Source organism: Lissotriton vulgaris, chromosome 5 (assembly GCF_964263255.1).
Source record: "Lissotriton vulgaris chromosome 5, aLisVul1.2, whole genome shotgun sequence".
Taxonomy (NCBI): Eukaryota; Metazoa; Chordata; class Amphibia; order Caudata; family Salamandridae; genus Lissotriton; species Lissotriton vulgaris.
This window is the reverse complement of record NC_141693.1, coordinates 1,702,054,220-1,702,126,308: the sequence shown is the minus strand read 5'-3', so window position 1 is coordinate 1,702,126,308 and position 72,089 is coordinate 1,702,054,220.

The following is a 72,089-nucleotide window of genomic DNA, read 5'->3' as shown; positions in this document are numbered from 1 at the left end:
AATACAAAGGGAGAAAGCATGTTATAATGCTAAATGGAAACTGGTTAAATATATACCTATATTTCACCCTCTCTTGCTAGTGGGGTATTTATTTTATAACTAAAGAAGGTCTTTTAGGCTTGGATAGGCGACCCCATACCTCAAAGATTAGCAGGAGTGAATCACATTGAGCTCTGCACAAGCTCTCAGCATACGAATGTTCTCCATGTATGTTCAATCATGCCTGCACAGTGTATTATTAAAGGCGCCAGTATCTGAGCTGTCCACAGCTGCATATATGTTATGTCTAGAACGTGCGCTGATCAGTTTGAACAACAGCAACAGTGTTGATATAACCTTGAAGGCCTTTGCACTCACTGTTCAGACCAAGCTTACAAAGCACGTCTGGCAATGTAGAAAAACAGGTTATTCTCATGTGAAGCAAAACACTCAGCCTAACTCGAAACAATATCTAACGAGTGTGCCATGTGCAAAAGAAAGCAAAAGGTAAAATAGCTTTTAAACTTGTAATAAGCTCATGTTAATATAACACTGTATGAATGCAAGGCTAAGCCCAACTACAACCGTCTGCGTGCTATTGATTTATTTCTAAGCAAAAACAAAGCAACTTTGCTCCAACACAATGCAAGTTGTTAGGCATGATCAGCTTTTGTTTAAACAACAATATATTCTTGTTTGATAAAACACAGAATCAACAGATGCGAGGAGTCGCAATGGGAGCCCTCTTCTCCCTAGATATGCCTGTTTATTTATGGGCTGGGGGGAGGAGCTGGTTCTCAGGGAAACACACAAAAGATACATGGATGATCATGTTAAGCTTTACTATAGGTATATCGATGACCTATTCATTGTGTGGGAGGGGACCCAAGAGCAAGCCAGGAATTTTGTCTCAGATATCAATGACAATGGTGTCAACCTGAGTTTCATTTCTACCATCAGTAACACTAACATACATTTTTTAGAAGTAGAAACATACTCTAACAGAAATAAACTAGAAACCAGGGTATATAGAAAGTAAACTGCTGGCAATTCTGTGTTACACTTTTCCAGTTTCCATCCTCGACACCTAATTCACAGCATTCCCTATGGGGAAATGCTGTGTCTTAAAAGAATCTGTGATAAACCAAGAGCAGTACCAATATTGCCACGTAACTTATGTGCTGGATCTCGGGTGATCACTCGAATAACTGAATTAAGCAGTAATTCTCAATGAACCATATTTCAGACTGAATCAGTTTTGTTTTATTTTTTAACTTAGATGCATGTATCAATTCAATATGCTATTTTTTGTTTTTTTTGAATCAGGAAACATTTCTTTAGTTCCACATCATAAATCTCAATGAACACTGATTTTAAACAAATAACAATACGCAAAACAATATTTTGACAAAAAATCACAACTTGCAATCACCATTCATACCACACAAAAAATATCATCACTAGATATATTACAGTTATTTACAATCTATACAATGTCACAATTGAAAAACAGACAAAGCATTGGAAATAAGCAAGTACACAATGTTGTTATTTTCTGAAATAATCAAGGGTTCCTAATGCTGAATAGAAGAGGTCTACGCGTTTCGATAACCCCTGGTTGTGGGGAAATCTCATCAGGACCGTATGCCTGCGAATGGAGAACGAGATTGGGTCAGGTGGGGGGACAAAACCAACTTCCTCACAACGCTACAGTGGGGGAAGAGAAAACTAATCATACCTCTCAGTAGCTGGCTTTGCTTTTGTGGTTGTCACTGTGGGCAAAAAATGAGGTGGATTTAAGCCTCTAAAGTGAAAGCGCCAGAGGGGCAATCATTCAATCTTAGCAAAAACATTCACTCGTGTCTACTTACATCGTATTACGCCTACTGCGGCTGTTTATTGAACTGGAAAAAAATTCGGGTGGAAGCGGGTAGCTGGGGGGTAAGAGGAAATGGTTTTAAAATTTGGGGGGAACAACTCGATTCCATTGTTGTAATCGTTTTAACAAGGCGACTTACTGTTAATTGCTTAGCGCAGGGAGTTCACGGGTATCTCAGTCTGTATTGAGCGAATCAATAACGTGCTCCGGTCTCCTGTAAGTGAAATGGAGCTGGTGTCAGGTATCCAGATTGATTTTGAAGATCGCCTTACTTGCGATGTTTCTCTGACATGTACAAGCGTTTACCTGTTAGCGTCGTGTCCGCTGTCTAACTCGGGGGGTCTGCGCTCTTCGATCTCTGTTCGTTAGTCCAGTGACCGCTCTTGGTTTATCATTGTTCTGGTGAGGCTTGTCCTTATTGCCAGTAAGCCCAGACCCTGAATATGGTGTTAATACTTTTGCAGAAGCCTTTCTGCGAGGTCCTTCTCAGGCCCCACTTGGAGGGATTGACTTTGTTCTGACCTAAGCCCTGTTGTGTTGCATGTTGTATTGAGTTCTGTTTGATTTACAAGTGAAACTAGCACAGTATGTCTGAAGAGCAAACATTTGCCTATAATGAGGAACATATAAAAAACCTTTTGGCAAAACCCCCTCCCTTCGCTTCAGCTACATTAAGCACAACTGCCAGGAACCAAAACGAGACAGAGAAACTCTTGAGACTTAAAAAGAAACAAATTCGCACGGACCTACATGGTCATTATCTCCTCCAGCATCTGCGAGCTGGCACAATACCAGGAGGACTACAGATTAAAAATATCCCCGTGATATTCACCGACGACCCTATTTACAAGAAAGGATACAGCTTTATAGAGACCAAGTGTAGCCGAGATCTCATGGTCTTAACGGTTGAGACAGCACAAAGAATCTCGTTACAACAGTTAGAAGAGATCAAAACTCTGGAAAGTGAGATACAAACTAACCAACTTATCCCGGACGCAAAAACATTACTGGAGAAGGTTGAAAAGGACATTTTAGAATTTAAGGATTATACAATTAACCAGAAAGAAAATCAGTTCCAAAAGGACAAGAAAAACTTTAACTTTGAAAGAACATATCCTTACCTACAAACGGATTTTTACTCTAGAGTTGAGTCAAGAAGATTCCTAGGAGAATATCAAGGGCGATCGACTAATAAATTCATTTCCTTCTCAGACACCTCATCGGCATCAAGCAATAGTGACAGTGACAGTTACAACCAAAGGAGAGGTGGAAACAAAAGAGGAGCCTTTCAACAACAACCAGGACCCTCCGCAGGTCCTTTTTTAGGAAGAGGCCAACCGGAAAACCGAGCGCGCCCACGGTACAACCAGCCATGGGAAATGTCAACACGGAGACGGAACTACAAGAACTGGTAGTTTCCCCGATCTTTAATCTGTCAAACAAAATTCTCACCTCATCAGAAAGAAGCATACTCGAAAAAGGTCTTTCTTTTGTCCCCAGGAGACACACCAACTTTGTAAAACTAAAAATGGAGGCCCTGGAATTCTGTCGCAAAATCAAACTAAAGTCCTTCTTCGCCCAAACACCAGTGAATCTACCATTAGAGGTAACCGGATTGAAGAGAAAATCTAAATTTTGTCCACCAGCAAATAAAATCGCTAAAGAAACCATCACTTTTGAAAAAACAATCATATCAGCAATAAGTAAAATGGAAGAAGGAAAGAATTGGACAAAATTTAACATCTCGTATGATGAAAAACGGGCTTTAGAAAATCTCAAAAAAGACACCTCAGTCGTAATAAAACAGGCGGACAAGGGAGGTGCCATTGTTATTTGGGACATAGAAAACTATAAAAAAGAAGTAATGAGCCAACTTGATAATGCCAAATGCTACAGGAAAATAAACAAGAATCCCACTACAGAATTACAACAACAACTCAACCCAATTCTGGAAAAAGGTTTAGCAGAAGGAATAATTGGCAAGAAAGAATTCGAATACCTGAAATGCAACACTCCACGAACACCGTTGTTTTACGTCTTGCCAAAGATTCACAAAGATGAACAAAATCCCCCCGGTAGACCAATTGTCTCCGGATGCGAGTCACTATTCGAACCAGTGTCTAAGTTTGTAGACTTTTTCTTGAAACCTTTTATGACAGAAGTCAAATCCTTTCTTCGAGACACGACTGATTTCATGAATAAACTTCCAACTATTCCATTCAACCAAAACGAAGACTTCCTAGTCACTATGGATGTATGCTCACTGTACACCCAGATCCCCCAGAGTGATGGTCTGGATGCAATACAGTTTTACTTAGACCAACGACCAAGACCTACCAGAGTACCAACGGAATTCATTTTGCAATTAGCCACACTGGCATTAAAGAAGAATTTCTTCAATTTCAACAGAGAATTCTTTTTTCAAATAAGCGGGGTAGCCATGGGTTGCCCCTTTGCACCGGAGTTAGCCATACTTTTTATGGGGTTATTTGAAGAAAAGTTTGTGTACCAGTCGAACCCATTCAAAGAAAAAATCACAAGTTGGAGTCGATACATCGACGATGTTTTTATGACGTGGAAAGGGACGGAAGAGGAATTGAAGGAATTTCACCATTGGTTAAATGCAAGAACGGAGGAAATCAAATTTACCATCAACTACTCCAAAATCAAAATGGCATTCCTCGATGTCGAAGTGTACCCGACAGATGATGGTCTGGTCACAACGTTATACAAAAAATTGACGGACAGAAACAAGGCACTGCACTTTAACAGCAGCCATCCACGCAATTTGAAAGAGAATCTCCCATTTTCACAGTACTTGCGGATCAAGAGAAATTGCTATTTTAAGGATGAATATATGCTACATGCTGCTAACTTGACTGAAAAACTATCCCAAAGAGGCTACCCCATGAAACTTCTCCGAAGAACAATGAAAAGAGTATGGTGGATCCCCCGAGATACACTATTAACAAATAAGGTTAAACCACCCCAAAACAGGATGGTCTGTGTCTCTACATTCTGCCCAAATTCAAATGATTTCAAAAAAACAATCCTACAAAACTGGCATCTAGTGGAAAATATCGATGAGACACTTAAAGACAAACCATTATTTGCCTTCAAAAAGGACCAAAGCGTAGCCAATCACCTAGTTCGAGCAGCACTTAAACCGAGCACACCAACAATTAGTACTATGCTTGGATTACCACCGATCCAAGGCCATCACAGATGTGGCTCTTGTATCTGCTGTGCTAGTACTGAGGAAGGAAATCTGTTTCAACATAAACAGATATCGTGGAAACATGAAAAATTTACAAATTGTAAATCCAAGTTCGTCATATATGGAATCAAATGCCCCTGTGATAAACTTTACATCGGCAAAACAAGTCAGGAGGTGAGATGTCGCATTACCCAGCACAAATCACGCATTAAAAAGAATGTGTTAACGGCCCCACTGGTTAACCATTGGGTCAATCACAAACATACCGTTGATGAATTAAGATGGACAGTAATTGCTAAAATTGAGAAAGACCCCAGAGGTGGTGACATGGAAGAGAAATTGTCACACACTGAAGCAATGCTGATAGTCAAATTCAACTCTGCAATAAACGGCCTTAATGAACTTTCCGAGCTTTACCGCCTTTAAAATGTTGATGATAATGAAGAGACCAAGATTCAGACTGCTGTTTCCCACAGAGACCGTGAACCACGGCCCCATACACTCAAAATTCAAAACGCGGCCCGTCTCCATGACAACGGGCGAAAAAACTACAATCCCCATAATCCCCGGGTAACCAGGAAGTGAGTTAAAACAACCGAACGCGAGAGCAAGTTTACCGACTGGAAGGTGCCGGTCACTGGACTAACGAACAGAGATCGAAGAGCGCAGACCCCCCGAGTTAGACAGCGGACACGACGCTAACAGGTAAACGCTTGTACATGTCAGAGAAACATCGCAAGTAAGGCGATCTTCAAAATCAATCTGGATACCTGACACCAGCTCCATTTCACTTACAGGAGACCGGAGCACGTTATTGATTCGCTCAATACAGACTGAGATACCCGTGAACTCCCTGCGCTAAGCAATTAACAGTAAGTCGCCTTGTTAAAACGATTACAACAATGGAATCGAGTTGTTCCCCCCAAATTTTAAAACCATTTCCTCTTACCCCCCAGCTACCCGCTTCCACCCGAATTTTTTTCCAGTTCAATAAACAGCCGCAGTAGGCGTAATACGATGTAAGTAGACACGAGTGAATGTTTTTGCTAAGATTGAATGATTGCCCCTCTGGCGCTTTCACTTTAGAGGCTTAAATCCACCTCATTTTTTGCCCACAGTGACAACCACAAAAGCAAAGCCAGCTACTGAGAGGTATGATTAGTTTTCTCTTCCCCCACTGTAGCGTTGTGAGGAAGTTGGTTTTGTCCCCCCACCTGACCCAATCTCGTTCTCCATTCGCAGGCATACGGTCCTGATGAGATTTCCCCACAACCAGGGGTTATCGAAACGCGTAGACCTCTTCTATTCAGCATTAGGAACCCTTGATTATTTCAGAAAATAACAACATTGTGTACTTGCTTATTTCCAATGCTTTGTCTGTTTTTCAATTGTGACATTGTATAGATTGTAAATAACTGTAATATATCTAGTGATGATATTTTTTGTGTGGTATGAATGGTGATTGCAAGTTGTGATTTTTTGTCAAAATATTGTTTTGCGTATTGTTATTTGTTTAAAATCTGTGTTCATTGAGATTTATGATGTGGAACTAAAGAAATGTTTCCTGATTAAAAAAAAAACAAAAAATAGCATATTGAATTGATACATGCATCTAAGTTAAAAAATAAAACAAAACTGATTCAGTCTGAAATATGGTTCATTGAGAATTACTGCTTAATTCAGTTATTCGAGTGATCACCCGAGATCCAGCACATAAGTTACGTGGCAATATTGGTACCGCTCTTGGTTTATCATTGTTCTGGTGAGGCTTGTCCTTATTGCCAGTAAGCCCAGACCCTGTATATGGTGTTAAAAGAATCTGTAGCAGCCCAGAAGACCTAGTGAAAGCCCAACAGGAAAGTAAGAGGAGATTTCTATCCAGAGGGTACTCTATTAAAACTATACAAGAGGCCATTAATAAAACACAACATTTGGTCAGGATTGAATTGCTAATCCCCAAAAAGAATAGAACAGTAACACCAAAAACGACAAAAAATCCTGATGAGTTGAGACTTATTATCACTTACAGTGCTCAAGAAAAATCCATAAAGAAAATCATACAATGAAACTGGGCAATTGTCAAAAATGACCCCATAATAGGCCACAAGCTTTCACCTAAACCCAACATTACTTATAAAAGAGCTCCCTCAATGTACAATAGCCTAGTTTCAAGTAGCCCAGAGTCATCCAATACTACCAACTGGTTGACTGTACCCATTGGACAGACCCTCCAGGATTTCGCGATTTCGCTGTTTGCCGCGAAATCGGCACTTTTGTAAAAATGCAGCGATTTTTACAAAAGTGCCCGCGAAATCGGCACTTTTGTAAAAACGCAGCGATTTTTACAAAAGTGCCCCAGAATAGCAATCAATGAGAGGTGGAGGGGAGCATACCACACCTAAAACAACCAGCGCGACTAGGCTCAATATGTAGGTCAGGGAAGAAGTTTCCCAGGAAGGTCACTTCTGATGTCACTGTGGGTCAGTTCAGACTCAAGGAGGGCGAGTTCATGGGCCCAAGAAGGCCCCAGCACATCAATTCAGGGGGCGCTTTCCTTTGTGTCAGTTAATGTCCCCAAGGGTATCTGCTAATACCGCCTAGCTAGTTTAAGTGTGTATGAAAACAACAGGAGAGAACCCATAAACCACGTTGGGATGGGTGTAGTATGTGAATAGGAACAGTTCCCAACAGGTATTATGTAGTGACAGTTTTGAAGACGTATGCAATAAGCATTACAGAGAAGGGAAAAACCAAGGAGTCAAGGAATTTTTTCATAGAAAGTGGTCTTATTTTCAAAGGTAGTTAAGGATCAATACAGTTAAAGCAGCACTGTACAGAGTGGATCGTGTGACAACCCGGTGACACTTGGTGCAGGTGCTTATATACAATCAGTGACAAGGTGAGTGTGCAAGTGTTTAAAAACAACAGCAGTGGCGACGCATTGAACAGAATTCACAACATCAAATAATGGCCCCGGTAGAGACAAGTAATCATTGCTTGAAACAAAATTATTATGATGGGAGCACAAGACGTGAAATGCGTCGTGAAATTCAAGCTGTCTAGTCGACGGCGTTTCGATCCCAGTTGTTCGGGATCCTCATCAGGACGGGGTTGTCGATGAGAACAGTGATTCTAGCTTTCCTAGGATGGCATAATCCAAATCCTGGTTAAGAACTCGATCGTTCAAGGTAGCTGGATGATTATCCCGTCTGGGCAGCGGGCGGTGTTGGCGAGTCCTGACTGAATCAGGGAGGTAAGCCGTAACCGGGGATCTGCTGTCACAACGGGTTGCGGGCTTTCTGCCCGCAACCCGTTGTGACAGCAGATCCCCGGTTACGGCTTACCTCCCTGATTCAGTCAGGACTCGCCAACACCGCCCGCTGCCCAGACGGGATAATCATCCAGCTACCTTGAACGATCGAGTTCTTAACCAGGATTTGGATTATGCCATCCTAGGAAAGCTAGAATCACTGTTCTCATCGACAACCCCGTCCTGATGAGGATCCCGAACAACTGGGATCGAAACGCCGTCGACTAGACAGCTTGAATTTCACGACGCATTTCACGTCTTGTGCTCCCATCATAATAATTTTGTTTCAAGCAATGATTACTTGTCTCTACCGGGGCCATTATTTGATGTTGTGAATTCTGTTCAATGCGTCGCCACTGCTGTTGTTTTTAAACACTTGCACACTCACCTTGTCACTGATTGTATATAAGCACCTGCACCAAGTGTCACCGGGTTGTCACACGATCCACTCTGTACAGTGCTGCTTTAACTGTATTGATCCTTAACTACCTTTGAAAATAAGACCACTTTCTATGAAAAAATTCCTTGACTCCTTGGTTTTTCCCTTCTCTGTAATGCTTATTGCATACGTCTTCAAAACTGTCACTACATAATACCTGTTGGGAACTGTTCCTATTCACTAGCTAGTTTAAGTGTCATGCCCTAAGGGTCACGTGACTCGCTCTGCATTTCCTTTAGTTGTGCAGTTCTACTTTCGGGCAGATGTTCATTCTGTCTTCGGTTGGGGACGCAGCGCCTGTAAATTAATCTGCGAGGCAGAGTTAACCCTGCAGTGCCTGCAGCTTCGGCTGAACCGAGCCGTGGAGCACTTTGAGGCCGGCAGATGCACTAACCCTCCATGATGGGAACGCTTGATTATGGAAGTTGAATTTCTGCGACTTGACTCTGGAAAGTGAATGAATGTAAGTGACAAGACAAGCAGCGCTTTGCTGTATAGCTGCTTAGGGGCTTTGTTGGTGCTTACGAACAAAAGCATGTTTGCGCTCGGATCATTTGATATGGCACAGAATCGAGGCTGTGCATGGACTTTGTTCTGCTCTTGAGTTCCCGTTTCCGTGCTGTGCATGATCGCACATCTATGAACCTTTTAGCGGAGTTCATGGCTACTTTGCATTTGTGGTTAAACATAATGGTTACTGCATTAAGATCTTGGTTCAGCGAGATACATTGTTTCCCACAAAAGTCTCCTTAAAATGTAATTTTTTTTAATATAAACATGTACGCATTGGGAGATACAGTATTTGAGATGCAGCATACATGCCTATGTTTAACTTACTCATTATCAACTAACGTTTTCATTCTGTTGGAAAAAAGTTGATTGAATACACTGCTTTTACCTTTAAAAAAAAGGTGTCGGAATAGTATCACTCACGCACTGGAAATAATATTTGGGGTGACGAACAACTATTTTTCAGTGTATTTTATTATCTGGACAAGAAGGCCCAACCCGCCGCAGCACAAAACCTTTGGCGTACTGTTTAGAGAGGTACGGCATGGATTAAAGAGACTCCCCTGCTACTAAGATAAGCTTTGTGTCCCTGTGCATAAGTTATTCAAATCTCTGTACATGATTCATTAATGCAGAGCCTTTACAATCGAACTGCACCCTGTAGGTACACTCACTGAGCTCAGTTTTCATCACTGACAGTGGTCCACTCCCAGTATGACAATGTGTACACACTTGGCAATATATAACACTTTGAGGCTACTGATATATCTCACCGAATACTCCTTGATTATATGCAAATACATGCAAGATTGAGCAATATTTACTTTTAAAATAAAAAGCACACATACAGAAGTGCAACTTGGAAAAAAAGTTTAGATAAACCATTGTGTACTTTTAAACGCCATTTCCCATTGTTTTAAAGCTGAAAATGAATGATTATGAGTAAAATAAAGTGCTGCAAAAATGCCGCTAAATTTCCATATTTGTGCCGCTAAATTGCCATATTTATGCCGCTAAATTTGCAAATCCATGCCGCTATATCCTGGGAGGTCTAATGGATTCACTAAATGTAAGACATGCAAGGAATGCCAATGCAGCACAAATAAAAAAACTTATGTCACTGCGTTTTGCGATAAGGAGGTAAAAATCAACAAACCGCTCCATTGCAAAACGGAATATGCAATTTACGTATGGAATGTGCATGCCAACTAAGATATGTGGGTAGCACTAAGCTACAGGTGAGTAAAAGAATTCTGCAGCACATTAGGGCCATTAACAACTGCGACCCTACTTACCCTGTCGCCAGACATTTTAGTGAAGTCCATAACAACAACTTGAAAGACTTCTCTTATTTTGTTATAGATGCCATACCCAAAATCAAAAGAGGCGGCAACAGGGATTATCAACTCAGAAGACTAGAGACACTCTATATTCTAAATATGGATAGCAAGTCACCAGGAGGGTCAAATAACACAGAAGATTTATATACCTGCCTACGAAGAGGTCCTGCCCATCCCAAATCACTGCGCGTCCTTTTCCAATAAACATTAACTTTTACGTTTTATAGATCCATAAATTTTTACAAACATCTAATATTATCCCATATTTATTCTATTTATTCCACAACTGAAATGCACTTTATAAATAGAATTAATATATATGGGAGTCGTATTTTTGTTGAAATTGGAGGCTGCCAAATCACCAGAACCAGTAAAGATCATGGTTTTTAGGTCGAGCCTACAGCAGCGCATGCGCTGTTGCTCGACTTTTAGTAAGGGGCTTTTCAAAGTCCTACCCACAAGCTTTTCCTGGCCTAAAGCTTGTGTGCATGTGCGAGTGAAAGCGCAGCCGCCATCTGCCATTCTTATCTCATTAAGCCTCGCTCTGCTTCCACTACCCCCTCACTCGCCCCTCCTTTCTCCCCCCGCCCTTCTCGTCAGTAAACATTTTCTGGTCCCTCGACCCTCCCCCTCCCCTCTGTTGCTTCTTGCCTCTGTCCTTCCCCCCTCCCGAGCTGTTGCTTATTTCTTTCGTCTGCTCCTGCCCTTATAGTTATGTGGAGAGGCATTGGCCTCACTCACTTTCAGTCTGTGACGCCTATTTCATTTGAAAATCTTACGAGCTGCTTTTTCTGTCACTTCCAATGTCAACTTCTAATAAAAAGAAAAAAGGTTCCTGGGTGCTGTAGAACTGAAAAATAAATAGATCATGTGAGACCACGACACTTTTAACTTATTTGTTAAAACTGTTGAATGCACGGGTTGTTTATATAATTGACACACGTTATCCACTAAATGGGCTTGCTGACACTTCTGTAAGTTGTGTTATTCTGCAGGCAGATTGTTAAAGTAAACTGTGGAGATCTTTGCACTTGCAATTTACAATGAGACTCAGCAGGCGCGGTGCGTCCATTGGGGCGTAGGGGCGTAGCCCCACTAAGCCTGGGACGCACCGTCGTCAAGCACTGTAGTGCACACTAAGAAATAGCGCAGCAGCGCTACTGTATTTCCGGGAATCGGGACACACCCAGAGCATTCAGGAGTGATCAGGGGGTGGGGCGGGGCTGGGCTGCTGCAGCTTGAGTGACAGTCCAGTCCACACTCAGCTGCAGCAGTCTGCGCAGGTGAAAATTTGGGCTGTAACTAGCCAGAGCATGCGCGGTTCAGCCTTCCCCTTTAGAGTTGCCCCAAGGGGGGTGCTGTTTCTTACAGCAGCCGTGCCACTGCCTGCCGCAGCCCCCGGGGTCTCAAAGGGCGAGTAGTGACTCTGCCCCCCTAGCCAATCGTGGCGCTGCATGCAGCGCCAGGATTGGCTGTTCCACCGTGCAGAAGTGCAGGCAACCCATCATTGGATGCCGCGCGTGGGTGGTAGCACACACACTGCCTCAGCCGTACTTAATGGCCAATCACTGTGTGACTTCATGTGAAGCCATGCAGTGATTGGCCATTTGGGGATGCACGCGCTGCTGGCTGGCAGGCTGCTAAGTGTGTGTAGCCAGTGGTGTGTCGTCGTTACTAGGGCTCGTGTCGTGTGCTGCGCAGTCCACTCACCACGTGGCTGCAGACATAACTCTGTCTGTCTCTCCGTTCGTTCCCTGGCAGAATTGGTCTGACAGCGTTTTTCGGAAGTACTGTACAGTACACAGCAGCTAGAAGTTCAAGTGAACAGGTGTCTGACTCGACTCTGTGGCTGGTAGGCAGCATAGGTAGCCTTCTTATCTTATCAATTTGGGCGGGGCGGGCATGAATCAAATGGAGGCAGACTCCGAGGCTCTAGTTTACCAATGTTTGTTACCATGATGGCTAAGGGACAGGAGGATCCCGGAGAAGGGCCGGGGGCTGGATGGAAAGGCAGCTGGGGGGGAATAGACACCACCAGGCAGAAGCTGCTTTGTGCGCGGTCAGGGGGTGTCCCGGCCTGGCTGAAAAAGGTGAGTGTTTGTTTGTACCTTGTCATTGCCCCCTGCTGCTGGCTGGGACAGGCCCAGTGTTATGGTATCATTAGGGCTTGTGTGCTGCGCAGTTCGACTCACCACGTGGCTGCCTGCAGACAGACACTAACTCTTGGTCTACGTTCGTTCCCTGCCTGGCAGAACTGGACACAGGCCCAGCATTTTTTAGAAGTACTACTGTACTGTAGTGTGAAGTTCAAGTACTTTGTAATATACCTTTGTAACGAACCTGCATAGATGTCACTTTTTTCCTCCTATAATTGTACCGTTTGCTCACATTTATCACTTTTCGCCTCATGTAACTTAACGTTTGCTGTTGTACGTTATTTGTTCACTTGTAATTTTCTCCTCATGTGTAGTGTCATTACTGTTCATATTGTTGTGAAGCACTCTGACACCATCGGGTAAAGTCCGCGCAGCGCGCTATATAAAAATGCATAAGTGAACAGCAAGGTGTCTGACTCGACTGTAGGCTGCATAGTTAGCCTTCTTTTCAATTTGACCTAACATGATTTTGGTTCAGATTGGGAATACAATGCGTCAAAGTGCTGAGTGTCCCCAGCCCAGGCTGCTTATGTACTGGAGCCAAGGGGGGGAATTGTTGACTTGGAATGAGGACGTGTAGCGCCTTGAATCCTAGTTTGAGGGGCACAGTGGCGGGGTTCGAGATCCCCGGGGCCAGTTGTTGAGTGCATTCAGCTTGGGCCTTGGGTGCTCTGTCAGCCTTCTGTGTATTTCAGCTCACTGTGAGACTGAGACATCCTGGCCTCTGAGTCATTCTGTTCAAACTATGATAAATACATTCACCTCACTCACTGCGCTGCACAGCGCACTGAAGCATCTTTCAAGGCGCACTGCGGCCAGTAGCAGGGCAGCTGTTAGAAGGGAGAAACCTTTCTGTGTGCGAAGGTTTTGCTATAAACAGACAGATCCCTTCTCTCTCTTGTTCAGAATTTCTTTCGATTTTTGAGCATTCACCTGTGGTACAAATGCCTGTATAACGATTTCTGTGACCTTTTTTGTTCATTTCCATTGCAGTATATGCATTGATCATCTGGGAAAGCTGCATTAATACTCCCAAATATTTTATATAAAAGTAAAGTATCTCAGTGTGTTACTATAATGCTGCAGGGATCTAAGTATAGTCTGAAGGTCACGGGTTCAAATACGGTTGGCGCGGCTTAGCATTTCATCTTTACAAACATGATAAAATGAGTACGCTGTATTGGGTAATAGTGATTTCTGAATTCAGCGTAATAGGACGGAATGTATGAAGCTCTGTGGTTATACTGAATAAGCAGCTACCTATGTTATGACATCTATTAATATAATAACTGCACTTTCACAATTGCTTTATTAACCTTCCTGCTTTCTCAAATTTGCTTAACAATGCACCATTTGTCCACGCTTTTTTCAAACTTTTCTCAGGGGGAAATCCGCCCGAACCCTCCTTAGGGGGTTCGGGCTCGCTTGCTGCGCTCGCTCGCTACGGTGCAGTATGATTATCATTTTACGCCTCACCACTTTCAAATGTCACCAGCCGCCCCTGAGACTCAGCACATTAAGATATGTTTTCTGTCAGTTGCCTCATGGCTAAGGAACGCCTAATTTTCATAGATTGTCTTGTCAGAATACAGACAGAAGCTGACTACATGATATGTATTTGGAGAACAGCGACAAACTCTCTCTAGAAACAAAATTACACATAGTAAAACTGTTGGCAGAAAGAGTCACAGCGCTGTGAATCAGTGCCTGCTTTGAAGGCGCTGTTTCTAGCGAGCGGTATAAGATCTAGCAGCAAACATCAGCGTTTTATCACCAGTTAAAATGCAAAATAATTGCAAGGACTATAAAAGGAGTATATTGGATGACAGTGACCCACAATCTGCAGTTTTGTGAAGCTCACAGTGACAGATGCAAGATTCAAAGCGCTGTGTAAAATACATAAAGTACCAATAATCATGTGTTATTTTTAAGGACATTGTTTAAATGTAAATTAGTGACTGAAAGCGGCTAGACTGCTTTATTTTAAGAAACACATGATGCTGTGTTAGCCAAATGACGCTTAGTCAAAACTTTTATTTTTCCTTTCAGCATTTATATTGGGGTATGTAATATTGAAAAACTAGCCAGCCTTATAAACCAAATTGTGACATTTTCAGCAGATGGATATGAAAACAATAGTGGACTATAAGATCAAGAAAACCCAGCTGACTGCACACTGTCTTGCGCTTCTGTTTTGCTGGTAGAGCTTGACTTACAGACACTCTCTCATAGACTCTCACAGGCACTCTCTTACAGACTCTCACAGACACTCTCTTACAGGCTCACAGACACTCTCTCACAGACTCTCCCACTCTTACTGGCAGTCTCTCACAGACACTCTTACAGATTCACAGACACTCTCTCACAGACACTCTCTCACAGACACACACACTCTCACAGACACTTTCTCACAGACATTCTCTCACAGACTCTCACAGACACTCTCTCACACTCTCACAGACTCTCACATACACTCTCTCAGACTGACAGACACTTTCTCACAGACTCTCACACTCTCACATACACTCTCTCGCAGACTCTCACACTCTCTTACAGACTCACAGACACTCTCTCACTGACTCTCTCTCACAGACACTCTCTTACAGACTCATAGACACTCTCTCAGACTGTCACAGACTCTCACAGACACTCTCTCAGACCCTCACAGACAATCTCACAGACTCTCTCTCACAGATACTCTCTCACAGACACTCTCACAGAGACTCTCACAGACATGCTGAGACACTCTCTCACAGACACTCTCTCACAGACTGACTCTTACAGACTCTCACAGACACTTTCTCAGAGACTCTCACAGACTCTCACAAACACTCTCTCACGGTCTCTCTCTCAGACTCTCTTTTAAAGACTCTTTCTCTCACTCTCTCTCAGTCTCTCACAGACACACTCTCACAGACTCTCAGTCACTCTCTTACAGACACTCTCCCACAGACTCACACACAGACTCTCACAGACACTCTCTCACAGACACACAGTCACAGACACTCTCTCACAGACACGCTCTCACAGACATGCTCTCACAGACTCTCTCTCACAGACACTCTTTCACAGACACTCTCTCACAGACACTCTCTCACAGACACTCTCCCACAGACACTCTCTCACTGACACTCTCTCACAGACTCTCACAGACACTCTCTCACACACTCTCTCACAGACACTCTCTCACAGACAATCTCTCACACACTGTCGTACAGACACTCTCACACACTCTCTCACAGACTCTCACACACACTCTCTCACAGACTCTCACACACCCTCTATCACAGACTCTCACACACACTCTCTCACAGACACTCTCTCACAGACTCTCGCAGACACTCTCTCACAGACTCTCAAAGACACTCTCTCACTCCCATTCACAGACTCCCTCTCACAGACTCCCTCTCACAGACTCTCTCTCACTGACTAACTCACCCTCACTGACTGACTCACTCTCACTGACTGACTCACTCTCACTGACTGACACTCTCACTAACTGGCTTACTCTCTCTCACTGACTGGCTCACTCTCTCTCACTGACTCTCTCTCACTGAATCAGCGCCACCACAGCATCACTCAGCAACACCACAGCATAGCTCAGCAACACTGCAGCATCACTCAGCAAAACCACTGCATCACTCACAGCCATCACTCACGGCCAAAACAGAATCACTCACGGCCAACACAGCATCACGCACGGCCCACACAGCATCACTCACGGCCAACACAGCATCACTCAACACCAACACAGCATCACTCAACACCACCGCAGCATCACTCAGCACCACCGCAGCATCACTCACCACCACATCTGTTTCACTCAGCAGCGCCTTTGCAATAGTACACCACCACATAATCATCACTCAGTAAGACCTAACTATCATTCAGCATCACCTGAGTATTGTATCAGCACCAGTCACCACCACCACCACCACTACCACCTCAACATCACTCAACACCACCTCAGCCTACTCTCAGAATCTGCCATCTGTTGATTCTCCCCTAGCGTCTGGCCGCTGCTAGTGTTATAATACAGGTACTAGTTCACAACCTTCAACTTCCAATTGTTTATTGTTTATGCCCCTCAAAAAAAACTTTAACATTCATTGCAAGAACAAAAGAAAATGGGGACATTTTTTATTGTACATGCATTTTTTAATGCCTTCTTGGTCATATATAAGGTAACAAAAATGCTTCTCGCACTTTTTTATTATAACTTTTCAGCATGCTGCACAGCAGCTACACTTCTCTACAGCACAGCTTGAACACATTGGCCAAGTCAATAGCTCTGCCTCAACCCTTACAAGGCCCCAAAGGCGAGACCTATTGGCTATGCCAATGCTTGTTTAATAAGCTAAACACAGATGCACTGTTTGTTTAGCACTTGAGTTTTCAATTTTTGTTATTTTAAAGTGAAAGGTAACATGTATATTTATTTCAGGTAGCACATATCACTTTCTATATAGAATTCACATAGAATAGAGAATCAACAAGTTCAGTTACAATCTATGGTACACATGAACGCATTTATGCCACAATATCATAAAAGTAAATCAAATCAGGGATTGATCCCAATATTTTTGAACAGGGATTTTATTTTAAAAAATGCCTTTTAGAACCTTTTAATATTTGATATGTATTTATACATTTTACATTTTGCTCAAATAGGATCATTATTTATTTTGTGATTGTTTTTTAAAATGTTTCTAAAGGCTATTTATTATATCATTATCAAATGTGCTAATTCCTTTTGATTGTGAAATGCATTCAGATGCTTAACTAACAGAGATGGATAGTTTATTTTATTCTCCTCTGTGATACAAAATGCAAGGATTCGACTCACTTAGAGACTAAATGAACTTTGATTGACAATACACCCATGAACATACTTACCTGCATTGAGGACTCCAAGCCCCAGAAATCATCGAGGGAAGTGTAACGAGGACACGCCCATGGGCAGGCAGGAGCGTGATGAAATAAAAATCGGAAAAGAGAAATGCAGGCTTTGTATGTGTGTATCATTGCCCAGGAAGAAGGGGCTGTAAGCCCTGAAACGCGTCGTCTATTTTAATTGGCACACAGGGTGAGCGAACAGGCTGCATGATACTGCTGGATGGCGGAGCAATGCGTGTGCCTTCCGAATGCTTAAGGCAATTTGTAGGACAAAATTATCGCACGGCGGCCTGGCCGTGGGAAGAGCACCGTCGGCAGTTGGAGGAAATGAAAATCACCAGCTGGCAGAGGCTGTATCTCTGAACATTTCAGGTACTAAACAGCACGTTGCTCAAATATGCAAAACTGGCCTGTTTCAAAGCCCTGTGACTCACTTAGAGACTAAATGAACTTTGATTGACAATACACCCATGAACATACTTACCTGCATTGAGGACTCCAAGCCCCAGAAATCATCGAGGGAAGTGTAACGAGGACACGCCCATGGGCAGGCAGGAGCGTGATGAAATAAAAATCGGAAAAGAGAAATGCAGGCTTTGTATGTGTGTATCATTGCCCAGGAAGAAGGGGCTGTAAGCCCTGAAACGCGTCGGCTATTTTAATTGGCACACAGGGTGAGCGAACAGGCTGCATGATACTGCTGGATGGCGGAGCAATGCGTGTGCCTTCCGAATGCTTAAGGCAATTTGTAGGACAAAATTATCGCACGGCGGCCTGGCCGTGGGAAGAGCACCGTCGGCAGTTGGAGGAAACGAAAATCACCAGCTGGCAGAGGCTGTATCTCTGAACATTTCAGGTACTAAACAGCACGTTGCTCAAATATGCAAAACTGGCCTGTTTCAAAGCCCAGTGACTCACTTAGAGACTAAATGAACTTTGATTGACAATACACCCATGAACATACTTACCTGCATTGAGGACTCCAAGCCCCAGAAATCATCGAGGGAAGTGTAACGAGGACACGCCCATGGGCAGGCAGGAGCGTGATGAAATAAAAATCGGAAAAGAGAAATGCAGGCTTTGTATGTGTGTATCATTGCCCAGGAAGAAGGGGCTGTAAACCCTGAAACGCGTCGGCTATTTTAATTGGCACACAGGGTGAGCGAACAGGCTGCATGATACTGCTGGATGGCGGAGCAATGCGTGTGCCTTCCGAATGCTTAAGGCAATTTGTAGGACAAAATTATCGCACGGCGGCCTGGCCGTGGGAAGAGCACCGTCGGCAGTTGGAGGAAACGAAAATCACCAGCTGGCAGAGGCTGTATCTCTGAACATTTCAGGTACTAAACAGCACGTTGCTCAAATATGCAAAACTGGCCTGTTTCAAAGCCCTGTGACTCACTTAGAGACTAAATGAACTTTGATTGACAATACACCCATGAACATACTTACCTGCATTGAGGACTCCAAGCCCCAGAAATCATCGAGGGAAGTGTAACGAGGACACGCCCATGGGCAGGCAGGGGCGTGATGAAATAAAAATCGGAAAAGAGAAATGCAGGCTTTGTATGTGTGTATCATTGCCCAGGAAGAAGGGGCTGTAAGCCCTGAAACGCGTCGGCTATTTTAATTGGCACACAGGGTGAGCGAACAGGCTGCATGATACTGCTGGATGGCGGAGCAATGCGTGTGCCTTCCGAATGCTTAAGGCAATTTGTAGGACAAAATTATCGCACGGCGGCCTGGCCGTGGGAAGAGCACCGTCGGCAGTTGGAGGAAACGAAAATCACCAGCTGGCAGAGGCTGTATCTCTGAACATTTCAGGTACTAAACAGCACGTTGCTCAAATATGCAAAACTGGCCTGTTTCAAAGCCCTGTGACTCACTTAGAGACTAAATGAACTTTGATTGACAATACACCCATGAACATACTTACCTGCATTGAGGACTCAGAGCCCCAGAAATCATCGAGGGAAGTGTAACGAGGACACGCCCATGGGCAGGCAGGAGCGTGATGAAATAAAAATCGGAAAAGAGAAATGCAGGCTTTGTATGTGTGTATCATTGCCCAGGAAGAAGGGGCTGTAAGCCCTGAAACGCGTCGGCTATTTTAATTGGCACACAGGGTGAGCGAACAGGCTGCATGATACTGCTGGATGGCGGAGCAATGCGTGTGCCTTCCGAATGTTTAAGGCAATTTGTAGGACAAAATTATCGCACGGCGGCCTGGCCGTGGGAAGAGCACCGTCGGCAGTTGGAGGAAACGAAAATCACCAGCTGGCAGAGGCTGTATCTCTGAACATTTCAGGTACTAAACAGCACGTTGCTCAAATATGCAAAACTGGCCTGTTTCAAAGCCCTGTGACTCACTTAGAGACTAAATGAACTTTGATTGACAATACACCCATGAACATACTTACCTGCATTGAGGACTCCAAGCCCCAGAAATCATTGAGGGAAGTGTAACGAGGACACGCCCATGGGCAGGCAGGAGCGTGATGAAATAAAAATCGGAAAAGAGAAATGCAGGCTTTGTATGTGTGTATCATTGCCCAGGAAGAAGGGGCTGTAAGCCCTGAAACGCGTCGGCTATTTTAATTGGCACACAGGGTGAGCGAACAGGCTGCATGATACTGCTGGATGGCGGAGCAATGCGTGTGCCTTCCGAATGCTTAAGGCAATTTGTAGGACAAAATTATCGCACGGCGGCCTGGCCGTGGGAAGAGCACCGTCGGCAGTTGGAGGAAACGAAAATCACCAGCTGGCAGAGGCTGTATCTCTGAACATTTCAGGTACTAAACAGCACGTTGCTCAAATATGCAAAACTGGCCTGTTTCAAAGCCCTGTGACTCACTTAGAGACTAAATGAACTTTGATTGACAATACTCCCATGAACATACTTACCTGCATTGAGGACTCCAAGCCCCAGAAATCATCGAGGGAAGTGTAACGAGGACACGCCCATGGGCAGGCAGGAGAGTGATGAAATAAAAATCGGAAAAGAGAAATGCAGGCTTTGTATGTGTGTATCATTGCCCAGGAAGAAGGGGCTGTAAGCCCTGAAACGCGTCGGCTATTTTAATTGGCACACAGGGTGAGCGAACAGGCTGCATGATACTGCTGGATGGCGGAGCAATGCGTGTGCCTTCCGAATGCTTAAGGCAATTTGTAGGACAAAATTATCGCACGGCGGCCTGGCCGTGGGAAGAGCACCGTCGGCAGTTGGAGGAAACGAAAATCACCAGCTGGCAGAGGCTGTATCTCTGAACATTTCAGGTACTAAACAGCACGTTGCTCAAATATGCAAAACTGGCCTGTTTCAAAGCCCTGTGACTCACTTAGAGACTAAATGAACTTTGATTGACAATACACCCATGAACATACTTACCTGCATTGAGGACTCCAAGCCCCAGAAATCATCGAGGGAAGTGTAACGAGGACACGCCCATGGGCAGGCAGGAGCGTGATGAAATAAAAATCGGAAAAGAGAAATGCAGGCTTTGTATGTGTGTATCATTGCCCAGGAAGAAGGGGCTGTAAGCCCTGAAACGCGTCGGCTATTTTAATTGGCACACAGGGTGAGCGAACAGGCTGCATGATACTGCTGGATGGCGGAGCAATGCGTGTGCCTTCCGAATGCTTAAGGCAATTTGTAGGACAAAATTATCGCACGGCGGCCTGGCCGTGGGAAGAGCACCGTCGGCAGTTGGAGGAAACGAAAATCACCAGCTGGCAGAGGCTGTATCTCTGAACATTTCAGGTACTAAACAGCACGTTGCTCAAATATGCAAAACTGGCCTGTTTCAAAGCCCTGTGACTCACTTAGAGACTAAATGAACTTTGATTGACAATACACCCATGAACATACTTACCTGCATTGAGGACTCCAAGCCCCAGAAATCATCGAGGGAAGTGTAACGAGGACACGCCCATGGGCAGGCAGGAGCGTGATGAAATAAAAATCGGAAAAGAGAAATGCAGGCTTTGTATGTGTGTATCATTGCCCAGGAAGAAGGGGCTGTAAGCCCTGAAACGCGTCGGCTATTTTAATTGGCACACAGGGTGAGCGAACAGGCTGCATGATACTGCTGGATGGCGGAGCAATGCGTGTGCCTTCCGAATGCTTAAGGCAATTTGTAGGACAAAAATATATATATATATATATATATATATATATATGCCTATCACTTCCCAGTATTCACCGCATAGACGGATTCTGACCAGGAGATACGGACCACACGGCAAGATTTCGAAGTTTCAAAGTGCTTTTATTTTCCCATCCAAACAGACATGACGCGTTTCGTCCGGTTAGCCCGGACTTGATCACATGACATGTCGTGACCACCACAGTGCATAAATACTGTTTCCCAGTAACAAAGGCTCCTCCCTTCTTTTGTAAAGGATGTAGAAGACAGACTATGCCATTAATGTATGTACAAACACAACACTGATTATATAATTGTATGCCAATATTCGAATGTATAAATATGTCTAGATATTTCAATTCATTTCTCCATAAAAACAGAGTATAAAACGTTCGACATAAATACAAAGCAATTAGAATAATTATATTTCAGATATACTGGCCAAGTGCCCTAGCTCTAAATGGGTATCATGACAATTTGATTAGTGGGACCAAAACTTAAAAGCCACCTCAAATATATAAGTTACCCAACCGACAAATATTGGCATGTAATCCATAGCCTGTAATTCATAATAACAGAGAGCCTATTGAAAAGAGGAAAAACAGTAAAATTCTTTCAGTTCATTATAGTGCAAAAAAAGAGAAAGTATATAATCTTAACTCGAATCCTATATAGTTTAAAAAGCAAAATCCAACAAAATTACACATTTTATGACTAATGTAGTATACATAGTTAATTCATAAGAGAAAATGTAGTATTGTTCATTCATATGTTGTTATATATATATATATATATATATATATATATATATATATATATATATATATATATATATATATATATATATATATATATATATATATATTATTGGGCAAGTAACACCAGGCCATATGTCACTAATGCTGTGAAGAATTCAAAGTGTTGCGCTAAAGATTTCTCTCCTTAATCGGTTGCAGAATTTGAGGGCGGCATGACATCAAAACTGCATCTATATAGGTAGTTCAGGACAGCAGCTTCAGCAAATCTCTTTACCTCATTTTTAGGTCTGGCCTCTGTGACATCTTTAGTTTTCTCGCCACAGTCGCCAGATTAGTGTTTTTAAAAAAAATTTATGAAATTATACATACTATACAAATTTATATATAGTGGCCTTTGGACAGAAAACTTCATCCATTAGTCTGTTAAATTGTCTTAAATAGTTTTCCTCCCACTATAGTGGAACATGGAACAATGAATCACCTCCCTTTGCCCACTGGCTCACCTTACTTCAAGTGATAGCGTGCCCATAGGGCTAAAACATGTAACTGGCATTAGAATCAAAGAACGTTCCTGTAGTCCCGTGTTTTGCACCTTTCAAGGGCAAGCAGTGTGGACACATCTAGGAATACAGCAACTGGTGACTGACTGAATGCGATGGACATACTTCGACAAGTGCTATATACAGCTATATACAGATAACTGTGTGAAAGAGGAAGTAAGGCTGGCTTGTTAACTCTTACTTCCATCTGCATTGCCATTCTGGCCAGGAGTGGCTTTTCAAAGGTATTGCTCTTCAGCCAGGCAATGTTACCATTGAACCAACACCAAACTATTGGTTTTAGGTCATCCTGGGCACATATACATGAAGTGCTGGGCGAGGCAGATACCACTGATACTGGGTCCCCTTCCCAGTTGCAGAACCAGTTAGGCATGTTAACAGGTGGGGCGATGGGAACCCTAAGGCATGTAAGGGGACAGCCGGCCATAAGCCACCCTGGGAGGGGTTGTGTAATTGTGCAGGCACCGGACGGGGGGGGGTCTCCCTTCTTACCACTGGGGTCTGACATCTGGGAGGCAAAGATTTGACTTTCCAGGTTAGGAGGGTCCTGCTGCCAGATTTGAATACCCCTGGTGTAAGTTATTCATCCATCCCTGAACAGAGGGGTTTTGGTTATCCGTCTAAAGTCCACAGGGAGATAAGAAAGGATGGGGCACCTGTCCAGAAGGGGCAGGCTGGCCTCCGGTCCAGTATAGGCTGGGACTTGTTTTGGCTGGAACTGGGAGAGGCCCTGTAATCAGCAGGATGTAGTTAAAGATGCCTACCTTGGTGGGGGGCCCTGGTTGTGACGGTGGCCATCCCCAGAGCTGTAGAGGAGTTACAGGGCAATCCAGAGTCTGCAAGGTACAGAAGGCTGCTACATGCAGCAGCACATTAAGGGTGCTAAGCCAAGGATACCCAGGGATGTCTTAGCGTGTCCCCTGGAAGTACGACGGCACCCCGTTAGTCCTATGGGCGGTTGTGGGCCTGAGCAACCGGGAGCTGCCTGGAACGCTCCGCCCCCTTTTGGGGGGCATGTGTAAGTGAGTGGACTGGCGGTCCACTGATGGGATGGGTGGCCCCTCCCAAAATTAGTAACCACCGATTGGCGACATCCATGGTGTTATTTGGCTCCTCAGGCGGGCAGGCGGCATAGGGGCTGGCCTGGCCATGGATCGCTGAGGAAACAGAAATTTTATGTGGTCAGTGTGTCCCCCCACTCGCACCCTATCCACGTACCTATGCCCCATGTATGTCCATGTTATCATGTAATTCCCTTCCCGTGCCTGTCATAATAATGCCCCTGCATTTCCGTCTAATGTTAGCATGTCAGTTATTAGGCCTTCCATGAATGAAACGTTAATTCTGCATTGAGGCCTACGTTGCCAATGCATTTACATGGCACACGTTTTTGTGGCCCAGCCGAGCCAGGCCCTGAATTCAGGCTCCGAGCCTCTTCTGTCTCTGAAAGCTGCAGTTTAGGTATGCATCCCTGACCTCTCCCTTACTCCCTGCTCAGCCGAGAGGTGCCCGGCCTGGCCTGCCTGCCAAGACGGTATTTTGCCTACAGTTATCTGCTCAGCCTCCGCAAAAACACATTCCAGTCTAGTGAAAGAGGTAAACATTTTCCGCCTGCAGAGCATAGGGCCTAGCCTTCCTGTCTCCATGCAAGTGATTTACCGAACCCGTTGCCATAGTAGGCCCATGGCCCCCACGCAATGCACGAAGAAATATATGCGCACACTAGCATTTAGTACTGAACAGCCTTTACTCGAGAGACCTTTACTTCAGACAATACATCCTCCAAACACAAGATATCAGATGTGCCCAAGGTGCAGGTCGTTCCGACATCCCAGACTCCTCTACTAGTGCTAAAGTCAGCCCCCAGCTCTCCCCAGTTACACGTCAATTTCACGTCATGACCAGTTGCGCGCACATGTAGTGTAAAGGTTTCTGCTGACCCTGCAGACCTCCTCTATGCATCCACCCACCTATGACACACCTATGACTCATCAAGTGAACACCCACGTGTACGCCTCCTTACACGCCATCTTTTACGCCCATGTGTTCTTATCTCTCTCTTTCACTTGCTCCGCCTGGAGTGTTCCGCCTACTCTATTCATTGCAATTGTATGGTTTTACTATATATAATGTGTTATGTGAATAAAGCGTCAGGTATCCCTTCCTGAACCTTAGTGGTGATGGAACCCGATTCTCCCCTGGCTCGAGCCATTGAAATAAAGCCCTTTTGACTCGGACACCACGGACTCTGCCTCTCATTTTATGAGCTATCCTTTTTCTTTATTAATGTATAGAAATTATGTCCGGGTAATTTTATGTACCACATAATAAATACAGCACATAGTCCAGCACACTGGCTCCACGCCCACCATGCTGTATTTTGGCTCCATGGGAGGTCAGAAAACCTCTCTCTTGCCAAAGGACTCCAAAGTCGTGAACGACTCTGAATGCATACTGTGAATCTGTGTATATGTTTTCTTTCAGGTTCTTGGCTCGTATGCAGGCTTGGGTCAGAGCGATGAGCTCTGCTGCTTGGGCTGACAGGGTGTCAATTCAATGTGTTTCTATGACTTCAGTATCAGTGGTCACTGCATATGCGGCCACTAACTCGCCTGTGCTTGTTCTCATGCATGAACCATCCACATAAAGTGTCAGGTCTGGGTCGGGTAATGCAATGTCTGTCAAGTCTTGTCTTGGCTTCGTCACTGTGTTAATTACTTCCACACAGTCATGTGGTGCAGGGTCTGCTGTGCTCGAGGGTAAAAGTGTAGCAGGGTTCAGAGTATTGCAACGTCTGATCTCTATGTGTGGCTGGAACAATGTCAGTTCATATCCTGTCAGTCTTGCTATAGTCAGGTGCTGTGTCTGTGTCCTGTTCAAGAGAACTTCCACTGAGTGTGGAACCTGTACTGTCAGGGGATGTCCTAACACTATGGAATCACTTTGTCTGATTGCTAGAGCTGTTGCTGCAACTGATTTGAGGCACGCAGGCAGAGCCTGGGCCACTGGATCCAATGTACTAGAAAAGTAAGCACAAGGCTTGTGCTTTCCTGGCTGATCTTGTGTGAGAACAGATAATGCTGTGCCATAGCGTTCAGTGACAAAAAGTGTAAAAGGTTTGCTGTTGCATGGTGTCGCTAAAACCGGTGCTTGACATAGAGCTTTCTTCAATTCATCAAAAACAAGTGTATGTTCTTGAGTCCAAGGGAGGACAGTCGAAGTCGCTGCCTCCTGTGTTGTCAACTGTATGAGTGGTTTGGCTGGATATGCGTACTGAGGAATCCATTGTCTGCAGTAAGAAGTGAGGCCAATGAATGCCCGTACTTCCTTTTGTGTCTTGGGCTGTGGAAGATGTGCAATTAACTGAATGCGGTCAGGTGTCAACTGTCTACCCCTCTTGGACAGCAAGTGTCCAAGGTATACCACTTGCTGGGCACAGAATTGTAGCTTGGAAGGGGACACTTTGTGCCCCTTTTCTGCCAGGAAGTATAAGACTGTCAGTGATGCTCGTTCACAGTCTCGTTCTGTCCGTGCTGTGATCAAAAATCATCAACGTATTGGAGCAGTGCAGTGTCAGTAGGCATGTGAATACAGTCTAGTTGTCTTTTCAATGCTTGACTGTAAATACTAAATTTGAAGCTTCGGCCATTTAAACAGAATCCGAAGAGGTATTGGCTCGCCGGATGGATCGGGACACTAAAGAAGGCGTTCTTGAGATCAATTACAGTAAAGAACGTCGCTTCGGAATCAATTGCAGTCAATAGTGAAGAAATGTCTGGGACCACTGGGTACTGGGGTATTATGCATTTGTTCAGTTCTCGGAGGTCAATCACTAGTCTGTAGACCGGTGGTGCATTTGGGTCAGTTCGTTTAAGAATCGGAATGATAGGAGAATTACATACATTGGAGTCAGTTTCTACAACCACTCCTTGTGCAATGAGTTCGTCAACAATTTTCAGTAATGCCACTACAGCTTCAGGTGGTAACTTGTATTGTCGGATTCGTGGCAGTACAACTCCCTGCTTGAGGGTGACACGGTGTGGTGTAATTTGCATGTAATCTACATCAGTCGGACCTTGCGCCCATAAATGCTGTGGTACATTCTGAAGTCTGGGGTCAAAATCTCTCAACACATAATGTCCTTTAAAATCACGTAAAAACAATCTCACTCCTTCCGGAGAACAACAAATCACTGCTCCTAGTTCTTTCAATGTTTTTATACCAAGCAAGTTTTCTGGACATGATTTCGTAAGCAACAAGTCTGTAGTGCGGGACAATGGACCAACTCCTAGGGAAACTGGCTTTGATACTTCGTTAACAAGAGGCTTTCCTGAAAATCCCAGGGAAATATTCTGTGAGCCTGAGAGGGGTGCCCCTGGAACCTCGTCATGACTGATGGTAGTTCTGCTTGCCCCTGTGTCAATCAGAAATTTTCTGTCTTTCCCCAATACACGACTATGTACATAGGGACCCTCTTGAGCTATCCTTTTTCTTTATTAATGTATAGAAATTATGTCCGGGTAATTTTATTTACCACATCGCCCGTAAGATAACCCACCATGTTGGCATATTTGTTATGCAAATAAACCTGCAGCAAATTTCTCCACTAACAAGGTGTCTTGTTTATTTATGCATGTTGCTGTATGAGAACTGAAGAGTGATGCCGATATTGGCACTATGCAAAGGCTGCCGGTGGGCGGGCACGTAGGCGACCCTCCAACAGGGCGGTCGCCTTAGTGCCACAGGAAGGCACACTAGTGCCCCCGGTCTAGGGGCCAGGGGTCAGTCGGCCGTGACACTTTGGACGTGGTGGGGGAGAACAAGGGTACAAATACCCTACCCCGCCCACAGTGCAGCCTCTTGTCTGCTTCCCGTCTCGCTGTTTCCTGCCCTACCGCTTACCCTGCAGACGACCAAAGGGTGGTAAGGGAGGGGAAGAATCTAACTAATTGTTTTGTGTTGCAGGAGGAGTTACAGGGCGATCAAGAGTCTGCAAGGTACAGAAGGCTACTACATGCAGCAGCACATTAAGGGTGCTAAGCCAAGGATACCCAGGGATGTCTTAGCGTGTCCCTTGGAAGTACGACGGCGCACCGTTAGTCCTACGGGTGGTTGTGGGCCCGAGCAACTGGGGCTGCCTGGAACGCTCCGCCCTCCTTTTGGGGGGCGTGAGTAAGTGCGTGGACTGGCGGTCCACTGATGGAACAGGCGGCCCCTTCCAAAATTAGTAACCACCGATTGGTGACAGCCACAGTGTTATTTAGCTCATCAGGCGGGCAGGCGGCATAGGGGCTGGCCTGCCCATGGATCACCCGTAAGATAACCCACCCTGTTGGCATATTTGTTATGCAAATAAATCTGCAGCAAATTTCTCCACTAACAAGGTGTCTTGTGGTTTATTTATGTATGTTGCTGTATGAGAACTGAGGAGTGTTGCCGATATTGGCACTATGCTCGAACAGCCCCGCTCCCCTCTCTGTTTCCAATTATTCTCTCTCTTTCTCTTCTTACACTGAGCCAGTTGTTGACATAAACCCCAGGGAGCTGGAGAGAATGGGACAGGCAGGAGCCGCCACCGAGCTTTGGAAACCGGCCTCCTGTGTCTCCGCCCCGGCAGAGCGAACAAGAGAATTTTCTAGGAATGTGACTCCTATTCGTGAAATTTCACCTCTGAATTTACCCTCAATAGGGACAGCTGGCAGGTGTGTGACAGCGTCCTGAAATGCTGCTAAGTAAGGCACAACTAGTGAGACAAGTAAAGCGACATGAGCTCCAGTGAAACTTACCTTGCACGCACCATAACACTACTCGAAGCTTTCAGTTGAACAGGATATTTTAAATATTGTCTCAGCATAAAAGACAGGTTATGCAGTACTCGTGCAGTAAAATATCTTTCCCAGAACTCAGCATGAGGAATGTGGGTTAGGTGCTGTAAGAACGGGAAAATAAAAGTGAAACTGAAAGCGCTGTGCAATAGTAAAGAAAAACAAGTGTACACAATCACACTGCCTCCCGTCTGCAGCTACGGAATGGGAAAAAAGTGCTTACCCACTAATTAAAAGACACTGTCTACCGCCGCAAGTAAAAGATCCAGTCCGAGTGGGCGGGCCGAAAGTTGACAGGGCGGTAACAAGAAAGGACTAAGAAGCCTCCTTTTAAACCAGAAGCTAGCATTTAGCATGGAGGATGACGCTACCCAATCAAAAAGATATTGTAATTTGACAGCGATTAGATTAAGCATTAGCAGAAGACATCTTAGTTCTGGCCGTTATCTTGACATTTAGCGGACTCCATTTTGTATTTGCGGCAGCCATCTTGTCTGCTACATGCTGCCTCGTGCCGACCATGTGCTTTGTCCTATCTTCCTGTCCACGGCGCTTGAAATCTGCCCGGCAACAAGTTATATTTAGCATCCCTCACTTTTGCGCATGTCCAGTAGGGTCCACATCTGTTAGTGATTCGTTACAGATAGGAATGTGTTTGTCGACCCCCAAAACTGTTAGCTCCTCCCACTGATCGATTGTGCCTCTCGATATTGCCTTATATGTACATAAGTCGTGCTCTTGTGTTTGTACCGCCTTCTTTTGAGCCCCTGTGCGGGTATAAATAAACCATGCTTTCTTGGCTCGTGGTGCTACTTCTTGCAATACCGAAGGGTACTGTTTGAACCGTAGCACCACCTCATGAGGTGTAATAAATGTTACTTTTTCTATTCCAGTTTCTGTGCCAACTTCTTCCTATTGGTCTGAGGACTTTGTGCAGAGAAGGGCGAACCCCTTGCACTAGTGGGTCTGGCTGAGGCCTGCTACTACAAATTGGCGCCCGACACGTGGGGCTCATCGGCAACTCGGATGCTCGAAGGACTGGTCGCAACAAAGGATTGGGATCTCGCTGCGGACGCGATCGCATGCCGGAGGAGACCCGAGTCTTGGCATCCAAGGCATTTTTCCCTTCTTTCCGATCTGACCATCCAGGTGGCGCCGGTCTTCGACTGAGATCTCTTCTGTCGATTCGCTGTGCAGTGCCGTTTGGTCGAATTTAGAACTTGGCAGTTGGAACCTGGACACCTTATGATTGGTCAGGGCCATTTTACTGTGGGTTTTGGATGCCCTTGTATGGTAAGGTAGTTTTAGGAACACTTACTGTGGCATATTTGGTATTTGGTATTTGGTAAAAACTAGTATTATTTGTATGAGTATTTGTATGATTTGATATATGAGTTATAACACATATAGGCAGGCAATGTGGAGATTTTTCTTCAATGAGTCAAATTTGAACAGCGCAACGTACTAGAAGTACCTTAAGTGCCACTTGGTGTATAATACTGCATATTTTGCATTATTTTTGGCATGCCTGTTTTTAGCGCACTTCGAAGGATGTGCTGCTTTTGTAATGGGACCCGACTTAGACTCGAAAAATCACAACTGGCTCCCCCAGAGGGCACGCCTAATAGGGATATGTATATTGGTCTTTCTTACATAATGTACAGCACATTATGGAATAAATATACCCGTAAAGATCCTGAGTTACGTTGGCCTATGCATGGGTCATTTGATATACGAAAGATTGAGTATGTGGAGCGATGTATGTTTGAGCGGAAGTCTAGATGTGATATGTTTGAATGCATGCGTATGTGGGAGAAAGAAGTGCGTGAACGACCGAAGCGTGAGCAAGCCTTGATTGAGAAAGAACAGAGAAAGAATGTGTATGAGAAAGCGCTGGAGTTGAGAAAGAAAGAAGTGAAAGAGCTGAAAGAGAGAGAGGAGAAAGAACACAGATTGCAGGTATCTGGCCAATACCCTATCCGACAACCTCTCTACCCTGTCCTTAATAAACCACAAGATGATTTTTTGTTATTAGATCGACCTCCACCTCCGTATGCCGTTCCGTTCACTCCGTCCGATGGTGGTGAGGATTCCGATTCAGATCAACGAAAGGCGCGGGACACCCGTTCTATGCTGTCCGCACAATGTGCAGCCGATATCAGACAAGCTGCTCGTAAAGCATTACGTAGCACTGATCCTGTTTCCGATCTCTTAGCTAGTATACAAGGGTGGCCGGAAAGGGAGCAGATGTATTTCACTGAGACGTTTGCTGCAGAAGTCGTTGAATTATTTCGGAAATTCTCTCCAGATTTAGAACCTGATGATGTAGCAGCTGATTGTAAGAACATGCGTGATGGTCTTTTTGTTTTTTCTCAGGTGGTTGACACGATTAGACGGTTGGTTAAATTACGAACTGAGGCAGTTCACTTGAAGGAGAAGAAAAAGCTCATAGACGAAGCTGCGAAGAAATCTCAGACCGGAGAGTCGCAGTCTTCTATCTTCGGAACAGATAATCTAATGGCGGTTTATATGAAGCCTATGCGGGAAGCCGCTCCCTTGTATGTTCCTCCTAAAGGAGCGGGTGACAATGATGATAAAAGTTCTGTTGATGCAAAAGGTTATTTTATTTATAATTGGGTCTATACTCCTTGGAATAGGGCAGATGTAATGGCGCTTAAAGCAGCATTACCCGATCCACGTAAAAATCCAGCTGCCTTCTATGAGGAAGTTGAAGACGCTATAAATTCCTGTACTATGACTTTGTGTGATATTGATTTATTTTTGGGGTTGATATTACTACCGGATATGTGGAGGACAGTTCGTAGAATCAACAATCGTGTCACTTTTGGCGCCGAATGGAAAGAATTAGAACAATTGGATGTGGGGAGGGAACCCGCTCAAAAGCCACATAAGTTAATATTAGATCTTCCTGCAGCTATATTAACTAAGCTTAAAATAGTTATTCCCCCTAAAAAGATAGATTGGACTGTTTTAGCATCGTGCAAACAAAAGGTAGACAAATCGGTTTCTCATTTCTTTATACGTTTTGAGGAAGCTTTTCACGATTTTAGCGGTCAGTCCTTGACAGATGATACAGACAGACATCTTTTTGTCGATAAATGTGTTACGAACCTGTTACCAAGGATAGCTAGCCGTTTAAAAGCCAGTGAAAGTTCTTGGACTACATCTTCTCCCTCATCTTTTTTAACGATGGCTCAGTATTATGAGCGTCAAGAATTAGAAGCGAAAGGTAATGAAGATAAGAAATCTAAAGATCTGAAAACGAAGGTTATGTTAGCTCAAGTTTATGGTCCGTCCTCTAGAGGTTATGATAGAGGCGGACGTGGATCTTTTAATCCCCCCTATACTCGTTTGAATTTGTCTATTAATCAATGTGCGTATTGTAAGCAATTTTGCCACTGGATGGCCGATTGCCCAGTGTTGCGTGCTCATAAGGGTTCGCGAGGTCGGGGACAAATGAGAAATCGGTCTGGTTACTCAGGGCCTAGAGGAAATACCAATGATTGTGCTCGATTCAACACCAATGTACGAACACAGGATAGGGTTAACACTTTCGATAGACGAAATCAGTATCAAATGTCCGATTATGTGCAGCCTGACCTTTATGATTCAGTTCATGCATAGGATTGCCTAGGATGGGGTAAGGAATCAGTTGAAGTTCCAGTAGATCAGAGGGGTCCTTATGTTACAGCACATGTTTTGGGTTCTACTGACCGGTTTCTGGTCGATACAGGAGCTACTAGTAGCGATTTGTCTAAACAATTGGTTCCAAGGGCTCCCCTGTCTGGCGTAACTATTACTTCGATAGGTTTCGATGGAACACCTTCCCTTAACCCATTGTCACAACCACTTGCATTCCATGTTGATAAATTTAGTGCTCCATGTCCGTTTTTGCTTTCTCCAAATACACCAGACAATATTGTGGGTCTCGACATGCTCAAGTATTTCAGAGCCACAATACGATGCTCTCCTGATGGAGTGCGTGTCATTTTGAATGATAATCACTCTGTGCCTGAGGGAGTTTGTCTTGTTAAAGAGGATATTGCATTAGCTTCACTCCCTGAAACTTTGTCGGCTACCTCAGACACTGATGCGGGCCAGATGGTTATCCCACAGGTACACATTATTGTCAAGGAGGGAGCTGTGTTACCGTGTTTGCCTCAATACCAGAATTTCACAGGAGGGTGAGGAAGCACTCACACGAATTGTACATGATCTTATTCAAGTTGGGGTTGTTGAGGAAGTTCCATTTAATGTTTGTAACAGCCCGATTCTCCCGATTTTGAAAAAAAATACTGATACTAGAGTTTACAGGTTCATTATAGACCTTAGAGATGTGAACAAGATCGTAGTACCACAATACCCTGTGGTTTCCGATATTACGACACTCCTTATTTTGATTCCTCCAACAGCAACCACGTTATCTGTTATAGACTTCAAGAATGCTTTCTTTTCGATCCCTATTCATCTTGATAGCCGATATCTGTTCGGTTTCACTTTGAATAATCGATCATATAGAGTTTGTAGAGTTCCTCAAGGCTATACCGAGAGTCCGAGTATTTACAGTCAAGCATTGAAAAGAGAGCTTGATTCTTTTGCTTTGCCTGAAGGTGTGGCTCTCATACAATATGTGGATGACATCTTGTTGGCAGCCGATACCCCGGAATAATGTGAAAAATGCACTTTGTCTTTGCTTTCCTTTCTTGCTTCACATCATCATAAAGTGTCACGAAAGAAATAGCAATATTGTAGACCAAAGGTAACGTACTTAGGTCACCTTTTGTCTAAGGAGGGACGTGCATTGTCATCAGATCGCATACAAGCAATTTTAGATACACCAGTACCCTTGACACAGAAAGAAGTGCGTGCATTTCGTGGCCTTACTTCTTCTTGTAGACAATGGATTTTGGGGTTTTCCTACATTGTTAAACCCTTGCTAGCACTGTTGACAAAAGACACTCCAATACCCATTCCATGGACAGATGAATGTGAAACTGCCTTTCGGCAGTTACGACAAGCCCTTTGTTCAGCACCAGTGTTAGGTACACCAGATTACACGAAGCCTTTTACACTCTACGTGCACAAGAAAGGTGGATGCGCGTTGTCAGTTTTAGTTCAGTTACATGGTGATAAGCAACGTCCCTGTGCTTATTTCTCAGCAGTTCTTGATCCTGTTGCCCGAGCGTTGCCTGGGTGTTTTCGCTCAGTTGCAGCAACAGCTGTGTCAATACGACAGAGTGAAGGTATAGTTTTGTCACATAAGCTGTTAGTGCTGGTACCCCATGCTATTGATGCCCTTTTAAATCAGTCAAAGACGCTGCACTTAACTAGCACTCGTTTGACAGGATATGAACTGACATTGCTAGCTCCTCACATTACATTGAAGAGATGTGCAACTTTAAACCCAGCTACTTTGTTGCCATATCCGGCAACTCAGCCTCAGTCACAAGAAACACATGATTGTATATTCTTGACTGAGGAACAGACAAAGGGTCGCATTGATTTGCAAGATACGCCCCTTCCAGATGTGGATGGTGAATTGTGGGTTGATGGGTCTTGTTTGAAATTACTAGATGGTACGACCTCAGCCGCGTATGCAATTACCACGCTTGAGACAATAGTGGAGACAGCTCGCATACCACAGAAATTGGCTCAAGCAGCTGAATTGATAGCTTTGACACGAGCATGTGAGCTTAGTACTGATCTATGTGTGAATATCTATACAGATAGCCGCTATGCTTTTGGAGTAGCGCATGATTTTGGCTACTCTGGAAGGAAAGAGGCTTTCTTACATCTCATGGAATGCAGATAATGCACAGAGATTTAGTACATAATCTTTTGACTGCATTGACATATCCAAAGAAAATAGCAATAGTGAAGTGTAGTGCACATAAGAAAGTGACAGATAAGATTGGACAAGGGAATGCCTTTGCAGATCACGTGGCATGTGAGACTGCGACGCAGAGAAGCACTACTTCTATGTATGTAGTGAAGTCGCAAGCTGAGCGTTGGCATGATGCTAGGCAGGAAGTACGAGAGATACAGAAATCTGCTTTTGTAAAGGAACGTGAACAATGGTCTGAAGAAGGAGAGTTGGATGATGAAGGTTGTTGGCGAGATAAGCAGATTGATAGATGGGAGCTGCCTATAGCCTTTGTACAACCTATGGTTCAAATGGCACATGGGCTAGCACATGTTGGAGCTTCAGCAATAACGAGATTGCTTACACAAGTTTGGGAGCATCCAGAAATTGCTAGCACAGATAAGAGAGTAGTACAGTCCTGTTTGATCTGTCTACAATATTATCCTGGGAAAGGGATACAAACTCGAGCTGGAGGATTTGCTCCATCAACTGCACCTTTTGAAGTCTTGCAAATGGATTATATCCAACTTGAGCGTTGTAATAATTTGAAGTATGTCTTAGTGGTGGTTTGTGCTTTCAGTAAATGGATTGCGGCGTTCCCCACGAAGGACAATACTGCTATTACTACTGCACTACTGCAAAAGTGTTGCTGAAGGAATTCTTCCCGAGATTTGGTGTTTGCAAAGTCTTATGGAATGATAACGGACCTCATTTTGTTGGGGAAGTTATCAAACATGTCCTGAAAGGATTAGGAATTAAACAGAAGTTCCATGCAGTGTTCCATCCACAATCAGCAGGATTGGTGGAAAGGTATAATGCTACTCTGAAGTTGAAAATAGTGAAGATTCAGGCTTCCACATCTTTGACTTGGCCAGATGCGTTGCCTCTGGCATTGTTGTCTATTAGATCAATACCACATTCTCGAACAGGCCTCACTCCCTATGAGGTGGTATTTGGGAGGCCTATGAATATTTGGGGAGTTCCGAAACCGAATTCTGTGTATGATGTACCTTGTGTCTTAATGAATGACTATTTGGCACAGCTTGGTTTCTATTCATCAACAGGTTCGAGAAGCACTCCCCGACAGATCTACAGGGGAAGGCCATGTACTCCGACCTGGTGACCACGTTATGATCAAGGTATTTGAGAGGTCAAGCAGCTTGGAGCTGAGGAGGCGTGGACCAGAACAGGTGCTCCTTGCCACAAGAACAGTTCGAGTCACAAACAAGAAAAATTGGGTGCATAGTGCCCATTGTCGCAAGGTATTGTCGACCTTGGTGGAACCTGCTGTGCTGACCGATCATCGAGAGATCTTGACTAACGAGAAAGGCCAAGCTGTATCACCTGACGAATCTGCGGAGTTCTTCCCGGACCAGACGATCCCTGGAGCATCGCGATACCACTTGAGGCCGAGAAAAGAATCTACAGTTTTGAAAGAGACAGGTTGAGCAACTGCCCTGGGTAGTGGAACCGGAATGCCAATATGACAAGGGATGGGGATCAGCCCTGCGTAGTGTAGTGACACCCGTCTTGATCTTCGGTGAAGAAACCAACGTCTACCCACGGGAGGAGAGCTCCTACGATTATTTTTGATTTTGTTTTTTTAGAGAGAATTGATTTTGTTGCTGAAATGAATAAACAAAGGAAAAGTTTTGGTGCTATAGCAGTTTTTGCTGCTTTGACAGTTATAGCAGTGATTACTTGGTCAGTTGAAGCGATGATTCCTGCTCGTGAGTTGTTTGTTGTTACTACTCCAGTCCCAGAGGAGCACCAGCATTTTACTCTTCCATATCATGAACAGAAACACCGCCAGTCGTTTCTCAATAACACTTTTGTTCAGATGCTTCACCATACCCATGATGTTACGAACACCACTAACTGTTGGGTATGTGGGGTGAATCCAGTGCATCAAAAGAAAGGAGGAACGCCTTTTATTCCACTTCCTTTCTCGCACAATGGCTCTTGTCGAGCCTGGTACACCTTATTGTTTTCAACTAGGAAACCTGCAGTAGGTGGACTTCTTTTCCATTTGAATAAAGAGTGTTACTAGGACAAAGATGGGTATCCTCAAGCCAATGGAACTATATGGGAATGGGAGGAAAATCGACCGGACGATTGCTCTACGCCATATGTTTTCACTCACACAAGAGATTTTGCCAAAAGTAAACAACTTGTGATTACTGTTACAAAGACTAAAGCAGATTTATGTATACAAAGCATTGGACATATCCCATTTGGAGTCAGTGATTGTATTACTGTATTAAAAATAGATGGAGCGAATAATAATTTTTTTTTTTAGCTTCGCATAACACATATCTAGTATGTGTCAGTAATGGATACTATCGACTACCAGTTGGGTGGTCAGGTGTATGTTATGTATCTTTCTTGTTACCCCCTGTTTTCTTGGCACCTGCATCGTATCATAGAGATTTTAAACTGTACAAAAATCTGTTATTAAATCTAAGCAAGAGGACCATAAGCACTGATGAGGTAGACCAGACAGACACTAGTCTACAGCAATATGTTGACTTTAATCTGGGTCTGTTCTCTTTTGTGGGTGCTGCATTGAATAGCAGGAAAGTGAGACGGTTCACTAGGGTTGTAGAAGCTGTCACTAATCAGACTGCTATAGCGCTATGAAATATTACTGAAGAACTACAAGTTCCTAGAATTGTAGCGCTCCAAAACCGGATGGTTTTAGATGTGATGCTAGCAGATCGAGGAGGAGCATGTAAAATTATCGTTAGTAGTTGTTGTGTGTCTATGGAGTGGTGTGGCTCACTGGTTAGTGGTGGCAGACCCGGAAGCAGAAGTCGGCCCGGGACCAGGGTTCGATTCCTGATGCGGCAGAGTCTTGGGCCACGGTCAGCGGACTTGATAATTCTCGCCTCGGTGCCTACTCCAACCATGGGTCCCACTCAGCAACTCTGGGCAATAGCTTGCTTAATCTCTACTAACGGCCCCATCAGCGCCGGGGATGCTTGTCTTCACCTTGGAGATGCCCAGGAGGGACCATCTCACAAGGAAAGCCAGGATGGGTTCCCCAGCGGTATACAGCGCCGGGACGCCCCTTTGCTGGGGCAGCTGTGTGCTTTACAAGTATACGACATTTATCCCTGACAATTCGCCCTCAGTGTATGATGCAATTTTTAAACTACATAAGATAGCTACAGATATTCACATAAAGAATGGCACTTGGTCTTTTACTGGATGGTTTTGGGCTCTAGTCTCTGCTTGGGGTTGGAAACTACTGACTGTTCTATGTATTGTTATTGCAGTGATTTTCACCTGTTGTATGTGTATCCATTGTGACCCAATGCTATGCTCTATACGCATTACCGCTTGTATGCCAACCAGGAAGAATATTGTGAAAACGAAAGCACAACACGTGTTAGATAAAGAAGTAGCTGACATGATGCGAATAGATATACAGGATGAATATTTAGATTATCCTAGAAGAGCGAATGTCTTCAGCTAATGCTGAAAGGGTTCTCTGTTGTAATTTGAGAGCGATTAGATGAAGCATTAGCAGAAGACATCTTAGTTCTGGCCGTTATCTTGACATTTAGCTGACTCCATTTTGTATTTGCGGCAGCCATCTTGTCTGCTACATGCTGCCTCGTGCCGACCATGTGCTTTGTCCTATCTTCCTGTCCACGGCGCTTGAAATCTGCCCGGCAACAAGTTATATTTAGCATCCCTCACTTTTGCGCATGTCAAGTAGGGTCCACATCTGTTAGTGATTAGTTACAGATAGGAATGTGTTTGTCGACCCCCAAAACTGTTAGCTCCTCCCACTGATCAATTGTGCCTCTCGATATTGCCTTATATGTACATAATTCGTGCTCTTGTGTTTGTACCGCCTTCTTTTGAGCCCCTGTGCGGGTATAAATAAACCATGCTTTCTTGGCTCGTGGTGCTACTTCTTGCAATACCGAAGGGTACTGTTTGAACCGTAGCACCATCTCATGAGGTGTAATAAATGTTACTTTTTCTATTCCAGTTTCTGTGCCAACTTCTTCCTATTGGTCTGAGGACTTTGTGCAGAGAAGGGCGAACCCCTTGCACTAGTGGGTCTGGCTGAGGCCTGCTACTACAAAGATGGGCGGGGCTTCAAGTCACCGTCGGAAAGCGTATTGATGACAAAAAGGCAGGGCCAAAAGTTGACAGGGCGGTAACAAGGAAGGACTAAGAAGCCTCCTTTTAAACCAGAAGCTAGCATTTGGCATGGAGGATGACGCTTCCCAATCAAAAAGATGGGCGGGGCTTCAAGTCCACTTCGGAAAGTGTATTGATGACAAAAAGCCCTCGCAGAGCGAGGAGCGCTGCGCGCTCCAGCGCTAGGTCTGCGAGACCTAATAATCCTGTTTTGAAAGGGCAGCCATTGGAGAGATTTAGGATGAGGCGAGACTGGAGCTCAGCAGGGCATCTTCAACGGCATGCTTAACTGTCTGCAGACGTTTAAACAAGTGTCCCGGAAGCCCAATATAAAGGAGGTTAGCATAATCTAGTTTAGCTGTGATCAAAGCAGGCACCACAGATTTTCGAGTGTCTCATGGAAGGAGTTGAAGTCATTTTTGGGAGATCCAAGTAAAGCTAAGCAGGTATCAGCAAGTGAAAGTAATTAGGCCTGGAAAGAAAGCTTTTAATCCAATTTCATTCCCAGATTCCTGACTACTTTGGCAGGCTGAGATTGGGGAAGCAGAGCAGCATGCCAACAGTTCTCCAACCAGCTGTCTTGTAGAGATCCAAACAGTAACATTTCAGTCTTCTCCAAATTGCATTTGAGATTACTCTATCTCATCCAGTCTAAAATACTGAACAAACAGACTCTGAAGGTTTCCTGAATAGCAGCCGGTCCCTAATTGAGTGATAGGATCAACTGTGTGTCATCTGCATATGAGAAGCTATGGGTTAAATAACGTAAGTCTGAACCCTGAGGGGTCCCGTAATGTTGAGATTTACTTCTCAAGGAATAATGAGCAATCCTCAATGCCTGATCTCTATCTTTCAGGAAGGACTGGATCCAGTACAATGCGGGGCCACAGACACCTTTGTTTGCTAGCCTTTGAAAGAGGGTGGAACTAGAGACAGCTCTGAACGTCACCGACAGATCCAAATCATATGGGTGGCATTCATGCCCTCGTCAAACGCAATTCTGATGGCATCCTACACTTTCACCAAAGCAGTTTCAGTGCTGTGTTGGATCAGAAACAAGACTGGCACTGTTGTGACTGACAGTGCTGTTCCAGATAGCTAAAAATTGAAAATTGATTAGTCTTTCCAACGTTTGGCTGTTACCGGCAGAAGTGAGATTGGTATGAAGTTGATCAGGTTAGCTGGGTCAGCCAAAGAGTTTCTGAACAGGGGGACCACCTTCCCTGTTTCCAGGAACGAGGGGCCACAGATATGTCCAGGGAGTCATTAAATAACCTGTTAAAGACATGCAGGCAGGGGGTAACCTATTTACTGTTTAGGATGGCCTTCTCTGGCTTCTTCGGGTATTTTGTTTAAACTTGAGGAGGTAGCAGTTTAAGAAGTAGCTGATGAAGCCAGCACTCCCACTATAGTGGCATTCCGATCAGCAGTGCCTAAAACAATCTGGATGTTCTTAATTTCCTCATCAAAGAAGTCAGATACCTTTACACAAAGCTCAGAAGAAAGCAGATTTATGAGAATTTGGTTGCATAAATGATTTACTTTGTGTGCAAAGAAAGTGAACTGAGCTAATTTAATAGTTTTATGATAACTATTCCAAGTGGCTCTATACAAAAATCAATCCTACAGAGCAAACTTCCAGCCCCATTGTCTTTTCAGCTACTGGAAGTCACTTATCTCTGGCTTGACCTTCTGAAATCTAAGATGCTGATTTAAGAGAAGCAAGGTCATCAGAGGTTGACTGCAGCCACTAGTCCACATGGTCCACCTCCACCTCAGAGTGATCTTCAACCACATCCACCCCTGATTTTAATTCTACCCCAAGAACTCTCTATTAAAATTATCGTGATTTGACTGAGTATGCTGGAGGTAGTTTTAAGGTTCACACTCACCCAAATTCAGCTATTCACCTAAAAAAAACACCTTCTCCGCTAAAAACAGGCGTCAAAGCACACCTAGGAGGCACTCGCTCCCCTTAGGTGAGAACCCGATGATGAGGTATGCCACCAATTAGGTTGGTGGTGAGGGTTCTTTAAAAAACCTCATGGGTTTTCCTCAATGGAGACAACTCTTTGACCAACAGGATGCTGGTCTTTTGAGATTGAATTCTGGTTGTTCTTTTTGTTTGTTATAAGCACTTTGGGGAGATGGATGAGCCCTTCTGTTCCTTCCTCTCGCTCTCATTTTTATTTAGCATTTTGAATAACCAACACTGGTGCAGTTATCGTTGGCCAATACTACTCTCTTTTGGAAATAGCGTCTGTAAGAACAGAGGAGGCAGAAGAAGGAAACCCCACTGTGCATCAAAAGACAGTAAGCAGCTGGGAGGATGACAGCATGGTGAAGGACACGGACCACCAAAAGCATGACAGGAAGAGGTCACTCAGTGAAGTTGCCAAACAGATGATGCATTGGCAAGGGGTAGCCTACATACCCTAGTCCACAGAAAGAGAAAGAGACATCAGATCCGAGAAAAAGGCGCTAGAATTGAGAACTTTGATCCAAGGATGGATCACAGACCAGGCAAGTACAGGAATGTTACTTTGGAGAAAATACTTTGGGACTTCTTCAGGGCTTAGCAAGAACCTTTCCATCTGAACCGGACGTCATGCTTATACATTTTGGGAGCAATTGTACTCCATTTATTCAAAACATCACTGTTTCTTTATTAGCAGACACGACATGGAGAACATGAGGGGGGGGGGGGGGGGGAACGTCATACGCATTGCTAAGCCTTGAAGAAGTCCCAGTGGGACAAAAACGTGTCGGCTATCAATTGCATGCTGTGTTTTTAAGAAAAAATAATGAATAAAGAATAAAGAAGAATTTTCAAAGAAAGAACGACTCGCACAATGGTTTATTGGGAAGACATAATTTTGTTTTCCTTAGTTGTAGACTATGGATTATAATCTCCATTACCTATAAATGTAACTGTGAAGTTGAGTACTGTGTGTTCTTTGTCGTGTTATTTTTTTCTCCTCATAGAGGCGTAGAAGGGTCACGTCTCTGATTCATTGCAACATGTTTCAGGTTATTCTTACAACTATCACTTGGTGTCGACGAGTGCAGGACTTGTGTGCCTTGACCCTTCTATGTGCTATTGTGAAGACAGAGGAGTCGAAATGCTAAGTGATATATATGTCTTTTTTGAAAGGCCAAAATAGTACTAACTTTAGAGAGCACGTAGTATATGATATGGATAGATACCTATCGATTAGTTTATATTTTCCTGCCTATAAACTGTTTACAGTTTGACAAGTTCATCTCCCCTTTGGGATCCACTGTTTGGTGCAGTCACATGTGTTCCCATCTTTGTTTGACAGCTTTACATTTCTTAGACAGTATTGATCACTGTTAGATATTGCCTGATCATAGTGCCGATGAAGAGGTTAGAATGCCTGGAGTAGGACTCAGGTCCACTTTATTATTCATAGAGACCAGCATGGTAGTAATAAGCTACACTGAATGCCAATTTTCAAGGCAGCATGGGATAAACAGGACAGAGTCAGTCGTCAATTATTTTGCTACTGCAATGGTGAAGTGAGGAGGGAGGTTAAATGTTGCCTCGTTCTTTATGAGGTTTTAATAATTAACATTGCATATGCGCCTGAGGGTGCGTATGAACTTTATTGATTTCTGGTTATGTAATGGTTAAAGAAGAGAAGGGAATAAATATTTACTAGATTAGACTTGAGCACTATCTCTCTTTTCTTTCCTGTAATTGAAGAAGGTTAAGTAGATTAAGAGATATTAGTGTGAGTTTTCCTGTGGCGCTAGACCACATACAATTTGAAGGTGAACATCAATTTAAGTCATTTGCTAAGAATAACAGTTGGTTGATGGGGAAAATTAGACCGTATGTTTGGACAACAGATCTGACAGCGCCCAGATCAATACATTAATTTCCTTCTATGGCCCCGTCCCTAGATCGGGATCAGTGTCGTCCCTGCCGGACTTTGGTGCTCCCTGCTGGACAAGTTTCTCTTATTAGTCTAGGAAGGGAACGTGCAGAAGGCAAGAACAAAGCATTTCTGATAAAGAACGACAAACTTTTCCGATTTATGATTTGCTCATTTCATACAAATTATCACCACATTTCGCAAGTCCTCTTGCAACAAAAACCTGGTGAGGAACATGCAAAGCCTCCAAGCCTCTGTCTGAGCGCCGAACTATGGTGCTCAGACCAGTCACAATGCTGCTTAAGGCAGTGTTGTGATTGGACAGGAGCTTCTGGGAGGCTGTGAGCTTCCGGTTGCGGCACGGGCCGGCTGATTCGTGCTATTGCGGCTGGGGCATATGGGGACCCAAGGAAGTTCCTGAAACAACCAAAGAAGCAGGACTTTTTTTTTTGTTTAAATCTTTTTATTAGGGTTTTTGCAGATCCCATGTGAGACTCATAACAAATTACAAGTTTTGCAGTATAAACATAAACAGTGCTCAGTATCGGTTATCATGGCTCATCAACAGTAAAACAAACTCCGGTTTCCAGAGTGCGGTAGGTGGGAGAAAGTGAGGGATCTATAACGTGACCCCCCTGTGTGTTGTGGGAAACTGTCTCATCGTGATATGACGACTGGGATAAATCCAGCCCATCCAATGGTGAGTGAGCCGAGTCAGAGGAGGTTTTTGCTCCCGCTGGGGTTGTGGTACCCTTGAGGAGATGTGTACGGAATCATGTGTGTGTAACGGAGTCGGACCTCAAACTGCCAACTAAAACTAGGGTACTAACGGTGGAAGGGGATTAGCTCCCTCAAAAACAACCAGGAAATAAATACAGGGGAGGGGCGGGTCGGGTTCCCTGGGGGGGCGGGGGCAGCGCGGTGGGTATGGTCAGACAGTCTATGCGATCAGCACGGAGAGCTGTTGTCAGGCAGCGGGGGGCCGGCACTCGTGTCCCGGAGAGGGGAAGAGGGGGGAAAGGAATCAGTGGGTTCTTTGCGTTGGCAGGCCATCTACTGAAACAGGACTACCCTGCAACATGTGTCAGTGGCATTAATCCATCAGGGACGGGGGGGGGAGTCTTGGTTCAGAGCGGGGCTACAGGGCGGGTGTTGCGTCGGCTCTGGGGCGTCCTCCACGGTTGTCTCTAGCTTAAATTGTATGAGAAAATGTGCCCATTCCATTGAGATTGGGTACTTGCATGTGCCATTTACCAGGAGGAACAGGGATGCGAATCGCCATTGTGTCTTGTCGGACTTCTTTCTCCTGTATATTCCCATGGCGCAGGTCTCCCACGTGTCCGCATGCTGAAGGTGGACCAGGGTCTGTAAGGTGTGATGCACTTTAGTCCAATACGGATGCAGGGTTGGGCACTCCCAAAACATGTATTTGATATTTGCGTTTCGGGTGTAAGATAGGCGAAGTGTAGGATGTTGTCCTGTATATATATATATATATATATTTTTTTTTTTTAATTTTTAAAACCTTTATTTCAAAACAGTGCACACAGCTATTTAGCCTTACATCCCTGAGGCGAGGCAGCAGACCGGAGCAAAGTAAGTCAAAGCGCAAGAATCAGTACATCAGAACGAATGAAGGTTAATTTAAAATTTTTTAAAACAGATGTGAAAAAGAGAAAAGGGGAGGAAAAGGCGCCGGAACTGGCGCAAAGAAGAAGGCAATGGAATTTACAGTACAGTGAGGCGTAGTGAAGGGGCCGGGAAAGCACAGTGAACACAGTAACAATCAGTGTAATAGAAATACTAAGAATGTAGGGGGAGGGAAACACAGGATAGCAGAGTAGAAAATCTCCAGTTGGAGTCATAGGCTACGGTGACAAGTGTTCTTCCTGTGGAGCGGAATCCGGAGGTACGCAAATGTCCCCCCTGTACTCGTTCCAAGCCCCCCATATTTTCTGCCACTTTTTAGGTTTACCCCTGGCAACATAAACAGTCTTTTCCCGGAACATACACCAATCCATGTTGGCCTTCCATTGTACAACCTTCAGAGCCGTTGTAGCCCCCCACATCTGTGCGATGTCCCGTTTCGCGACCATATTACCCAGGGTCACCCATTGGGTCTGGGCCGCTGTATGGTCTGTCGGACCCCATATGTTCAGGAGGCATCTCCTGGCTTCCGCATGCACTTCCACCCCAGTCACCTCGCTCATAATCGAGTGCACACGTCGCCAGTAAGAAGCTATTGCAGCACACTCCCATATAATGTGCATGAATGTGGCGAGGGCACCACAGCCGCGCCTACAGAGGCCATCAACAGAATGTCCCATACGCACAAGTCTGGGGCCAGTGACATAGACTCTGTGCAAGATTTTGAGCTGCACCAGCCGGAGACGGGAAGAGATAGCGACCTCCTTAGGGGAAGATACCGCACTCTGCCAATCTTCGTCGTCAATCTCTATCCCGTCTCGCACCCACTGGTCCCTCACTCCCAGGAGGAGGTCTGTACGGAAGTTGATAAGCTTCTTATATGACAATGAAATGGCACTGTCTGGCATGTGGCCATCCAGCACCCTATCCTCCAAGGGAGAACAGTCGGGAATCGCCTCGCCCTCTGGCATGGCGGACAGTAGTGCATGTCTCAGCTGAGCATACCGGAAAAATTCCGTCTCACCCAGCTGAAACTCTGCCTGTAACTGGGCAAAAGATTTCACCTCGCCACGCAGTAACAAGTCCTCCACCCTGGAGATGCCAATCAGGTCCCACTTATCAAAGCCCTTGGTATGCCAGAGTCTACCCAGTATGTCCGAGTCGTAGAGTGGGGTCGCCTTTGTTAGCCTGTCTTTCCAACCCTGTACCTTTGTAACTGCTCTCCAAATATGGACGGCGGTTTTCATTGGACCTGACATCCGCTTGTCAAGAGACCTCGAGTAGAGTGCTCTATGATACTTCCCTCCGCCCAGCAGCCACCGATCCATGGCATATCCCGGATTGTCCACTGGACCATATAGACCATGATTGATGGCCGCTAACTGGGAGGCCCAGTAGTACCTCCGCACATCATGTAACGCTATCCCCCCATCGTACCACGGTAGCGTAAGCTTCGTGACAGCGATGCGAGGGCGACCCTCCCAAAGCAGGGCGCGTTGTAGGCTCTCGATCTCACCGAAGTATCAGGCTGAGACCGGATCTTGAGTGTTTTGGAGGGCGTAAAGGAACCTGGGCAAGGACATCATTTTAAACAACGCCGCGCGCCCAAGCAGAGAGAGCGGGAGTTTACGCCAACCCTCCACGTCTCGCCGGAGGCGGAGAAGAGGGGGAAGCAAGTTATGCTCATAGCGCGCTTTGGAGTTAGTGGAGATGTAGATCCCTAAATATTTGAAGCCCTGGCTCGCCACCTGTATGCCGCAACCTCTCGGGAGGCGAGGCGTTCCCCCTTTCAGGACGTACAAATGTGACTTAGACCAGTTAATAACTAGGCCGGAGTACTGACCAAAAAGTCGCAGCACGTCACAGGCCACAATGAGGGACTTGCAGGGGGAAGTGAGGTATAGAAGAATATCATCTGCATACAGTGATACTCGGTCCTCGAAATCCGGGGACCACCGAATACCATGCAGGTCGGGGTGGCTGCGTAACCAGGCCGCCAACGGTTCGAGTGCAAGAGCGAACAGGAGGGGCAACAAAGGACAGCCCTGCCTGGTGCCCCTCTGAAGAACAAAGGATGCCGAAACTCGACCGTTGACCGCTACATTAGCCAACGGACCAGCGTATAGGAGTTTGACCCACCCTACAAATTCCGGGCCAAAACCGAGCTTCGCCAACACTGCCCACAGGTAACTTCACTCAAGGGAGTCAAAAGCCATCGTGGCATCCAACGATGCCAGGACAGCCGGCTCCTCAAGCGTATGGGCCCTGGCCAGGGCGCCGTGTAGTCGACGTAGGTTAAGAGCAGTGTTGCGGTGTGGAATAAAGCCCGACTGGTCCGGGTGCACTAAGTCGCCGATGACGCCAATCAGACGGTTAGCGAGCATTTTGGCAAGAATCTTAGGCTCCGCGTTTAACAGAGAAATGGGGCGATATGATCGGCACAAATCTCTTGGTTTCCCTTCCTTATGGATAACCACAATGGTGGCCAACCTCTGGTCATGGGGAAGTATGCCAGTCTCCCGCGCCTCCAGGAACATGTTCCGCAAGTGCGGGGAAACTACATCTGGTTTGATTTTATATAGCTCTACCGGAATACCGTTAGGGCCAGGCGCCTTGCCAGATCTCAGAGAGCGAATTGCGAGTGCAACCTCGTCTGCAGTTATATCCCTGTCTAGATCGTCTCCATCCGCTTCCGACAGGCATGGAAGATCGATATCCGACAGGAGAGCGCCCGAGTCGGCCTCAGATCGGTCCGAGACCGAGGAGTAAACGCCACGAAAGTAATCCGAGAAGGACTCAGCGATTGCGCTCGGATCAGTTACCAACAATCCGTTGTCTCCCAATATCTCCGGGACGACGCGGCTGGCCCTCTCTTTCTTATCGAGCCAAGCTAGTAGCTTACCCGCCTTGTCACCAACGTCGTAAATCCGACCCTGCTGTTCCCTGCCCATAACGAGAGCAGCGTCAGTGGCAAGGTCTCGATACTCCAATTGCTTAAGGGAGAGATTATGTAGCAGCTCGGGCTCAGGGCCCGCCTCCAACCGGGAGTCTAACTCCATAATCTCTGCCTCGATGCGCACCATGTCGGCGTCCCTGTTCCTACGAGCTTCCGCTATGAGGGCGAATGCCTCACTCCGCAAGACCGTTTTAAACGCCTCCCATAAGGTGGCAGCCGATGCAACCGATCCCACATTCTCGGTAAAGTAGAGTTCGATAGCCTTGGCCAAGAGTCTTTGGGTTTCAGAAGTACCACGGATTGACCACCACCGGTCGCTCCGTTACAACAATATTAAAATCGAATGAGACCCACAACGGGGAATGGTCCGAGATACCTCTCGCCAAAAATCGGGCCTCAGAAATTGCCGGTGCATGAGCAGCCAAGGCAAGAACGTAATCAATTCTTGAGAGGCTACCATGTGCGCCAGAATGAAAAGAGTATTGGCTTTGGGTGGGATGGAGGAGTCTCCAGCAGTCGACCAACCCCATAGTATCAAGGAAAGTGGGCAGCCACATTTGCGAGCTACGGAGGTCTCTAGGCGGATGTCTGTCCAAGGATCCAGAGCAAACAGAATTAAAGTCACCCCCCACAATAAGCAACCCCGCTGGCAGATTCAAAATGGCGCTTCCAAGGTCCTGAAAGGTGTTATTTTGCAAACGCGGAGGAACATAAACCGAAACCAGTGTCAGGACACGCCCTTCCCACCGCCCTGCGACGGCTGCGTACCGCCCCCTCTCGTCCACAATAGTGGAGTCAATCTCAAAAGGAAGGGACGTGCGCACCATAACACCCGCCCCCCGGGACCCCGAAGAGAACCCCGAATGTGCCACCATCTTGTAACCCTTCCTATTGAGCGCTCGGCACGTGTTCCCCACCAAGTGTGTCTCCTGCAAAAGAACAACATCAGGCATATGTCTTTTAAACAGTTGCAATACCACCCCCCTCTTAATACGATCACCCAAGTCATTGACGTTCCAACTAAGAACTTTCAATGTCCTACCCCCCATCATCGTGTCTCAAGCCTTCACCAGCCCCCAGAGGCCCCACCGATACATGAAACAAAGCAGAGCATACGACCCATTGCCTAAGAGAAAGAAGAAAGAAACAAAGAAAGCACACAAAACCAACCCCAACACTACCTCCCACCCTGCACCCCTGCAGCAGACTAAAAAGCCCCCCCAACCAGCAGTGTGCCTGTCGCCCCATAAACTAAGCTACAAAAAGACCCTAGAGGAGTAAGGAACCCCCGCAGTCCCCCCCTGCCACCCTCCAAGTGAGAATAGAATATTCCCAGTAAAGTGCAACAACATTGGCATTATCGGTCACAGTCAACGGGCACACCAACCGACAAAGGTAGTGCGAGAAGTACTATTCCTGAGGATCGGGGCCACCAGAGGCGCCTTCAGAATGTTCCTCCTGCTCCTCGCGCCGGTGCGGCAAAGTGTCCAGCCAGTCGCTCGCAGACTCAGGCATATCAAAAAACAGGGCGCGGCCATCGCGTTCAATGAGCAGTTTAGCGGGGAACAACATGGAGTATTTCAGCCCCAAGTCTCTGAGGCGCCGCTTCACCCCCGCAAAACTTTGACGCTGTCTCTGAACAGCCCTGGTAAAGTCCGGGTAAAAGTTCACATCAGCGTTTTGAAACTTGAGAGGCCCATGTCGCCTCGAGGCCTGGAGGATCGCATCTCGAACTCTGAAGTTGAATAAACGGGCGATGATGGGTCTCGGTGCGACGCCCGTCTTCGGAGGGCCGCCCGGTATTCTGTGGGCCCGCTCAACCGAGAAGAAGTGACTGAGGCCTGCTGGAGCGAGATGGGTCTTAACCAAGTCCTCGACAAAGAGGTCAACGGCCGCTTCCTCCGCTCCCTCCGGCACCCCAATGATGCGAACATTCTGCCGCCTGGCACGTCCTTCAAAGTCCTCCAGCCGCCTCGAAAACATGTCATTAACCGACCGCAAGGTACGGACCTCCGCTTGCAGGTCCGAGACATCGGTCGTGAGGCTGGAGGTTTTGATATCGAGAGATTTCACTCGATCATTCGTTTTGCCCAGGTCGGCCCTGATCAAGTTGAGATCGATAGCCAGGGTGTCCACCTTGTGTGTCAGGACCTCGTGCTGTTTGTGCATCTCAGTCCTGATGCCAGCGATAGCCCCCATGATGTCGCGAAGAGTGGGCTCCGACCCCTCGGGTGAGCCCGCCCGTAGGGAGTCCTTAGATTGAGCGACCACAGTGGGCGAGGTCCTTTGCTGGGCGTACCGGTCGATCTTGTTGGTCTGAGGCTGGATTGTCTTCCTACTGGCCCGGTTCGCCGTCCTGTCGGGATCACCCCTGCCAGCCATGTTGGGTCCGGGCAGAACAAAGGGCGGTGGGGCGATGTCGTTGTGAGCACTCAGATGGGCGCGGAGCGTAGCCTCCCCGAATGCAAGTCAACGGTAGACAACTCCGCGGCTACGTTCACTCCGCCAACAGAAGCAGGAGGCGCTCACTCAGCATATCGATCATGCCCTGCGTCGTCTCGACCGTCGGCCATCTCCGGGACAATGGCGCATCCCTGGCACAAAGTTCAACACGACATAACTTCGCCAAGAAATGTCGGATTTGGAAACGGAAAGCGGGTCCCGTGTCTGCTACCACTCGCCAAGTGGAATCCACAGCCGTGGATCAGGAATTCTTACAGGATATATGCGGAGGGTCGGAGGGTCTGCGGAGCTCCGAGCTTACGCGGCCATCTTGCTTGCCCGCGAAGCTCCTCCTGTCCTGTATATTTTTAAATGGAGAATTGCAGAAGAGACTTTTTTGGGGTATTCCAGTGCTTGTACCCACTCCTTATCATGGAAGACCCGGCCGACGTCGTCCTCCCAGGTTTGACGTAGTCTGTCCAGGGGAACTTTAAATGTAAATTGTAAATGTAAATCCGCAACACCGTATGTAGTACTGGATGTGTCGGGGGTTCACCACTTCTCAGGTCCCGAAACGCCCGACCACTGTCTATCAACTGCCTGTGCGTCAGGAATTGCCCCCTCAGGAGGTCGTACCACTTGATCAGCTGGTCATACGTTTACAGCTGCCCGTCGTGGAACTGGGTTTCCAAGTCCGTCACCCCGCTGTCTGTCCATGCCTGCAGGTCTCCCTCGGTGTAATAGCTCTCCTGGCGGGAGAAGCCCACCAAGAGGAGCAGAGGGGAATACAACGGCTGCCCTTTCGGTAGCCGGTGGACTCGCATCATGCACTTACGAGCTACAGTAACCTGTATCGGATGCTTGCTATCCGGTTCGGAGCCCGGCATTAGTAGCAGCCTGATAGCAGGTGGCGTCAGTGCTCCCCTATCATTAGTATTCTCATCCATATATATCTCCGCCGTCCAGTGGGACAGCCATTGGAGTTGCGCGGCTAGGAAATATGATTCGAAGGACGGGGCACCCAGGCCCCTCCGTTGTGGGCAGCTGTAGGGTGCGCAGGGCTATTCTGCATCGCCCTTCCCCCCAGATTAGTGTTGTGAGAAGTGTGTCCAACTCACGAAAGAAGGATCGGGTTGGAATGACCGGTATATTTGTAAAATGGTACAATAGTCTGGGCACCATTATCATTTTGGCCACCGCTATTCGTCCTATGGGTGCCAGTGGGAGTGTCTTCCAAAACCCAACAGCGGAGCGGAGGCCAGCCAGTACTCTATGATGGTTTCCCTCGTATAGGTCCTCGGGCGAATGGTAGAGGCGCACACCCAGGTATCTGGGGGCCGCCTCGCTCCATTTCAAGGTCTGCGCGCCTAGCCGCATATCATGGGGCGCCAGGTCCGGACCGAGCGGGTAGATTGTCGATTTTCCCCAGTTAACATGGAGGCCTGACAGGGCTCCAAAGTCCTGTATTGTATGCCAGAGTGAGGTGAGATCCCCTGTCGCGTCCCGGACATAAACTAGCAGGTCGTCTGTGTAAAGGGAGATGCAGTGTAGTCTGTCCGCTATCGGAATGCCCCATTCCTCTCCTTCCCTCCGCAGTCGGATGGCCAGGGGTTCCACTGCCATCGCGAACAGGAGGGAGGAGAGGGGACACCCCTGTCTGGTTCCCCTCTCCACTGGGAAAGGGGTCGAGATACATTTTCTAATCCTCACCCTGGAGGTGAGTTCTCTGTAGAGGAGCTAGGTGTACGCCATCAGCGTGGGGCCTATCTGTATCGCTCACAGTCCGGCAAAAAGGTGGGGCCAGGTCGGGGTATCGAACGCCTTCTCCAAGTCAAAGATCAGGCAGGCAGCCCGCGGGAACTGATCCACGACAGAGTCTTGTACGTGAAACAGCCTTGGCAGATTATGGGAGGTGTTGCGCCTGGGCACAAAACCACATTGGTCGGGGTGGACTAGCGTAGAGAGGATTTGACTATATCATTCGGCCAGTATCTTCCCCAAGATTTTACAGTCTGCATTTAGCAGTGTAATCGGTCCATAAGAGGCTGGGAGCGTGGGGTCCCTGTGTGGTTTCGGGAAGGTCGCGATTAGTGATTCTCGGAACGATTGCGGCAACCTGCCTTCAGTCAGGGCTTCTTCCAATACAAGCGCCAACCGGGGTGCCACTTCAGTCAGGAATGTTCTATAGTATTCCAGTGGGAACCCATCCATGCCAGGTGCTTTTTTCCTCGCTAGTAAACTTATGGCATGCTTGACGCCATTGGGTGTAATTTTCCCGTCGAGGTCCTTTTTGTCCGCCTGAGAGATTGCAGGCATGCGCGACAGATCTAAAAATTGAGTAAGGTCACAGAGCTCCGTCAGTGTCGGGGCACGATAGACTTGGGCATAGTAGTCACGAAATATGTGCAAGATGTCGAGCTGGGATTGCTTAAGTTGTCCGCTTGCATCCAGGAGTTCTACCACGGGGTGGGGCATCGTGTCCTGTTTGATCAGCCAGGCCAGGAGCACGCCCGTTCTGTCACCCTCTTTGGGCGCCCTGGCAGCGTAAGCACGGAAGTTATACTTTCGCAGGTCTCTCATAGCTTCTGCATGTACTAGTTTTGCCGCTTAAAGTTGCGCTAGTGTAGCTATTCCCTGGTCTGCGCCGCGAGAGAGTTCCACTAGGGTCTTCTCTGCTTCGCTCAGAGTCTGTACTAATGTGCGTCATACTCCCACTATCTGTTGGATGCAATGGCCCCTGGCACTAACTTTGTATGCGTCCCACTCTATCGCCCTGGAGGAGGCTGTGCCGGCGTTGCGCAGGAAGTGGTCTCTAACATAATCTTTGTGAGTTTGACGAAAGGCTTGGTCCGTGAGGCACTCCCGGGGCAGTCTCCATGTTGGGACTGGGGGGCGAAGCGGTCTCCATCGGAGGACCACTACGTGGGCGTTGTGGTCCGATATGACTCATCGTAGATAATCTGTGTCCTGCAGTTTGGGGAGCAGGTCTGTGGAACATAAAAACCTATCTAGCCTAACGCGCAAGTCGTGTGGGATGGAATGGAAGGAATATAGCCTATCTGTTGGATGTAGTGTCCTCCATGCGTCCGCTAAAGACCAGTGATCCAGCCAGCGTCGCAGGCGTTCTGTCGGTTTGTGTGTTGGGGAGTGCGCCGGTGGGGGGTGCAACCTGTCTAATTGCAAATCTAGGACAGTGTTGTAGTCCCCTCCTAAGAGCCATGGGATCCCTACGTGACGAGCCAAGACACCCGAGAGGGTGGCCCAGTAATGATCTTCGTCTGTGTTGGGGGCGTATACACAACCTATCAGAATCGTCTGATCTTCTAACAGACCCGTCAGGATAGCATAACGACCCTCCCTATCAATGAGTCTGGTATGTTCCTTAAAGGGGACCCCTGGCCTAATCCAGATAAGTGTGCCCCTGGCGAAGGCTGAGTACCCTGTGGCGCATATCACTCCTCGCCATTTCTTTTGTAGTATGTATGTATGTATGTATTTATTTTTGTATAGCGCATAACTCACCGTTCGGTCTCAGAGCGATCCACTTCCTGTGATGACAGGTGTGTCTCCTGTAGGAGGGCCACCTGAGCCTGTTGGCGTATGTCGAATACTGTTTTCTAGCCGTATGTATGCCTCTAATGTTCAGGGTGAGGAATTTGTAATCAGTATTTGATGTTTTCTAGGCCATGTGTTATCCGTATGGTCTGTGTGACTCCTCTGCTGTATGTCTCTCCCCCTGCGTATGCCCCGCCCCGTCCGGCCCACCCCACCCGCCAAATGCCTGAGGGGTCCATATTGCATGCCCCGTCCCCCTCCCGCCTGGTATGGGTAAAGTGGAGAAAGTAGGTTGAAGGAAAGGGGGGGGAATAGAAAACTATAACTCGAGGAATTGATCCCAACATCAGGGACCCACTGCTGGGGTAATGCGTCCAAACTGGAGTACATATTAGAATAAACTTTAGTTCGTTGTCACGGAGTCGTGGATGAGCATCATTCCGGCCGCCGCCGGCTCAGTTCCGCGGCCAGTGATCATCGTTGTGATATGTCCACTCGTGTCGTCTCCGTCCTGCGTGTGCATGGCTGGGTTATGGCTTCCACCATCATCGCGCACTCAGTGGATCGGGTCAGTGAGCGCCAGGCTGCGGGCTCCGGTGAGCAGGATAGGACTATAGTGAGGCTCTGTCCAGTTCATGATCACCGCCGACCACTGCAGGACTTTTGATCTTTTAGTAGGTCGTCAGATCAAAGTGTCAGCTGTCTGGGGAGTGACCGTAGGGGGTGTCACGGAGCTTTCCCGGGTTACAGGTGCGTCGCTACCTTCATCTTCCGAGCTGACTAGATTGGGACCTTCCTCCTGGTCAGATCCCTTGTTTTCAGAGTCTAAGGCAGCAACCGCTCGAAGGGCCCTCTGGCGTTTGGCAATAATCTGCGTGAGATCGGGGGAGCCCGTTCCGGAGGGGGAGGGTCGTGTTTCCAGTTGCGTGAGCGTGATCTTCTGAGGCCGTCGGCCGGTTCTGCGCATCGTCCGGTTGTGTTGTGTGGACGAGGTGTCGTCTCGGTGCTGCAAGTTTTGGTCTATCCAGGAGTCTGCTTCTTTTGGGTCCGTGAAGAAATGTGCATTCCCACCTTGGACGACACGGAGGCGGGCTGGGAACAGAAGAGCATACTGCACGTTCAGTTGGCGCAGGGTCCGTTTCACAGCCTGGAATGTAGCTCTTTGCCGCTGCACTGCTTGGGAATAGTCCGGAAACAGCATCACCTGCTTGTCTTCCACCTGCAGGCGACCGTGTGCCCTGGTGGCACGAAGGATGGTGTCCCGATCTCGGAAGTGGAGCAGTTTCAGTAGGAAAGGACGGGCGGGAGACCCGGCTTGGGTCTTCTCGCAGGGACCCTGTGCGCCCGTTCAATGGAATAGTAGGGAGTTAGGTCCTTTGAGGGTGTGAATGTTGCGATCCAGTCCGTGATGTATTTGATCGGGTCGGCCCCCTCCACCCCTTCCGGCAAGTTCATGACGCGGATGTTGCTCCTCCGGGAGCGCCCTTCTAAGTCATTCGTTTTGTGTTCTAGCGTCTGGACTCTGGCTTGCAGGTCCGTAAAGGCTTGGAGGTGCTGCTGAACCTGAGGCTCTATCCTGTGTAGTGTTGTTGTATTCTGGTTCACTCTGTCTGCGAGTTTCCTATGGTCGTCGCGCAGGATGGTAAAGTCAGAGGCCAGGGTGTCGAACTTGTTCTCCATCGTTACGCGGTAGTGTTCAATGGCCGCGAGGGCCTGGTCCACTTTCCTGGGATCCATGGGATCATTGTCTCCAGGGGGCTCATCGAGGGATCTGGTTGTGGATGATGTTTGTGATGGTGTTTTCTGTGGGCGCCCCATGTTGGTGGGACGGACCGTTAGGCTTGTTCCGTACTTTCCAGCAGGCGAGGGCAGTCCACTCTAGTGACGCTGTTCGGGAGGGGGGTTGTTCTCTCTCAGCGTCCCAGCAAGTCCGGGACCTGGCCTCCAGGTCCACGGCCAATGGAGCGTCCGGTCTTAAGGACGTGGTCGCGGATAGCGTCGCAGTGGCCGTTCTGCGTCGTCTCTCCGGGAGTATGCGATATGAATGGCGGTAGTTACGTATTATCACAGGGACTGTCTCAAAGGGCGACTCCCAGTGCCCCGCGCAATCACTCCGTCCTCCCAGCTGTCCTCTGAGCCTCCAGTTGTGTTCTCCGGCCCCGTCCAGTAGGCGCAAGCTTTTGAATCTTCTTGGGGTTGTCCGGCAATCTGGATCACTACCACCAGTTCAGACACCGGGGCCTTGGGAATAATGCAGCGGCGACCCAGTCCGACACCATCTGTCCGCGGGGAAATCCACCCTTCTGTGGCCTGCTGTGTCCTTATTGCTGGGTCTAGACCTCTCTTCTGGTTGCAGGAGGCGTTACTCACCACTTGCCTCGTTCCACGTGGTGCGGCAACCGAGTGGTCCGGTTAGTGTGCTCTTTGGTGAATCTCCCAGGGGTTTCACGTGGCTGGTGCTTATTAATTACAACGCGGAGCGCCCGTCACATCCTGGTTCCCCGCGTGCGGCTTGGGGCAGGCAGCCGGGCAGGGGTGTCGGCTTTTCCCCCCGGGGTTTGACAGGCTCGCGTCCCCAGTCGCCGTCAGGCTCTTGTCAGGTCCTTCGTTCAGGGCATGCAGCTCGGGGGTAACCTAGGGCCTGTCTCTCTCGGGCTCGTCACTGGTTGCGGGGCCCTCCTGTGTCAGGCCGGAGGAGGGGGGGTCCTGCTCCGCCCTCGTGCTGTCTCGTTGCTCCCCTGGGCACCGACGACTTCAACGGGCATGTGCCCAACAATGTCAATGCCCCAGTCGAAAGTGGGTTGCGTGTGGCCGCTTCCTAGGAAATGTAGCGTAGCAGGTCCCTCAACACGTGGCCCTCTACGCGTGTCGGCTGAGTATTGGGCCGGGGCGCCGCCTCCACACCTGGGGGTCCGGTGGTCTCTCGTCTTCCCTCAGCGGCAGTCTCTTGCTGGGTCCTTCGCTGGGCCTGCAGGTCCGTCTCAGTCTGCGGGCGGGCACGTAGCTCCAGGGTACACCGGAGTCTCTCTCCCACTGGCTCGCGCTGCTCTCTGTGCTCTCCCGCTCCCCGGCCGGGCAGGAAAGGGAGAGAGGGGGCCTCCTCCGTGCTGACTCGCCGCTTCCTCTGGTGCCGCCGATGCAATCAGGCATACATCCCCCGATCTCAGCACACCAGTCACAGCGCGGATGCCGCTGTACCAGGGCATTGTTAGAGTCGCGCGTCAGTCCTGCTCGCGTCCGCCATTTTAGGAGGTCCGATCGCGGACGCCACCAACTGAGTGTTCCCGGCTCTCCAACTCCATCTAGCCGGGAACCAAGTATATCAGGGCATGCCTCACCCTTTCCGGAATGTGGTGCGGGGTTTTCGACACTCATGGACCCCTATGGCGACACTGGTGACCACGGGCGCCCGCCGGCAGCCGGAGTCTTACAAAGAGTAGTCCGCCATCTTGGCTAGCCCCAAAGAAGCAAGACTTACCACCAATGTTCCCTCTAATTTTTTTCCTCTGTGTGCGGCAGTGGAGGGTCTCTGTGCGGTGCAACTATGGCTATGTGCGCAAGGAACCAAACCGCGCGTGTCTGCGGTGCCAAATGGCACTCAAAACTTTACTTTAAAAAGTGAAAAGATGGTGCATTTTCACACATACAGCGACACAATAAGTGTCTTAAGGGCAGTTTGCAAATTTATTGTATTGCCTGTATTTTCATTGTTGTGTCTGTGACTGCTGTCTGTCTTCCCCGCTGCCTGTATGTGGTCTGTGCCCCTTTTTCTTCCCTCTGTTCCCCTCGCTGTCCCCGTGCTCTCTCTGCCCCGTCTTTCCTTCTGTACCCCTCGCTGCCCGTGTCTCTGCCCAGTTTTCCCTTCTGTTCCCCTCGCTGTCGCCGTGCCTCTCTGCCCGTTCTGCCTTCTGTTCTTAGCTGCCCCTATATTTCTGTATTCTGTATTTTTCCTCTGTGCCATTAGTTTTTTGTGCCCGTCTGCCATCTGTGCCACTCGTTTTCGTGCCCCTTTTGCCATCTGTTCCACTTGTTTTTCCCTCGTTTTTTGTGCCTTTCTGCCCTCTGTTCCACTCGTTTGTTATGCCTTTCTGCCCTCTGTTCCACTTGTTTTTTCCTCGTTTTTTGTGCCTTTCTGCCCTCTGTTCCACTAATTTTTGTGCTCTCTGCCCCACACATTTTTGTGCCTTTCTGCCCTCAGTTCCACTCGTTTTTGTGCCCTCTGTCCCACTTGTTTTTGTGCCCTTCTGCCCTCTGTTCCACTCGTTTTTTGCGCCTTTCTGCCCTCTGTTCCACTCGTTTTTGTGCCCTTCTGCCCTCTGTTCCACTCGTTTTTGTGCCCTTCTGCCCTCTGTCCCACTCGTTTTTTGTGCCTTTCTGCACTCTGTTCCACTCATTTTTGTACCCTTCTGCCCTCTGTTCCACTCATTTTTCTGCCCTTCTGACCTCTGTCCCACTCGTTTTTGTGCCTTCTGCCCTCAGTTCCACTCGTTTTTTGTGCCTTTCTGCCCTCAGTTCCACTCGTTTTTGTGCCCTTCTGCCCTCTGTTCCACTCGTTTTTGTGCATTTCTGCCCTCTGTTCCACTCCTTTTTGTGCCCTTCTGCCCTTTGTTCCACTCCTTTTTGTGCCTTCTGCTCCACTCGTTTTTGTGCCCTTCTGCCCTCTGTTTGATTAGTTTTTGTGCCCTTCTGCCCTCTGTCCCACTCGTTTTTGTGCCCTTCTGCCCTCTGTCCCACTCGTTTTTGTGCCCTCTGCCCTCTGTTCCACTCGTTTTTCTGTGCCTTTCTGCCCTCTGTTCCACTCATTTATTTTTTGAGCCTTTTTGCCCTCTGTTCCACTCATTTTTTGCGCCCTTCTGCCCTCTGTTCCACTCATTTTTTATGCCTTTCTGCCCTCTGTTCCACTCGTTTTCCCTTGTTTTTTGTGCTTTTCTGCCCTCTGTTCCACTAATTTTTTGTGCCCTTCTGCACTCTGTTCTACTTGTTTTTGGGCCTTTCTGCCCTCTGTTCCACTCGTTTTCCCCTTGTTTTTTTGTGCTCTTCTGCCCTCTGTTCCACTTGTTTGTTGTGCCCTTCTGCCCTCTGTTTCACTCGTTTTCTCCTTTTTTGTGCCCTTCTGCCCTCTGTTTCACTCGTTTTCTCCTTTTTTGTGCCCTTCTGCTCTGTTTCACTCGTTTTCCCCTTTTTTGTGCTCTTCTGCCCTCTGTTTCACTAGTTTTCACCTTTTTTTGTGCCCTTCTGTGTCATATATTTACAACAAGGGGTGGTGAGGGACAGAGTCTCTGAATTAAGCAGAAAGCTCTCACCCAGTCAAGAGATCAGGGCTAGATCCAACACCGTTTTTTAGCTCACTGCACCATCCCAGTTTCAGAACCTGGCTGTATGCAAATTAGTCTGTTCCTGTCCCAGTGCATGATGGGAACAGGGCAAACCAAACTACAAAAGTCAATTCTTACACTGGGAAGGAAACAAGCTCCCGGGGACCGGTTTCTGGCATTACAGCCATCTTCGGCCCGGTTTGCTTGAATCCTGATGGTGCAATGAGCAAGGGTCTCACATCTGAGAATACCCTTCCACGCTTAGGGTGGACAAAAATATTTACAACAAGGGGTGGTGAGGGACAGAGTCTCTGAATTAAGCAGAAAGCTCTCACCCAGTCAAGAGATCAGGGCTAGATCCAACACCGTTTTTAGCTCACTGCACCATCCCAGTTTCAGAACCTGGCTGTATGCAAATTAGTCTGTTCCTGTCCCAGTGCATGATGGGAACAGGTCAAACCAAACTACAAAAGCCAATTCTTACACTGGGAAGGAAACAAGCTCCCGGGGACCGGTTTCTGGCATTACAGCCGTCTTCGGCCCGGTTTGCTTGAATCCTGATGGTGCAATGAGCAAGGGTCTCACATCTGAGAATACCCTTCCACGCTTAGGGTGGACAAAAATATTTACAACAAGGGGTGGTGAGGGACAGAGTCTCTGAATTAAGCAGAAAGCTCTCACCCAGTCAAGAGATCAGGGCTAGATCCAACACCGTTTTTTAGCTCACTGCACCATCCCAGTTTCAGAACCTGGCTGTATGCAAATTAGTCTGTTCCTGTCCCAGTGCATGATGGGAACAGGGCAAACCAAACTACAAAAGCCAATTCTTACACTGGGAAGGAAACAAGCTCCCGGGGACCGGTTTCTGGCATTACAGCCGTCTTCGGCCCGGTTTGCTTGAATCCTGATGGTGCAATGAGCAAGGGTCTCACATCTGAGAATACCCTTCCACGCTTAGGGTGGACAAAAATATTTACAACAAGGGGTGGTGAGGGACAGAGTCTCTGAATTAAGCAGAAAGCTCTCACCCAGTCAAGAGATCAGGGCTAGATCCAACACCGTTTTTTAGCTCACTGCACCATCCCAGTTTCAGAACCTGGCTGTATGCAAATTAGTCTGTTCCTGTCCCAGTGCATGATGGGAACAGGGCAAACCAAACTACAAAAGCCAATTCTTACACTGGGAAGGAAACAAGCTCCCGGGGACCGGTTTCTGGCATTACAGCCGTCTTCGGCCCGGTTTGCTTGAATCCTGATGGTGCAATGAGCAAGGGTCTCACATCTGAGAATACCCTTCCACGCTTAGGGTGGACAAAAATATTTACAACAAGGGGTGGTGAGGGACAGAGTCTCTGAATTAAGCAGAAAGCTCTCACCCAGTCAAGAGATCAGGGCTAGATCCAACACCGTTTTTTAGCTCACTGCACCATCCCAGTTTCAGAACCTGGCTGTATGCAAATTAGTCTGTTCCTGTCCCAGTGCATGATGGGAACAGGGCAAACCAAACTACAAAAGCCAATTCTTACACTGGGAAGGAAACAAGCTCCCGGGGACCGGTTTCTGGCATTACAGCCGTCTTCGGCCCGGTTTGCTTGAATCCTGATGGTGCAATGAGCAAGGGTCTCACATCTGAGAATACCCTTCCACGCTTAGGGTGGACAAAAATATTTACAACAAGGGGTGGTGAGGGACAGAGTCTCTGAATTAAGCAGAAAGCTCTCACCCAGTCAAGAGATCAGGGCTAGATCCAACACCGTTTTTTAGCTCACTGCACCATCCCAGTTTCAGAACCTGGCTGTATGCAAATTAGTCTTTTCCTGTCCCAGTGCATGATGGGAACAGGGCAAACCAAACTACAAAAGCCAATTCTTACACTGGGAAGGAAACAAGCTCCCGGGGACCGGTTTCTGGCATTACAGCCGTCTTCGGCCCGGTTTGCTTGAATCCTGATGGTGCAATGAGCAAGGGTCTCACATCTGAGAATACCCTTCCACGCTTAGGGTGGACAAAAATATTTACAACAAGGGGTGGTGAGGGACAGAGTCTCTGAATTAAGCAGAAAGCTCTCACCCAGTCAAGAGATCAGGGCTAGATCCAACACCGTTTTTTAGCTCACTGCACCATCCCAGTTTCAGAACCTGGCTGTATGCAAATTAGTCTGTTCCTGTCCCAGTGCATGATGGGAACAGGGCAAACCAAACTACAAAAGCCAATTCTTACACTGGGAAGGAAACAAGCTCCCGGGGACCGGTTTCTGGCATTACAGCCGTCTTCGGCCCGGTTTGCTTGAATCCTGATGGCGCAATGAGCAAGGGTCTCACATCTGAGAATACCCTTCCACGCTTAGGGTGGACAAAAATATTTACAACAAGGGGTGGTGAGGGACAGAGTCTCTGAATTAAGCAGAAAGCTCTCACCCAGTCAAGAGATCAGGGCTAGATCCAACACCGTTTTTTAGCTCACTGCACCATCCCAGTTTCTGAACCTGGCTGTATGCAAATTAGTCTGTTCCTGTCCCAGTGCATGATGGGAACAGGGCAAACCAAACTACAAATGCCAATTCTTACACTGGGAAGGAAACAAGCTCCCGGGGACCGGTTTCTGGCATTACAGCCGTCTTCGGCCCGGTTTGCTTGAATCCTGATGGTGCAATGAGCAAGGGTCTCACATCTGAGAATACCCTTCCACGCTTAGGGTGGACAAAAATATTTACAACAAGGGGTGGTGAGGGACAGAGTCTCTGAATTAAGCAGAAAGCTCTCACCCAGTCAAGAGATCAGGGCTAGATCCAACACCGTTTTTTAGCTCACTGCACCATCCCAGTTTCAGAACCTGGCTGTATGCAAATTAGTCTGTTCCTGTCCCAGTGCATGATGGGAACAGGGCAAACCAAACTACAAAAGCCAATTCTTACACTGGGAAGGAAACAAGCTCCCGGGGACCGGTTTCTGGCATTACAGCCGTCTTCGGCCCGGTTTGCTTGAATCCTGATGGTGCAATGAGCAAGGGTCTCACATCTGAGAATACCCTTCCACGCTTAGGGTGGACAAAAATATTTACAACAAGGGGTGGTGAGGGACAGAGTCTCTGAATTAAGCAGAAAGCTCTCACCCAGTCAAGAGATCAGGGCTAGATCCAACACCGTTTTTTAGCTCACTGCACCATCCCAGTTTCTGAACCTGGCTGTATGCAAATTAGTCTGTTCCTGTCCCAGTGCATGATGGGAACAGGGCAAACCAAACTACAAATGCCAATTCTTACACTGGGAAGGAAACAAGCTCCCGGGGACCGGTTTCTGGCATTACAGCCGTCTTCGGCCCGGTTTGCTTGAATCCTGATGGTGCAATGAGCAAGGGTCTCACATCTGAGAATACCCTTCCACGCTTAGGGTGGACAAAAATATTTACAACAAGGGGTGGTGAGGGACAGAGTCTCTGAATTAAGCAGAAAGCTCTCACCCAGTCAAGAGATCAGGGCTAGATCCAACACCGTTTTTTAGCTCACTGCACCATCCCAGTTTCAGAACCTGGCTGTATGCAAATTAGTCTGTTCCTGTCCCAGTGCATGATGGGAACAGGGCAAACCAAACTACAAAAGCCAATTCTTACACTGGGAAGGAAACAAGCTCCCGGGGACCGGTTTCTGGCATTACAGTTACAAAAGCCAATTCTTACACTGGGAAGGAAACAAGCTCCCGGGGACCGGTTTCTGGCATTACAGTTACAAAAGCCAATTCTTACACTGGGAAGGAAACAAGCTCCCGGGGACCGGTTTCTGGCATTACAGATACAAAAGCCAATTCTTACACTGGGAAGGAAACAAGCTCCCGGGGACCGGTTTCTGGCATTACAGTGCTCTTCTGCCCTCTGTTTCACTAGTTTTCACCTTTTTTTGTGCCCTTCTGTGTCACAGCTCTTGTGTGCCTTGAGGACGCGGGTCAGACTCTGGCCTTTTGTCACGGGCTCCGATTAACAGCAATACTTAAACAAAACGCCAGAGTCTGCCCTGCTCTTTCCTAACAAAAGCGTAGAGACAGTTTCCAAACACAGCGTGTACTTTAGCACATGCTGTGTTTGGAAACTGTCTACACGTGAAGGGGCTCTGATTAACAGCAATACTTAAACAAAAGGCCAGTGTCTGCCCCACGCCCCTTAAATAGCTGCAAGCGCCACAAGCCCTCCCCGCCTTCTTACCTGCACTTCTCACGACCGCTCCGCCGCATTCGCGCCGCTCGCTTCTATCAAAGCGGTGGGCGACGAGACATCCTGACTGTGTGCGAGCTCCACGCGAGGTGGTGCACGCTGAGGTCAGGAGCGGTGCGCACGCGTGCGCCCTAGAGGGAACGGTGCTTACCACCTACACACACCCCCCCTTTGCCAGTTACATATACGCTGACTATGGGCTTCATGTGGATCTGACGGGAATATGTTCTCCATGATGGTGCATGCTGGGGGCTGTAGTTGTGACATCCAGGAATACAGCACAAACCGAAAACATCGAATCGGGACCAGCTGAATTCCAACCAATGGGAATGTTGCAGCCATTTCAAAGGAGGGGCGTGGCAACCTCCTAGTATCAAAGGCATCAGAAGGCAAACCTCGCTGAAACGCGTCATGCCACAAGTTGGTATTCAAATTGGACTTCCTACAAATCGGCGCTGTGTCCTCTAAAGTACTTGCAACTCAAGTGTTTCTCCTTTTGATATTTTTCGCGCTGACCAGCAGCGTGAGAGAGGACCCGCCCTACAAGTGGCTGGGGCTTTGCTGCAACCAGCTTCTCACAGTCTTCCAAGGTATTGGAACGCCTTGGCCCACCACGCAAGCATGTCTAAGCAAAGAGCCGCTGTCAAGCACAGTTTGTGACTACACTGGGTGGGCGATCGCTGAATCAGTGTCGCACAGGCTAGCTGATTTGTGCTATTGCGGCTGGGTCGTCTGGGGACCCAAGGAAGTTCCTGAAACAACCAAAGAAGTGGGACTTACCACCTACACACAGCGCCCCTTTGCCAGTTACATCTACGCTCACCATGGCTTCATGCGGTCCTGCTGGGAATATATTTTGAGCGATGGTGCATGCTGGGAGCTGTAGTTGTGACATCCAGGACTACAGCACAACCCGAAAACAATGAATCAGGACCAGCTGAATTCCCACCAATGGGAATGTTGCAGCCATTTCAAGGGGAGTGGTGTAGCAAATTCCCAGTATCAGCGGCATCAGAAGAAGGCAAACCTCGCCGAAACGCGTCATGCCACAAGCTGTTATTCAAATCGCACTTCCTACAAATCTCCACTGTGTCTCTAAAGTACTTGCAACTCAAGTGTTTCTCCTTTTGATATAAAGTATCGCTGAATTCCGCAAGTCCTCTTGCAACAAAAGCGCACTCTCAGGTTACCGTAGATAGTCAATAATTTATTTTTCTCTTTTCCCAATACGCGTTTCGGCCGCAACACAGCTTTGATCACATAAAACAATTGTTTTCATTTTCGTTCCTGCTGCTGTGTGGGGCGGATGGGTGGAAAGTGTAGGGGGGCAGGGGACGAGTGTAAAGCACAATCTTAAGTGCGCCAGACGGTATAAACGGCCCGTGAGGGCCGGTCATACCGTCATGTGCATTTTGCACCTTCCCCACCAGGCTGCCTTACACAGCCTGGTGAGGAACATGCAAAGCCTCCAAGGCCCTGTCTTAGCACCGAACCATGGTGCTTAGACCATTCACAATGCAGCTTAAGGCAGTGTTGTGATTGGACAGGAGCTTCTGGGAGGCTGGGAGCTTTCTGTTGAGGCACGGAGGAGACGGAAGGGAGGCAGCAGCACTCTGCGGCATTCAGGTAAGTGAGTTAATTCAATTTTTTCATTTACTCCTCTGCTCCGCCCCACTACTCGAGTTTAGTAGTGGCCTGTCCTGATTATAACATAAGAATGGCATAATGTTGCATTTAGGAATGTGTGTGCGGGTTATAGCAGTGGCAGCTGATAGCTAAGTAAGTATTTGATAACAAAATGTGGGGGTCAACGGATTCACCGCCATCGTGCGGCCATTCTCCGCCTGCCAGATAAGGATGGCAGGCGGATTGCTGGTGGACGGGAAGCCCTTCGGCCACAGGTCCGACATAGGCAATCGTTATGATTGCCTGTTGGACCCATAAAGCATACCTAGAAGTGTGGCGTGCCTAGCAGGCACCGTCCGCCACATTAGGATGCTGCATCCCCACCAGCCTTGAATGGTGGTTTAACCACCATTCACAGGCTGCCGGGGGTGTACTTTGGGGACTTAATTAGGGGAATGTTAGTTTTGTACTTTGGGGGAACCTATGGTGCCCCTCAACATTTCCCTGCACCATGTGGCAGGCACCGCTTGGTGCCTGCCACGTAGTGCAGGGAAATGCAAGACTTGCATTTTTACTTTTGCGGTGGGTGCTGCAGCCAGCAGCACCCGCCGTAATAGTAAACATGCACACTGCGACTCCCACAATGGTGGTCGCATTGTAATTGCACTTGCGGGACCTCCGCCATCTAGGCGGCCGGTCCAAATCCCAGATCTGCCATCATAATTGCCCCTATGTAAGAGGTTATTATGATTGTCCCCTGCCAGACTTGTTGGATGCTCTAGGAGCCCCTTTTGGTGGCTACACGAGGCTCTGTTAGTACTCTTATGTTGGTTACTTTGTTTGTGCACCTTAAAACCATGTCTCTTTGTACTGTATGATTAGGAGGAATGCAGTGAAATAAAGTCGAGAAATAGCACATTTTTTAACAGACAAGAATCACTCTCTTCATAAAGTAAGCAAAGGCAATTGTTTCTAAAGAAGCAAGATGACTGTTCTCTTGCCCCACCCCCCAACCCAAAGGTCTATATTCATGGTTTTCTGTGTGAATCTCTCCTGTCAGGCCTGAATTTCACCCTCTCCTTTGACAAAAATACAATTTCTTTCCTTGATCTCACCATTCATCATCTCAATGGTGAACTCATTACTACCCTATACAGCAACCCTACTGAGCGGAATACACTTCTTAGGTATGAGAATAACCATCCTCAGGAGTGGATAGGTGAGAAGGCAATGGGGCGGGGCTTCTCGAGGAACATGGCGGCGGCAGGCTAACGGCTGTCGCGGAGCTCCCCTCGTGGAGGCACCGAGAGTGGAGTACAGGATGAGTTCTCCAGTTTAACGGTGAGAGCGGAATACACGGTGTTGTGGAAAAATTTAGCGCGTTAAAATAAGTTTCTCTTTTGGGGTTTTTTTCCCCCCCGTGCTCTTTGGCACTGCGAGTGTGCTGTCAGTGGCGGCTGCGGCGGCGCCACTAGGACCTCGAGGCAGAATGGTGGAGTCTGCACCTGGAGACAGGGGATGAGCTGGCCTTCGCTTGGAGAAACGCTGCATCTGAGGTGGGAACAGAGGGAGAGGTAGAGGCGCTTGTGGCGGTCTCCCCGGATCAAGGAAACAGACTAACTGAGATAAGTTTGGGAACTGGGGTTAGAGCTTCAGGCTACGCCGATTGGAAATGGGAAGTGTGGCAGCATTCAAGGGGAGCACTTCTACACCATTTTAGAGGCCCTGTGTGCTGGGGGCATTTTTCGGCCACAAAATATTTAGCCTCAGCCAAAGGGAGGGTTTGCATGGAACCAGACCCGTTAACAGGAGCAGCAGCATTTTTAAGCCAGTGTCTAGTCAGCCTAACAGGAGCAGGGGGAGGCCTTATTATCACAACTCCTGCAAGCACAAACCACGCAACTGTGTCTTTATGGCTCAGAGAGAGGGAATTCACTGAGATTGAGGAGTTTAAAAGCAGGGGAGAGGTGGTAAGAAATAGGTACCAACTGAGGTCTAAACAAGATCTGAGGCAGCAGGGGGTTTGGGACCCAGTAGATTCAGGCGAGAAAGTGAGACCCACGCCACTTACACCACATAGGAGCAAGAGGAAGGGTGCGCAAAGAAAGGGGGTAGTAATAAATCCCCCCAGCAGGTTCAGACACAAAAAAGTACACCCTCTCTCAAAAGCTACTTCAAAGTTATGGAGAATTTGAATTCTTTGAAGGAGGGGGCAGGAGCGGAACCTGATTCACAGGTAACCCAGACCTCTAATGGACCAACCCTGGTCTTGGAGAACAGGTACTCCCCTATTGCGGCGACGCAAGAAAATGAGGCACTAGCTAATGAGGCACTAGATGAGCTAGCCGATCCGGCTCACCTGGACTCAGATATACGGGCAAATGGCAGTCCTAGCGTGGCGGAGAGAGCCCCAGCTTAACAAGCTTTTACAGCAGTATCATCCCAAGCCCTTTTAGGGGGCCTGGGACCTAAAAACTCTACTAACATTTCGACAATAGAAGGCGTGAAGCCATCTCACCCCTCATTAGGAAAGCACCCAGTTTCGGGAATTACTTCAGGACCTAACCCGTCTGACATTACAAGCTGTTCAACTTCTCAGTCTTTGGTCGGATCCGAAACGGATATACCTCCTGCCCCTGCCCCTGCCCCTGAACTTGACAAAATAGGGCTCTTATTCCAATCACTGAGAGGGGATTTACTTGAGAAGTTTGAAATCTCTGAGGCCAATCAAAGGAAATTACACGATAGGTTCGACCTCTTGGAAACCAAACTGGAAGGTATAGAGAGTCGGACCACCATACTGGAAAATAAGGTCTCCACCCTCTTGGTCACTACTGCGGAAAGCTCCACTGACCTTTGCACCCTAAAAAAGCTAAATCGGGCTTTAATGATGGATATGGAACGTCTGGAGACCCACTCACGGCGGAACAACATTCGCATACTGAAAATACCTGAAGGCGAGGAAGTGGAGGACATTAAAGCCTTTGTTTGTAGGCTATTTAGGGAGGGCGTGTTGAAAGATCGATTAGATATAGATTTAGAGGCAGAGATTCAGAGGGTCCACAGGGATCCTTTCAGACTTCATGCAGACCGCAAGGCACCTAGGAAGATCTTAGTATACTTCCAGACATATAGTGTCAAGGAGCTGATACTCAGTAGGTCCCTAGCGAGTGCCTCACTTCATTATCGGGCTAATCCATATCAAATTAGGTCTGACATAGGAGGAAGAACAGCTCAAAGGCAGTGGGAGCTGGGTTCAAGAATGCCCGAACTTAGATCATTGGGGGCGCGGGTGCAGATGAAGTTCCCTGCCATTTTAAAACTCATGTGGAACAACAAAATGCACACATGTAATCAGCCAGATGAGGTGGATGAGTTACTAAAGAGTATGAGGGAGTATTTTGGTCTGGCAATATGTAGTTACTGCCATTGCTCACTGTTTACTGCTAGCATTAATATTGTTTGCAAGGGATACTTGCTAATGATACTAGGAAGAAGGTTTTTTTCTCTTGCACCTATTGTCAGGTGGCATAATATTTAGTTAAAAATAAGGGTTAGTTTTTTTAGAGAGAAGTGTCTAGAGAGAAGTGTGGAAAAACTGTAAAAAAAAGGTATAATAAAATTAAAAAAAGGGGGAAAGGGAAAAAGGGGGAAAGAAAAAAACCCCACAAAATAAGGAAACAAAATAAGGAAAAAAGGGGGGGGGAAACCCACCAAATCACATACAGTAGATTTAACAGATAGAAGCGGAAGGTTTAGACATGGTGCTGGAAGGCGGGGAGCTCCATAGGGGCTAGACAACGCCTGAGCTGAAGGGAGGGTTCCTCAGGGGAGGGTGTGGGTGGGTTGGGTGGGGGGGAGAAGAATAAAAAGTCCTCTTTGGTTGTAAAAATGCAATGTATATTGACTCAGATGCTACAGTCACTCAGGGGGGTTGTTGGTTGGGTAACACTTGGCTATGGCTGCGAATCTCTATTCTAGCAGCAAAATCATCTCCTGGAACCTCAATGGTATAGGGAGCCGGAAGAAACAGCAGAGGGTATGCAAATTTTTAAGGAACTCGGAGGCTAGCGTATACCTGCTGCAGGAGACTCACCTTGAGGCAGAAGCGTGCAGGAAGGTTTTTGGGAAACAACGTTGGGTACAGGATGTGCTATTCTCTAGACAGAAGGGGATCTCTAGGGGGGGGTAGCAATAATCGTTAGGGCGAATACGGGGATAAAGATACAAAGCTGGGACACTGATCAGTCAGGGAGGTGGTTGGTGGCGGTCTTTTTGATTGCTATCTCACCCTACACATTTGCAGTATATTACGGCCCAAATGAAGACAATGAAATCTTTCTTCGAAATCTAGAGAAGATCTTAATTTTGGGTACAGCACCTGTTATGCTGGGGGGTGATTTTAATCTTGTTTTTGACTGTCAACTGGATCGTACCTCAAGAGCAAAGTATGTCCCACCTAAGAGGTCTCTTTTAGCTCTCAAGAATATAATTAGAGACTTCAACTTGCTGGATGCCTGGAGATTTAAGAATGTGGATCTAAGAGAGTACTCTTTCTACAGTAAAAAGTACAGGCAATTCTCAAGAATAGATTTGTTTCTGGTACACCATATACTTAAGTCGGCTTTGATCTCAGTTTCCCATACCCCAGTGGGCCTCTCAGACCACTCGGTTGTAGAGTTAATTATTAACTTTGCGACCCACGTATGTGAACGCAGATGGACTATTGATAGGACTATTCTTTTGAAGGAAGGCATTGGAGTTAAAATTAAGAACAGTGTATTGGAGTTCTTTTTATTTAATGTTGGATCGACCACAGAACAAACTGTTTGAGAGTCGTTTAAGGCATTTATAAGAGGCTTTTTGGGGTACCAGACGAGACAAAGAAGAAGAGATCTAAAAGAAAGAGAAGCTAAAGACCTGGAGTCTATTAAGAGGAAGGAGCAGGAATTACAGTTCGCAGTTTTGGGAGACAGAGATAAGATCTCAGTACTTGAAGAGGAGCTCATGGAGCTACAAGTAAATATTAAAGCTAAGGCAGATAAGCTGATCCATGATAGGTCAAGTCAAGTCAAGTCAAAAAGGCTTTATTTCGACATATAAAATATCTTAAAAAGCGTACATACAAGTAAAATTCATTTCAAGGCATTTAAAGATAAAAACAAGTTTTTAAAAAAAAACCCTTGCATGATCTAGGACTGCAATTTTTACTGTTATTATTTAGGGGAAGAATAATTAAATTACCTAAAATAGGCATGGTTTTGAAGCAGACCATAAAAGTAAAAACATAATTAAACAATTTGTCTGAGTCTTTTTGACCGAATCCGCCATGCCCACCCAAGATACTTCGAGGTGGCGCATGCATAAAAAGTACGAGTGTCTGAGAGAAGAATCCTTAGTGCCACATTACAGTGTCTAGTTCCCAGTGTGCGACACATGGGTTTTAGCCATTTTGACCGTGGGACTTTATAGGCAGGACACTCGAATAAAAAGTGAGGGACAGATTCATGGCGCTGTGGGCAGAAAGGGCACCACGGAGCAGTCTGGTAGGGAATTTTCCAATGACTAGTAAATTCCATTACGGGGAGAAGACCAATTCTGAATTTAAAATACAGAGATCTTTCCCAAGGGGCTGAGATAATGTCCAAATACAGTTCTCTAATGGGGACATCTTTGGACTCCATAAAATTTCTGGTCGACTTACAAATCGAGGTAGAAGAATTCCTTCTATTTGCCACCCAGTTCCAATAAAGCTGTTTTATCGTTGATTTGGGCGGGGCTGTCTGTTGGTACCATGCTTCTTCCAGCCCCAGATTGGTAAGTAATGCTTTGATATCCGTTAGCCACTTTATTTTCGCCCAACCTGTCGATCTTAATATCTCCCGCAGTCCATCCGCATAACTTGAGAGCTCAGGGACTCTCCAGATGCGGGCCCACAGAAGCAAAGGGCGTAGCTTTGCTAGATCTTCAATCGCCCGACAGCCCATGTCCAGTTGCAGAGGCAAGATGGGGACAGAAGGGCCGAGGGACATCAAGCTTCTCAAGAAGGTGTTCTCAGCTCGAGTAAGATCTTTCAAGTTCGACATTCCCCACAGTTCCGCCCCGTACAAAGCGGCGCTTACTCCTCTGGCCGAGTAAATGTCCAAAACTGCAGCTATAGGTTTGGTTGAGGCAGCTCTCTGCTCTTTCAGCAGGGTCCCGGTTACTCTTTTCAAATTTAGCAACATTTTGGTCAGATGTTGGTCCCATTTCATGGAATCCACCAGCCGGATACCCAGATAGTCGAAGGTCTTGGTCCTGTCCAGTGCAACGGAGCCCAATGTTGGTGGAGGGCCATGTTTTTGCGGAGGATTCAAGATGAGATACTTTGTTTTGTCTGTGTTTATACAGAGTCCTCTTTGTTTACAAAAATCGTCAAAGCCAGAGAGAAGCTGTTGTAGGCCCATTGGCGATTTTGACAGGAGCAAAGTATCGTCCGCAAAAAGCAGGGTGGGAATTAAACGACCTGCCAGGCGAGGGGCATCTGCTGGTATCCTTGACAAGTGGTCCACCACCCCATTAACATAGAGCGAAAAGAGTGTTGGGGCGAGAACGCACCCTTGCCGCACTCCTCTATTCACATCTATTCTTCGGGTCTTTTGACCATTCGGACCCCAGCGAATTTGGGCATAGTTGTTTTCGTGGAACTTCATGATCAAATGAAGCAGATAAGGTGGCAGGCCAAGATCACTAAGAACCTTCCATAAGTTGTTTCTGGGGACCAAATCGAAGGCCGTCCGGAGGTCGATAAAGGCAAGATATAAAGTGCCCTTCCCAATCGTGACGACCTTCCAGTGAATCATAAGTAGCCTTAACGATTGTTCAATTGTTCCTGTACCAGTTCGGAACCCTGCCTGGAGATCCGAGAGTATCCTGTTTTCATCTGCCCACTGCTGTATTCTGGTTAGGAGGACCTTGCCTGCTACTTTTTGCGAACAGTCTATCAGGCTAATCGGCCTGTAGTTCGCTGGGTCTTCTCTTGAGCCTTTTTTGTGCAGAGGGACCACTTCGGCGGCCATCCAGGAGGCGGGCAGAGGAGCACCCGCCGTGGCAGCGTTCAATACAGATGAAATTAACATACTCCAATCGCCTAGGTCTGCACGGAGCAGGTCACCCGGGAGTCCATCGGGGCCAGCCGCTTTGCGCGGAACAAGAGATTTTATTGCACCTTCCGCTTCTTTCTTGGTAAACAGACTTTCCTCAGGTCTCTCCTCAACTCGAGAGAACTGTGGTAATGCGAAATCCATCGCTTCAGCTGCAGTTGCTGTATACAATTTCGAAAAATGTGAGTACCACAGATCCTCAGTTATGTTGCAGGTGATGACTGTATCAAGGGGTCTGTTTTTCTTGCGT